Source organism: Brachyhypopomus gauderio, chromosome 3 (genome assembly GCF_052324685.1).
Source record: "Brachyhypopomus gauderio isolate BG-103 chromosome 3, BGAUD_0.2, whole genome shotgun sequence".
In the NCBI taxonomy this organism is placed as follows: Eukaryota; Metazoa; Chordata; class Actinopteri; order Gymnotiformes; family Hypopomidae; genus Brachyhypopomus; species Brachyhypopomus gauderio.
In genome coordinates, this window is record NC_135213.1 from 30,308,583 (window position 1) to 30,365,534 (window position 56,952).

The window sequence follows — 56,952 nt, forward strand, 5'->3', positions numbered from 1 at the left end:
CAAACTCAGGTTCTCTACCAGATGCCTGGGAGCTTGAGGGTAACCTGCAGTATCTTAGCTGTTCAGAGACCTCGGAGATCTCTGATGTTGTTCATGGGATCTCCTAGAGCCATTCCCCCAGTTTTGAGGGTTATAGCCTCTAGTGCTCCAATTACTAAGGGAACAACTGTTGCCTTCAACTTCCACATCTTCTCTAGTTCTTCTCTCAGCTTTTGGTACTTTTTGAGCATTGTGATCATTGTCCATGATGGTCATTACGTTTTGCTACACTGATAAATACAGCCCACTTCTGCTATTTGTCCAACACTACTATGCCCAGTTGGTTAGCTACTGCAATTTTACCAGTCTGTATCTAGTCCTACAAGATCTTAGCATGGTAAGTCTCCCACACCTTCAGGGTTTTGTCCCACTTTGACCATGGAACTTCCAGCCCATACTCTGCACAGATGTTTCTGTAGACTACGCCAGCCATTTGATTATGGAGTTCCATGTACGCTCTGCCTGCTAGCATCTTGGACCCGCCGTTATGTGCTGGATCGTCTCAGTGGCTTCTTTGCACAGCCTGCATTTGGAATCCTGCCTGGTGCCAGCCTCTATTCATCTTTTCAGAGCTTGTTCCCGTGCTGCCATGATTAGTGCCTCTTTGTTACGTTTGAATCCAGCCCTTTCCAGCCTTTCCAGCCATTGCTAGGACGTCTCCATCGCAGTCACGTCCACAATTTGCTGGTGGTACATAGCATGCAGAGGTTTATCCTTCTATGACGGTTCCTGTTTCTATTCATTCCCATCATCACACATGGCATACACCTGGTCCTTTGACATTTAATCCTGCATTGTGGCTCTGATGCTCACAAATCCCCAGCAACCCTCCTTCTGCTTAGTGTATAGTCTCAGAGTGCTGGACACTCCCTGCATTGTGAGATGCTACTAACTGAGCTGCTCAATGGAGAATGGGCTCCCTTTTGAGTCTTGGTCCTCCCAAGGTTTTTTTTCCTAATCCCCGTCTAGGGAGTTTTCCATTGCCACTGTCGCCCCTGGCTTGCTCATTAGGGATTTGGACCCATGCATTTGTTGCTTTGTGACAACGCATGTTGTCAAAAGTGCTATATAAATACATTTGACTTTGAGAAGCTTCCTTGTCTTGAGGTCAGTGGCTTCTATTTCCTCCATTGGCCAGCTTATACCAGTGGGGTATCTGATGACTGGGTGTTATAACACCAGCATAGGTGTTGATAGCCTGGATCTTGTTCTTGAGATTCAGCTAACAATTCAGGACCTGCCTGGTATATGTAGGCATGAGTGTGTATGCTGTTTGGCATAAGCCTGATTTCTCTCTCCCAGATCATCAGATCAGCGATATTGTGTATGGATACAGATTTGAGTGGAACTATTAGCCACCTCCTGTACATGGAGTGAAATTAAACTGTACACCAAGACGAAAAGGGACACCAACTCACTAACCAGAATCTATAGCAAAGACAATGGAGTCGCATTTGGGCTGCCAGTGTGGTTGGCTCATAATTAAAAAGAGGAAATGTAATAGGGACAGATGGAACTGAACTACCACAAGGTCATGTACAAGACCTGGAGCACAGCTACAAATACCTGCGGATTCTCCAATTACATGGGAATCACAAAGGTCAGCAACACCCTGTGTGTGGTAAGGCATGTTCTCAAGAGCCAGCTGAAGGAGAATCAAAGCCATAAACATGTTTGTCCTGCCTGTAATCAGATACCAAATAGTCAAAATAACCTGGCCAAAAGAAGAACGGCCCTTGTCAAGACAAGAAAACTCATCACAACGCACTCAAGGTACAATCCACTCAAGATCCAATGTCCAAAGGCTATATGCCAGCCATAACGGCGGCACCCTGAAGTACGGCGGCACCCTGAAGTGTGGCCACTCTAGGTTCTCGGTGCTTTACACCGGGGTCCTGGGGAAACTGAATTTCCCCTCGTGGGATCAATAAAGTTTATCTTATCTTATCAGGATGAGAGGAAAAGGCCTACAAAGTGTAAGATCCAGTGTCCAGGGTGCGTCATGCATGAAAGATGGGCGACACAGTAAGATATGCCCATCTATGGAAAGCATAACCAACAGATAGCAGAGGTTGGTTACCACTGTCTTTAAAAGGCAGGGCTGAAGTATATCACAGAGGCACTAATCGTGCCAGTATAAAATCAACCACCATGCATTAGGTCAGTCGAAGCAGACAATATGACTGAAAATGTTGAACATCAAGGTCATTCCAGAGATGACAGGGGCACGAGGGGCTGGAGAAGTGGCTACAATAGATCTCAGAAACAATGACTTCAATGATACTGTGCCACATACTCAAACTCCCAGACCTCTGGTAGAAGATCTGACTGTGAGCAAAAAAAAAAATGTATGACCACGTACTGGAACATTTTATATATGCACACACGCACGCACACACGCACGCACGCACGCACGCACGCACGCACACATGCACACACGCACGCACGCACACACGCACATATATTATATATAAATATTTAAATATGACAAGCAATTTAACTTCTTAAAGCTAACATTTTAACATACATAACTGAATGAACTCTGGCAAATTATGACTTTGATACCTGGTCCTTTTGTATAGGAAAATGCAAAGACACACTTCAGAGACTTCGGCTCCAGGCAGTGGTGAACAATGCCCTGAAATATCTAACGCAAAACGACACCAGTTAGCTTTAATCAGAATTTATTGCATACATTTATTTCCAAACGCAGGCTGAGTCACCTTTTTGGCTTCCTCTTCTTTGGTGAAGGTTAAACAGAACTGGAAGACACGCAGGTCTTTACAGTGAATGATCATTTTTGATGCATACTTATTCTTCAGCATGCCTCCAGTTATCAACTTTTTCTTTTCATCATAAACTGTGGAACAGGCGAGTATTCACAGAGTTAGTAAACCTCAAGGACATAACTGTTGCAAATCCTCAGTGTTATGCTAGCAAGTGAAGCTATTGGCCAGTTTGATAAACCAATGACTTGCGAAATTTATTTATAGTAGTATGTTTATTCATTTAAATATTACCTCCATACAGACAGTCCACACACATCAGAGGAATGTCATTTTCTCCATACAGCTTATTCTTAAAGTGTTGTGTCTGCAACAGTGCGTCATAGTGGTAATTAAATTTAATATAAACAATTTTAAAAGGAGACATACGTTTTTATTATTTACAGCATCATTTATAAGAGCTGCAGTGCTGTACTGTAGTACTGCAGGAGGCATTAAAAGATACAGATACATTTGTAAGCAATGCTTCTGAGCTCTGTGATGTATTCTAAACAGCACAAGCTCATGCTATTGTGCGAACATGGGGTGGACATTTCCTGCTGGCTTCATGGTGTGTTTCTTCACACCATTCACATGTCTACACATATACCACAGTCTAAAACTGCTCTACACTAACTGTACTTCCTGCAATTGCTCCACTATGATACTGATCTCAACATCATCTATGCAAACAGGAACGCTAGTATCTCACTTACTGACTACAAACACACAAATGAAGAATAAGGGCATGATTTAAATATTTATAAAGTACTGCAAAAGTAATTCTATTAAAACAAAGAAACCAAGGAATTCAAGTTCCTTAGTTTCCTGTAAAAACTGAATTCACAAGTGAGACTGCTGGTGAAAACTTATGAATGTGTGATTAATGCGGAGCAGAAATGCTGATGTTGGTTTCAGTTGTACTTAATTCATACCGATCAAAAGAACATACAACAATAATCTAGAAACAGCCTTCCAAGTCTACTATTTTTAAACAAATACAATTTCATATCATGCATGCATGCTTTAATAGTTCCTGTCTTCCCACCACAATTACTATCTGAGTCAGAAACTCAAGTTCCCTAAATGACACAAAGTGAAAGCAGTACCCAGCAACACTTCCTCTTTGATAGTCCAGAAATTTGCAAAAAAAGACAAATTCACAAACAACTATGCAATTTTAGAACAAATCTGGTAAAGGATGGAAGTGCTGGATGATATTAATCCATTATTATCCTTTTAAGGCATTACAATATCTAAATTTTGTACTTGTACATGTCAGTATTTGTGTTGATAGCATCAGTCTCGTCCTTACTCTATTATGCAGTTTTATAGTATACCTTTGATTTGTTGGATTAAGCTAGTATTAGAGTGCTTCTCATTGCTGATATCTTATGTTAAAAATGGCACTGCCATTTTAATGTTATTTCCTAACTTTAAGCTTCAGAAGGTTCAAAGGTTTCAAATTTTGTGAGTTCACTCAGCTCAATAAAAAGGTGAACAATTGCATCAAAATTATTTTATGCTTACAATCCATGCAATAAATAAATAAATAAAAGCGAACGTTAACTATGCCTCAAAAAAAAAAAAAAAAAAAAAAAAAAAAAAAAAAAACAACCCCACACTACTGAGCCTACACCAGTTCAAAGCATCTTGAAACATAATGCTGCTTTATTCATACAAAACCTTTTCACTGGTCCTTACCGGCTCATCTGTCGGTATTTCATCACAGATGAAAGAGACACGGAAGTTGGTGCAGAGCAGTGTGCCAAAGATGCCGCGCTGAGAAATGTCATCTTGTGTGTATTTGAGGATGGGGTTTGCACTACAGAACACCACTTCACCTGTGGGCAATACCATCAGTGAGATTACACAATGCAGAGGTAAACTTGGGTTGTGATACTTCAGGAAGACATTGCAAAACATAATTGCAAAAGTAACAACAATCAATTAAATTAAAAAGTTTATTTAACATTTTTTTGTTTGATGTGTGTAATATGGGATCTAAACATGTCCTCCATGGGAGGAAGTCAAGGTTGATGCACAAGAGTGCTTAATGAGCACAAACAACTTAAAACTGGACTCAAGCCATGATAACAATGAATATTTAGCAACACATCATTAGTTATAAAACAGTAACAATTATCAAAGAAAACATTTTCAAAGCAGTTTCACCAGTACCTGGAAGCAAGTCAGGATGCCTCTCTTTCTTTTGAAGTTCTTTCTCAGATTTAATTTCCTATTCAAATAAATAAATAAATAAATATATTTTAGATACCGTCAAATCGCATACACAAACCAAGTAGTTAGAGAATCTTTACCTAACTATGAAAAAATAACATTCTGATTCATTAATGCAGCTGAGTGATGGCTTACAACAACAGCTATTAATGACAAGAGGCTGCGTTTCTCACAAAAGAGCTGGATCAGGACTTGAATGAAAGACCTGGTTGTTAATCACTGTCGACATCAGTAGCTAGTGAAATCAGACTGGATAGGAGACTCACAGAAGAAGGAAAACAAGGACCACCGGAAACCTCAGCTCAGAAATCAATACTTGATTCATGTGTTTCTATCCTAAATGGCCCATTAAAGGTAGCCTAATTCACTCTTGCACGCCATTCTGAGAGCTGAGAACATCCCGACTTCCTGTTTTGCTCTGCTTTGACTTTGGAAAGCTTTATTGTGGAAAATAAATACTGTAGAGAGAATAAAATAAGACCTACTCCAATGTCGCTCCACGCTCGCGCGGACGCACGCGCAATACGCGAGTGAATGAACGTCAACATGAAAGCCACATGCAGCAATGTTGTGCGTATATATTTAAATTTTCTACTACAGACTGGGACAAGTAAATAATAAAAACCTAAAAAATCGTGCTGATCGGCCCGACAAGCAACTCTCAAATCTGAAACTTATTAGCTTTTTAAATAAATATTATTTAAAGTGTATCATATTAGAAATGTCCCTACTAAAACGGTGATTTACGTTACGTCACCAGAACCATTAGTATATTTTCAGCAGTAAAACTGAAGCTTGCGTTAGAGACTTCCTAGGTTCCTCTAAACTTGAGCAAAGCACTCAAACAATGTCAAACTGTGCTGTAAGCCAGCCAAACCCCTCCCAGTACATAGTCTACTGGTTAGAGCTTCTTGTTTCTTCTTGGTCTTTCTATTTCAGTCGAAGCCATAAGCAAATATATAAGACGTACCTCCGGCGTAACATAAGATACGAATGATGGCTTGGTAGACTTCGTTCCCCCGCTTCCCAAACTCAACATTTCTGCACTCGGTAATCCCGCTTCCCAACCAACCAGGTGGAAATCCGGGAGAGCTCGAGCACAACTTCCTTCAGTCTGTTTTGAAAGAAGAATTTGTTTCCGTGGTTGATGATTAACCTGTTTGGCAGCAAACCGCGCCCGTCCTACATTATTGGTATTTTTGTAATGAACTGTTCATTTTCTTGCGTGTGTGAAGCCGTTGAATGTTATTGGATCATGTAGCTGTCAATCAATCATTATCTTCCAATCACATTCTACTTCCCGAATGACGACTGAACACGGAATACGGCGTAAACGACTACGCCCTTAATTGAAACAGCCGTTTTTTTGGCAAAATTGAATTGTGATTACATTTCAGGCTTTTTATTTGTCCATACCTTGATATTTTTGCAAGTCTCTCTCATTCTATAGTCTTGACATCTCATGAAAATAACAATTGTAAACAGTATATTCAAAAACACAAAGGCCTTTCCCCCTTAGACTAGTTAGCCATGAGAAAGCCAACACACACAATGACTTATTGTTTATCATTGCTGTGATAATGCACTCCACCCAGGGATGGCCCACATGTGTACTCATAAGGTTACAGAGGATATTTTCCATTTCAGAAAAGGTCACTTCCCGGCTGTTGCCAGTGCAACCAGGCAGAACAGACACTTCCACATATCCTTCCTCTCCTTGAACAACATGCTGAGTTAGTTAGACTTGGAGAGGGGGTGAGGAGGAGGTTCAACCAACACTTTGCAGTTCACAAACACCTGACTACAATGCATTATACACCAACATACATGTTAAATTGAATTGAACCAAAAGAAGGCAACTGATAATGTAAAGGTTTTTATTATGTCTATTGTTATGCAGTAGTACCAAGACCGCAAATGACAGTTGAATTAAAGGATAGAACTACACCCGCGGATACAACACTGAAATAATTTTTTCTTCAAACGATTTTCAGCAAACTAAGAATTGTTAAACCAAGGTAGAGGGCAAGCAGTTGCTCATCTATAAACTGATAAAACAAAAATCTATAAAACATTAACAAAACAAACACTGCCATGCTTTCATAAAATTATACAGACTTTTAATAAGATCTATTGCAAGATTAGATATAGGCTTATTGATGGTCATATATTAGAGATCATACATAGGCTACACCTAGCTATATATGATCATATGTATATGTACACAGAGATACATTTAGGGATTACAACACTAGAACACAAAGATCAGGCAGACTTGGGTCAGCTACAAATTTGTGATTGTTGCTCTCAATCTGGAACGATGGTGTCTGCCAAATTTCCTTCGCCAAACCTAGCCTATAGAATGGACCATGCTCCTATGCAAAAGCTACAAAGGAAGGCAAGGTCAAGACATTTTTATTAAAGTCTGATTTTAAAGTCTGACAAACTGTAGAGAAGAGGCAGCTCATTCATATGTATATGACCCAAGTCTACATGCAGGGATCAGCATCTGTCCAGAAATGCAATACAGCTGTGTAACAGAAGCTTGTGAACATCAGAACACACTTGCAGAACTACCCTTTGAACAAGCTCAGCTTCACACCAATTGCACACATTAGAATATGCTCAGGATATTGTTGTGTGTTTGAGGTTATTATGTTTAGTCAAAGATCTTCTTCAGCTAGAAGACAATAGCCAGCTCTCTGGATGTATTAGCACTACAAAACATATGCATCTAGACATTATTCTTCAGCCAATGTTGTCACTCATCACATGACGAATGTACAACCATGTGTCGTTTTAGCTTAGGTTTTGTGGTTAAATGGAATGTATCCATCCAAAACACAAATTACCCCCCCCCCCCCCCCCAAAAAAAACCCCAAACCAAACAAAAACAAAGAAACAAACAAAATGAAGCACATTAAGCAAAGCTTAAGTCATTGTCAGAAATCTCACATTTATACAATAATAGCGACCACATCGGAATCTGTTCCTAAAAATGCCCATCTTAGCACATGCTAAGCAAAACAGACCGATGAGGATTGGGATTGAAATCAGATTATTGATTTAGTGGGAATCTCAGCATAGCGCCATTCTGTTCCCGACCAGAGATGGTATACAGTCACCCTGAATTTGCTGCATACAGCATGACCTTTAATGGTTTATTTAAATTACATGTACCCCTTTTAGGTCCATTTCCTCCCATTGGTAAGCACCCACAGCTTAGCCAGCCCTTGTCTCCAGATTACAGAAACATCTAGACTGACCATCAGCACAAACAAAATCTATTAGCTTTACACATCCTAAATTAATGAAAAACTGGAGCACAAATGTTATCCAGTCACACTGTTTTCCTCCATTTTTATCAGCTAAACAATTCTGCATGTGCTGAATGCATTAGCAAATCATGGTGTCAAGGAAATGAAGCTCAGCACTTCTTAAGCTGCCACAGTAGGTCTTTGGAGGGCACTAAGTAACAAAACTGGAAGCCAATATGGTGCTGGGCGAATGGCTTTTACACGTCTCCAAACTATTTCAGGAAAACAGGAATTGGCATGCACGGAGACCTACGATTTCTCGCACCACTGGAATACACAGAATTGGAAATGGCCGAGTGTCAAAAGTCCTGCGCAGCTTGTGGAAGTTCAGAAGCCGTCATAGTCCTTCTTGTCCTTTTTGCCCTCGCCCTCGAAGCCGTCGGTGCAGTCACTGTTGTCGCGCCGCCTCTTCCGGTTGTTCCGCACACTGAAGCGCGGGTTGAGCTGGGGCAAAGGGTCCATTCCCAGAACTTTGTGGATCTGACGGAAAGCCAGGAGCCTCAGGGCAAACTGTGGGGACAGCAGGGAGTCAACAATGAGTCTCCCGACTGAGGACACGCAGCTCTTACTGTGGTCAAAAGATCTAGATGTACTAAATCAGGTCGAAGAAGAAATAAACATATTCAGATCCCTCTAATGGTTATTCCAAGCCTTTGATGAAAGCAATCCTCGAGATAAAAACGGTCTAGGTGTGGTACCTGAGCACTTGACGTCGTGTCCTCCCTCTGCTGCTCCTCCATGGTGGCCAGCGTGTCTGTCGGATTTTTTTCACATGGGTCCATCAACCCTGGTCCCCCTGTATCAAAAGCATCAGTCCCAAGACATTAACTTGCAGTCTTTTATTAGTCTCTGATAATGGATCATGACTAGAACTAGGCAGCATCAAAAAATGTATTTAGACTGAAAAATAAAAATTTTCTGCAGTTTAATCTTCTAATAAAAATTCTCTAATCGCCCCATCTATAAAAATGTATTTCACTTTTGAGACCACAATCCTAGAGTTTAACGGAAAGTGTTAAACACTGAAAAGAAAGGAAGAAAAACTGCTTATACCCATGCAAAAAGAAAGTGAACCCTGGAAAGGGATCATTTCTCCTGCAGTAGGGTATTATCCACAAATGGAGACAGACCACCAAGACTAAACCCGTTCAGCTGTTAAGCATAAAAAAATAAAAACCCCAAAAGCAATCCACACAAAACCAACCTACATTACAAATACCACTAACTAAAAATGAGCTTTGATCTGCATAATCCCACCATATCTGTGAAAAAACAGTGGTGGTAGGACAGTGGTTTGGGGTTATTTCAATACTACTTTGCTACTTCTTAAAATAATAAATGGAGTTTTAGGTTTTAGGGAAAGTCAATGAGCACATTTACATGGACTCAATAATCCACAGATAGCTTAGTGCTCGTGTAAACAGAATATTATGATTTCTTAGACTGGATTAAGATCATAATTGTTTTTTTTTTTTTCCAATAAAGGAGGTGGATTTCAGCCCAGTTCCCAAAAAGACCAAAAATAGCAAGCAATGTTTGACCAACAGCCAAAACAAACAACAACCCTTTAAATAAAGGCAGCACTGCATACATTAACCATAAAAATGCAAGCCCAAATATACCAGTAAAAGAACTTAAATTAAAACACCAGAACAGGGCACTGATCACATGCTACAGCTCCCGAGTTAACTGGAGAGCTGCAAAGGAGAAATCAGATTACTGCCAGATTCTTGTAGACTGTGTTTTTCCATTATCTGATTACTGAAGAGCATAAAAACACATTAACTGGATTACTTACAAAATCTGCCTTCTTGCCGTTATTGGATTATTGAGTGCATGTAAACGTACTCGGTGTTAACCCTAGCTAAAACCCAAGGCCAGCTGAAATGCTGACAGAGCTAAAGTTTGAGGTAGCAAAGGTAATTTAATCTGTTGCAACACCTGCTGCAGATTCAGCTGGCAGAAACAACTTCCAAGTGAAATTTTTAAATAAAGTCATTAGACTAGCGCAGCTAATGAATATTAAAAAAAAATTGTTTACATTCTACTAGTTTGTAATTATTACCCTTAAACTAACATCCTACACTGGTAATGCTTTCTTTAGATAAAGAACATTGTGTTAAATATTTACTGGAAGAAAAAATAAAATAAAAAAACCAATCTGCACAAAAATTGTTACTTGCTACCCAGCTGTAGGTTGCTTCTTACCAGGAAGCAGAATGCCAGAGGCAATACATTCAAACACTCGCCGCAGTGCGTCCCCAGGGCTCATGGGTCCGGAGGCACTGCTGATGGCCTTCTCCACAAGCAGCTCCATGGCCTTGGACACAGAGATTATAGTTACTGCAAAATACTACACGGGCCTTGATCTGCCTGAAGTCCTTTAGGATGAACTAAATCACCGCACCGAGACACATTTCCAAAGACAGGCTCCAAAATGAACAGTCCCAAGGAAAAATAAAACACAAAAAACCTTCAAAAGGGGGAAAAACACAAATCAGACACTACTCCGCAAAAGTTTCTGTGAAGGTTAATTTATAGACCACTACAATTGGACTGCTGCTTCGACCAAAGAGGTGTTCCAAAGCTGTGAACTGTGAGGATGAACTTGTAAAACTGTCCCCCTACTGTCTTTACCAACAACCCAAGCTCTTTCTTAGCAGGAGCAAAAATGATGCACTCCATGGCTTTAAAATCTATTTTCTGTGTTCTTCATACTCACCCAACTTGGAAAAGCAGACCAGGTTGGTACTCGCTGACAAAGGTCACGCAGGATACGAATTACGATCACGCAGGACTGGAGTCCGTTGGCCCTAGCCTTCAGTGCAGTAAAGTTAGAGTTAATTGACAAGAGGTCAGAGGACAAACATGGTCATACGACATGGTGGGGGCTCCGAAAGAGGTGCAACACTACTGTTCACAATGGAAGCTTGTACTTGGTGTACGGACCCTTCAAGTCTGTGCTTACGAGTAAGCTGCCATTCCCAGCAGTATTTTACCTCGTCGTTAGTACAGGAGTTCAAAGTTTGCAAGATGCTCTTGGAATGTCTCCCTGGTCATCTTGTAAACCCTGACCTCAGTTTTCCCAAATACTTCACAATCAAAAAGAACAGAAAAAAAAAAAAAAAAAAAAAAAAAAAAACAAAAAGAACAAAAAAAACAAAAACTCATTTACATAAGATCAGTTTGAAAGGGCAGTATAGGAACTGAAACAGTCAAGGAAATCTGCTTTACTTTGCCTGTGTGTTTGCTGAGCTAGCAATGTCACAGTAAACTAATCAGATATTCCTTGCCTCTCAATCCCCATTTCAAAGAAAACAATAATAATAATAATAATAAAAAAATTAAAAACAATCACAAAAGAACAGTCAACATGAAAGCTCTTACTGATGATATTTCTATGCAAAGGTATTCTGCAGCCTTATGGAATCATTTTGTAATCTAAGAATATCACACATTAAGAAAATTTAAATGGATGCTTAGTTTGTTTGGACCAGGAAAAAAAAACAGCTCACAAAGAAAGTAAAACATTAATTAAACTTTTGTGATTCCTGGTCATGCAAAATGTATTTACTGCTGGCATCCTTGTATTACTTTTTGCCCCCCACAAAAACATTTGAGGTTCACAATTTCAGTAAACTAAAAAATGAAATTAGATAAGTAAATGAAAACAATACATCGCATAAGGCTACATGAAGAAAGAAAAATGATGTTCCGAACCTGGAACCACTTAGCGTGGCGTAGGGCAGCCAGAGCGTCAAGGCATTTTTGCCTGTCCAAGACGTCCGCTGGGTCATTCACCATACCCGAGGTTACATCTAAAAATGGATCGAATTGTCAAGTGGTGGTGAGGAACGGGTGTTTGACCAGGTCAGAGACTGCCAAGAACACATTGCCACACATACCAATTTTTTTTTCCCCTGATCACTCATAGCTAGTTTATTAACCTGCACATTTTCACGTTTTCCCCTCTGTGTGGTATGTGGCTTGTTAACTTTGGTGGGCTTGGTTATACTGGCGCTTGGGAGATGGTTGTAGCACTGGTTGAGGGCACAGTGCTGACAAACATGGGGGAGGGAAAAATGTAGGGTAAGGTGATGGCGAAAAAAGTTCAAAGACTAGAGATACTGCAGGACATGGAGGACTTTTTAAATTGTAAATGATATGAACAGTCTTGATGGCTACTGATCTAAATTGAAACCAAACCACTGGGAAGGCACTCAAATGTATAGTTTCATTAACCAGTCCATAACGAGTATTATTTAGTGGTTTCTCAAACATTAAGTAGGTCTGTAAATTTTTTTGAGGGGTACAGCAAACATTTCATAATTTTCATTTTCTCATGCTAAACAACACATACTACACTCAAATATTTTACTGAGAACTCAAGCAAAAGAATTAGCATCAAATGCTAACAATCAATGAGCCTGTCAAACCTGACTACTTTCACAGTTTCAGTCAATACCAAGTGCTACTTCTTAAGGTGCAGCTGCTAGTTTCTAGATACAAAAGAGCAGTAAACAGCATCAAGAATTCTCTATGAATTATAAATGGGAATATGTATGAAACCCAGAACTAAATCACTATACATGATCAGTAAATTATTCCTTCCACCTAAATACAAATGTAAACCAAAATGTCACATTACACTGATTTTCTTGATTCTTGCAGTTTCCTACAACCTTAGCATTGGATGCTAGTTCCATTCTCTGACTCACTTCATCTTATGGACGATAAAGTATTACTAATTGTATGCAGACTTCAGGTAAGAAAAAATGAAATTATGAAATTTGGAGACCCCCCATTAAAAGTTATTCTGTACAATCTACTAGTATACTAGAACATATCTAGTGTAGAATGTCAAGGGGCTACGTTTATGACATTACGTAACAGGGAAGTTTAAGTTAAATGCTGAAGGCTCTAGAGGAGTGCTTGGTGTGACCCACTACAGTGGCATGGCAACAGTAGGTGTGGCAAAGTGTTGGAGGGGTTTTGGGAGGGGGACCTTGGTCAAAAATCCTTCCGGAGCTGGTAGACGTAGCCTCAGATGGGAAACAAGTTACTCAGAATGCAAGGAGGCTTTGGCCTGGACTTGTAAAGCTTTGTATACATGAAGGCAGCAATGCGTGCTGGAAAGAAAACATGAAGCTCCCAGCAAGAAGGGTTAGAACATCACTGCATGCATACCTGTCATGAGCGGGTTTGGAAACCCCCCAAAGGTCATTGTTGACCAAAGGCTGTAAAACCCATGTCCAACCAAAGATTCCTCTAACAAGATTCCTTTCTCCCAAAGCTTAAATGATACTCCCCTAAGGATCCAAACGGCAACGCATCATTTCACAATCATTTCAGCAGCTACCTACCTACTTAAAACTCTCCGTTGTCAAAGGAACAAGACAAAGGAAGGGTTGTTAAATTTTTTTGAACTAAATAACCTTATTCTTTTTTTCCAGCTAGGCAAAGTATTTCTAGAGTGTGAAAACATTAATATACAAGATGTTGTAAACAACCATCTCATCATTTACTATATGGTGGATTGATTCACTCAGGGGAGCACTTTCATTTTGTAACAGGGGACCTCAGAACGGTGAACCTTCTCACCACCAAACAAAATATTATTTGTTTCCTGTGGGGACATTACATACTTTCCCACAACTTCTAACATCTCCAAAATATTTCACCAGTCCCTGCAGTACTTCTGATGTTTACTTAAGTAATCCCTATTCTTATTTTAACACATTAAGCCTTGGCCATTTGAACATGCAGAATTTAATCCCCTGGAACACAGGAAACAAAATTTTTATCTTACTCGAGACTAACTAGACTTACACAATGCAAAACACTTAATCATGCTTGTTTTGGGGAGAGCTTCAGGAGCACTGAAGAGGTGTTACAAAAGACAGGGCCCGGAGCAACACTGCTGGCAATTAGTTACAAGTCAAGTTTAATAAAACCTGGTAGTGGTGAAGGCAGCTCTGTCAAAAGCCAGGACCAACATTATGATCACATCAAATCAGAATGCTCACCTTTTACAAATGGGTGACATCTGATTAAAAGGTATGCTTAGAAATTCTATTTCACAATGTTAGGAAGATCGGCCTTCAAAACATGTTCTCAATTTATTTATTTTTTTTAAGTAAGCTCTTAAATCAGTCATCAGTAGAATATCCTGCAAAGAAAAAAATATTGGTTCCTAAATTTAAATGAATTGAATGTCTAGTAACTTCTAGTACTTTTGAAGGCACTCGACAAAGGATTTCTCTTTCCATTGCAATTTGTGTTCTATTTAAACCATTTTGACCAAGCTCAAGCACACACCAGGTTTTATACTTCGTGAAACTTATTCTGCTTCTTCAGAGGAAAGGAGCAAAGCGGCTCAGTTTCGAAGGGTGCTAAGATGCTGCGATGCTAATCAAATCCAGGACCATCTCTGTTGTGCCAGCAGATGGGCTCTTTAGGGTATCAAATCAACAGATCAAATTAATTTGATAGGTGGTCGAGTTAAGAGAGCAACGTCTTTCCAACCTCCATCCCGGGCGTTTTCTTCCCGGATGACCGGCGAGGTCAGCGTGATGGTCACCTGCATCTTGGGCTCAGTAGAGGAAGTCAGGACGATGGCTGCTTCTTGAACAGAGCCTTTTACCTCATACTTCTCTGGGGTCACCAGCTGAGAAACAAATGGGTTAGTCAAGACTACAGATGCAAACAAAAATAGTAAAAAAAAAAGTAAAAATCTGAGACACTGTCTAACTAGTTGCAACAACCTATAGCAAATTTTTCTGTTGCAGCCTAACACAAATGAATGCTCAGTCACCAATTCTGAACTTGAACAAAAAGGTCAAGCATGTTTATAATAAATACTCAAAGAATGGAATCGCAACAGAAGAAGGAGGACATGCGATACCATACGTATGACCCTGGTTTGGGTTGGGCTTTACACCAAAGCAAATGTGCATGTGATTGGTACCGTGAGCTGTTTAGGGAGGTGTTCTACAATGCGTGACAGCAGACTCTTGGTGGGCTTCTCAGAGCAGAGGAGAACAAGGTTGACGTTCTTGTCTCCGCGCAGGAGGAGCCCTTTAGCCAGCACCCCGACCCGCATCACCCCCTTCAGTGCTCTGTAACGAGAAGGACGTCACGCACAAATGCTAACTTGTTACTTGCAGCTTTATTTACAGTAGGGGTGTCCTGATTTCGATATTTAATTGAAATCGATCGAAATTATGTCACAATCTCGAGCCTCGAAGTCAAAAAGAGGATCGACGATCCATCCCTCTAAGCTACGCAAGCACCTACACTACGCAAAGTAAAGCCTGGTTTAAGCCTAGTTTATACTTGATGCGTCGCAAGTGGCGCAAGGGCCTGCGCGGTGGAAATGACGTAATCGCAGTGGCTGCGCCCGTGCGCAAGGGCCTCGCGCGCTGTTGATTCGCGAGGTCATGCACCTTTCGAATTTTGTAACTTCGCACACGCCGCGCAATGAACAAAGTCATGTTTGCAGGGTTCATACACCTTTATAAGGTGGAATTCAAGCATTTATACGACACTTTAAAGGTCCATTTCAATATTTCCCAGCATGTTAAACTTAATTAAGTTAAATATTTATACATATACTCGAAATGAATCGAAATAATTCGTTTTATCACATTATTTAATGATTGTTTATTTTCAAAATGCCCAATCTTAACATCTTCACGTTCTCTCATGTTTCGTCCTGGAATTGCAAGAGGCTCGTATTTGTTAACGTAATACAAGAAAACTGTTCAGTCAGCCAGCTATTTGTTGTGAAACAAAGTAGTCAAAATTTCAAGCATTTTCAAGTACTTTAGCCTAAATTCCAGCACTTTTCAAACTTGAAATACAATGCAACATTAACATTCGTCAGGTAAATGTTCCTTCCCCTGAGGGGTGTTTCTTTATACTACCACATATCGTTTCGAAGACCACTGCAAAGAATGTGACGCGCCAAGTATAATTAAATGTCGTTTGCGCAAGTTCGCGCAAGGTGTGCGGAGTCGAGCGCTATGGTCACTCGCGAAAGGTCGCATCTTACAACTAAAGTGTTGCCCTCCATGTATGAAGACACTAAAGAAATAGTTTTAAGAAATTTTGTAGGATAGAGTTTAGTTTGTTAAGGCTCTATTTGTTCAATTATTTTGTACTTGACTGTTCCTGTATTTTTTTATTAATTATTTTATGTTGCACATTGCTGTTTTGACCATTAGTGCCTAATGTGGTGTATTACAGATCACTTGTATCACTTTGCATCACTTATATCAAACCCACCTTTTGAAATAAGATATTGTAAATTTGATTAATCAAACCAATGACTGACCATAGACTAATCTAAAACTGGCATAGGCCTCTCTACTGTAAATCGAGAATTGAATCGTGACCCTAAAATCGGAAATACAATCGAATCGAGGATTTAGAGAATCGTGACACCCCTAATTTACAGACTCCGTTTACAGGAAATTAAAGGGAGATGCAAGTGTCCACTCGCCTGTCTTTGGGAGGTTCTTTCTTTTCTTTGTCGTCTTCTTTGCCCTTGTCTTGGTCCGTGATTATGTCTGACACGAGCTTGAGGGCGCGTTCGGTGATGGACACAATCTTCTGGATGGCCTGCAACTCGTCTTCGGAGGGGTAAATAGCTGCGTGTTTGGTCATCACATAGCGATCGTCCGAAGAATCAGGGCGACGTGGGGGCTGAAACAAGAAAGCAGGTCATAACAACTAAGTCATGAAGGGTAAGGACATTTCCTGTTTTTTATATACACATTCAAGCTACATGTATAAAAAGGTGAGAAATATTTTTCCTTAATCTTCAAAGTGAACGAAACAAGATTCTGTCTCAACAGAACACAAGAATAGCCGCTTTGTCTTTTTGCTTGGACCACACACCCCCACACCCACACACACCCTAACTGTATTTAATGAGGAATCAATGCTATGACGATACTACCAAAAAGGCATTTTGAGGATTGCAGGTAAAACAAAATGCCCAGCCCGAAGACTAACCACAGGTCCTTGTGGCTGTGGGATGGGCATGCCCGGCCTCACCCCAAGGAGCCCTGGCGGTCCAGGAGGACCCTGTGGATAACCTCCATCAGGCATCCTGCGTCTCTCCTCCCAGTGGTGCTGCTCTTCCTCCATCCGCCGCCAGTACATGTCTTCCTCATAGCGCCTAGATACCAGCCAACAGCGAGATTGACGGGGGGGGGGGGGGGGGGGGGGGCGTGAGCTCAAATACCAGACAGCGTTTGCTCCAGCACGGCAGCATTTATGAAGAAATTTAAAACGACGTTGTGTCTGGATCAAGCTCAATCACACCTCATCTCCATTCTCCAGCGCTCCTCTTCCTCGCGTCTCCTCCAGTACTCCTCCTTCTGCATCTGCTTCCTCATCTTCTCCTCTTGGATCTTCCGTGCTCGGATGCTTGGCTTCACTTCCACCTGGAGGTCTGGGTTAACCTTTTTCTGTTTTGAGGAGGGAAAGATGGTAGAAGCAAAGTGCTTTATCAAGATCAGGGTTTTAACCTCCCACCACCAAATCAAACACGCACACAGACCTCAAGAATAAGCAGTACCACCCACTCCAGTTATCCCAAAATAGTTTACTGCTAATAACTGGAACAAAACTGCTGCACTGCAGAATTTAAAAAGATGACTTTAAATTTAAAGAGAACATACAAGGAGCCAAACTGCCTGGCGTACATCTGCCTGACACTTCTCCTTTAACACAAAGTTAGATGATGTACATTTTGCACAATAATAAAGATGAATCTGCTTAGTCATCCAGTCCTAGTTTTCAGCCTGTGACATCTATACAAGAACCAAGATAGGCTTAAACAAACTTTACAAGAAAAAACACCCCCCACCAACCTTGTATTGCAAACGATGTCTTCTTCCTTTTAGATGCATTTCCTTCGCGTTGGGGTCGTTAAAGCTACATTCACACAGTTTGCAGTGGAACCTGATTACTTTTCCTTCATCATTCCGAACCTGTAAAACCCAACAGCTCCGTTATGCAAAGCTACAAATGAAACCGATGTTTTTAGCGAATGCCATTGTGCACGCCTTCTGCACTCGAGCCCCATTACCTCTTCAACGTAGTCATGACCGACAGGCTGTACGTCACTCTGCAAGGCTGCCAGAGCGGACTGTGGCGACAGCGAATCAGAGGCGTCGTTTTTGACTTCCTGTGATGGAGCAGCCACCGAAGACTGTGCAGGTTTAGCTGCCTCAGCCTTCGAGTCATCCGCCTTAACGCCAGTAGTCTGCAACTTATTTCCCCCTGCAAGCATCAGTATAATGTTAGCTAGGGAATATCATTAAAGTGATTATTATGATTTCTAGCCATTGTATGCAAAGTCAGACAAGATTTAAATACATGCTAGTAAATCCAATATAATTTTTTGATGCAGTCAAGAGATGCTGTTTGATTCTTGCTGGTTGCCCATAATGACATGCGGACACGAACACAGAACAGCACTTGCCGACAAAGTTGATCTTGGGCGCGTTGACCTTCTTGACGGCGGCTGCAGAGATGCTGCCGGGGGTCAGGCCCTTGCACTGGGCTGCCGATGTGGAGATGCTGTTGACCAGGCCGACGGGCTTCAGGTAGGACGAGTTGGAGACTGTGGTGGAGGAGGCGGGCGCGGCGGAGACCGTGCTGCTCGAGGAGCTGCTGACCACGGCGCTGGCCGTCTTGCTGGGGGCCGACGTGGTGGACGTGGAGGCCTGGGTCACGACGCTAGGCTCTGTGGAGGGGATGGGCTTCCCCAGCTTGGTGTGCAGTTTCACAACCTGCCATGGAAAGATCAAAAGAAAAGCTTTTACCCTTAGAACAATAAAACACGGGAACCGGAGATCCTGCATATTGAAAAGCTGAAGAGCCTTCCTACCAAGTAACACTACCCTTCTGTGAGCCATACTTAACTACGTCAAACACTGTCTGACCTTCGCCTGAGATTTTAGATCATATTTATTTATAGTGTATGCCCATCTGTGTGTGTGTGTATTGTGGGAATGATTCAATTCTGACAAGTGATATTTGCATTAAAATATATAGAACATAAGTACACTTCAAAATATGTACATTTATTATGTGGGCATGGCAAATTGTTTATTACTGTTTCTACACATCACCCAGATACAAATATAAAGTGGGCATTACACAGCCCAGCAGTTACTGCATAGCCATCAATCCTAATCACTCCTTCAGCAGATTGAAACAGCCGTACAGCAAGTCTGTCAAGCCAACATGAGATTTATTTAAAAACTAGTCCTTTTAGTTGAAATATACTTCGCAAAATAAGGTCAGTCTAAGACGTAAATAAGCAAACAAACAAATAAATAACTTCAATGCGGGGGAGGAAGTCTCCCGGTCGAAAGGACGCTGCAGTTGTCGGTGCGTAACGTTTGTTTCCCCCCCCCATGAGGTACGGCGTGCTCACCTTCTGGTGTTTGGCGCCTCGGATGTGTGCTGCGTAGGCGTCGGCGCCGGTGCAGGCCACGTCGCACAGCTCGCAGCGCAGCTGGTTCTGTGTGCCGCGTGCCGCACTGCTGCCCCCGCTGGACGTGCTGCTGCTCTGAGACACCTTCAGCGCCGCCTCCTTCTTCTTGTGCTTTTGGCCCTCCAGGTGCTCCTTGTAAGTCTGTGGGTAAACGAGGGAGGTTTAGTTGTACGGGACTTTTAATACGCAGTGGGGATCCATAGCGCTTTCACGATGGATACAGAAGAGGAGTAAGGCTTAGTACATCCAGAGATCAGTCTCCATGGAAATGTCTTTGCCAAAAAGTAATATATTACAGATACATGATAAATTGATTCAATGATTAATTTAACAAAACAATAGCAAAAGTTTAAAGATGTAAACCTGAATAATCCATAAACAGGATATTACAGCAGTAGCAAGAACGCTCCCGTCCAACCACGAAGACCAGATGCTCACCTGGGGGCCGGCACAGCTGATCTTGCAGACGTCGCAGTAGTGGATCTGCGGCGGCTTGGGTGGCTGTTTGGGCTTGAGTGTCTTGTTCTGGAAGGGCGTTTTCTTGGTGAAGGTGCTGCCGGTCCAGGCGGCGGTGGCTGCTGCCGCGGCAACGGCCTGCTTCTGCTGTTGCTGCTGTTGTTGCTGCTGGTAGTAGGAGGAGGCGGCCGAGTACACCGCGGCCTCGTAGCCCGAGTACGACGTGCCTGGCCACAGGAGAGAGGGAGGCGCTAGGACCCCGTGGCCAATCCCCCCACCCGCTCGACGGAGACGTAATAGTCAGGCAAGAGTAAAGCCCTTTGAACACAGAATCCGTGAGCGGGACTTACCGGAATACGTGACGGCGTTGGTGCTGTAGGTGGGGCTCTGTGAGTAAGACGGCACCACGGAAGCGGCCGCAGCTGCCACCGCCGCCACCGGCTGCACAGCCGAGGACACGGGGTAGATGGAGAAGGTGGAGGTGGCCGGGCTGGGCGTGGCAGGCTTTATGGCGGTGACCTGCCGTGTCTGCTGTGTCTGGGTGTAGGGTGTGGCACCCTGGCTGTATCCAGTTTTGGGGGCTACGGGAGAAGAGAGGAGGGCACATTAACGGAGCGCTAAAGGAGGAGAGGGCGCGTAACCGGATCGCTAAAGGAGGAGAGGGCGCGTAACGGAGCGCTAAAGGAGGAGAGGGCGCGTAACCGGAGCGCTAAAGGAGGAGAGGGCGCGTGACGGAGCGCTAAAGGAGGAGATGGCGCGTGACGGAGCGCTAAAGGAGGAGATGGCGCGTGACGGAGCGCTAAAGGAGGAGAGGGCGCGTGACGGAGCGCTAAAGGAGGAGAGGGCGCGTGACGGAGCGCTAAAGGAGGAGATGGCGCGTGACGGAGCGCTAAAGGAGGAGATGGCGCGTGACGGAGCGCTAAAGGAGGAGAGGGCGCGTAACGGAGCGCTAAAGGAGGAGAGGGCGCGTGACGGAGCGCTAAAGGAGGAGAGGGCGCGTGACGGAGCGCTAAAGGAGGAGAGGGCGCGTGACGGAGCGCTAAAGGAGGAGAGGGCGCGTAAAGGAGCGCTAAAGGAGGAGAGCATGTAACAGAGTCCCTGCTCGGGTTGTGGAGCCATTTCCAACTTCCCGTCTGCCTTTTTAGACTTTTTAGCCAGTTGCATAACAGCTCACGTAATAGAATGAGGGTTTAACAAAAAAAGTCTTGGACAAACTTATTTTTATAACAATCAGCTGTCTTGCCCCCCCTCCTTTTCACAAGACTAACGGTGTTAACTCTGGTGTTGTTTCCATGCCTCCCTTGTACCGACCTGTTTGATAGTAGGTCTCCGCTACGGTGGGCTGCGGCTGGGCGGCAGCGGCTACGGCTGCTGTTGCCGTGGGCTGCTGGTAGTACTGCTTGCTGTCATAAGCCACTGCTGGAGCCGAGGACCGCACGTAGGAATAGGAATCCTGCAAGGGAAATGGGAGGACTGCTTACAGAAGAGCCAGCATGCTCAGTCAATCTGCCGGGTGCAAGGCTGTGATTAGCTAACGCAATCTGCCGCCAAACAGCATTTCAGATGTCTCCGTGTGCCGACGTTTCCACTGTAAGGCGGTTTAAACTGTTTTTTTGGCTGTTGCTTTATGGAGAGGCATTTTAAACACATATCTGGATAACAGAATGTAAATTGGTATTTTAAAAATCATAAAAAAGCAGAGGAAAACTAACTAGACTGTCAGTTAACCGGAGTTATTAGTGAGGAGTTCAAAATCTTATAGGCATTGGAACTGCGTTACCTGGTAGTTTTGGGAAGTGACGGGGGGAGGGGGCGGGGGCACCTCCGGCTGGCGCTGGGCGTATCCGTAGTCGGTGGCGGCATGTGCGGGCTGGTATCCTCCGTACGCGGCAGCGGTAGCCGCTGCTGCCACGGCAACCGGCGCGGGTCTGGCTACGGCAACGGTGGCGGCGGTGGGGGCGTAGGCGGCGGCCACGGTGTGTGCCGCCACTGGTGCCTGGTGTACGGTGTAGCTGGCCACCGTGGTGGGGTGGGTGTAGGCTACCCCAGCGGCCGGCTGCTGACTGACATCACACAGAAGCAGACGCAGAAGTTAACAGGTACCTTTACCTTCGTCACTATCTGAACTAGACAGACATGTGGACAGCATAACGTCCAGCATAGCACACGTGCATCTTTTTAACCATCCTTGATTCCTCCCAACACAACCATACAAATATCATTGGATCAAATGCTATGTGAACATAATCAGTGAATAGCAGTTCAGGTTCAGAACGCAGCTACAGGTATTCAAGATGTTGAGACTATACGGAATTTGCAGGACTGGGGAAACAAATTGAATAATCAAAATACATGACAAGAATTTTGTGTTTCAAACTTGAACCATTTTTCATTGTTCAGTCATTCATGTACAATTCATTATGCTTTTTTGTTAATCGTAAAGTCAGACCTCTATGACAAATATACCATCAGTACTAAATGTAATTTACATTTAGTACTGACTGCAACATTCAGACAGGAATGCATAGACATCAGTTCACATGAATGCACACTGCCAAAATTCACATCAATGAGAACTTCCAAGATAATCTGGCTCGGTTAGCACTTTAAATAGGAACACCTGATTTCAAAGCACTTGAGACATGGAACAGATTAATCACACTAGGCAGAACTGTGAAAGGGCTCAATATAGGAATAATTATTCTACCTTAATAAGTACAGAAAGCAGGACCTTGAGAGGTTAACAGCTTACAATAGCAAAAGTGACCCCAGAATGTTGCCTACTGAGGTTACAAATCGTGGACCTAAACAGAAACAGGCCTGTTGACAGAGTCATCCACAAGAAACAAGCAGAATAATACTTTTAATGGTAAAGAAACTAGATCTTTCTGATGAGAACGGTTGCTTTAAAAAACTTTGGGACACCTAGTCCCCCTTTTAAAATCATGCAGCCAGAGCCCAAATCTAAAGCACATATCTGGTGAAACATCTTAATGAAATTTTTACTTCACTGTTTGAATTCATAAGTTCTTCCAAAGAGAGTTATGTAAATCAGTTTGGCTACCTAAATGTTATTGAGGTTACTTCAATTCTACAGACAAGAAAGGATAATGATCATTGCTGACTGGCAAAAACAAATGTACAATGTTTCTCTTCCACACTTGACAAATTCCCCATGTGTTCAGCAAAGATACAGGTCAGTATTTATGGAAATAACTTTATACTACACCTCTGTAACCTCAGCTTAGATGCAAACTTCAGCCATTCCTTGTTATAATCCACATTATGGTCATCTATCGATGGTAATTAACTAGCCAATATCCCAACCAAAATGATACATGTGCTGTTACACACAATATCCATCTCACCTATTAAGCAATCCCCGTTACCAGGTTTCCATATAATACCACTAGAATATAACCAGGGCTAAACACAGGAAGCGCGTTTTGACCTAAAAGCTGTACATACTTTACATCCTTGAAAAACATATGGAATCTAACAGTCATTACGTTTGTATTCACACTTGTGGTTCAGGCTCGATACTGGACAGGCACACTGTAAACCCAACTTGCATTTCTCAGAAATAATTTCTGCAAGTACATATGCTCATCTTTATACATGAGAGCTAATGAAATCATTAAATGAAAAAAAAGAATTTTTTTTTTAGAGTGACATGGCCACAAAACACTTCCCAAGGTTGGCAGTTGGGAAGATCAGTGGACTGAACACCTGCTGTACACGATCACCACCACCCCACTCATTTACTTTGTAACCATAGCCATCTGACAAAGTAATGACAGGGCCCGACACTTTGAACCTTTAGACCAAAATCTTGCCATCCAACTGCCATTACAAATGTGGCTATTTTTTCATTATTTGGGCTGAAGGCCATTCAAGTATCTTCACTTCACAAGCAACATCACATAGACCAACACAGAATTTGGTGACATTATCACAATTATTTAGCACAGTAAACATGCAATAAACCTACCATCATAAGACCATCATAATCACATACTTTATAGAAGGCTTTAGACAGATTTCTGATTCGAGAGGTCCCGTGTAATTAAAGCTAAATCTAATGTCAGGTAATGGTAAAGGGTTTCTATTGGATGGTTTTTCTTATATTTAGATGCTTTATATGCCTTTTTATTTTTTGAGTCAAGCAATACCAAATCTCTACAGAGGTATAGGCATACAACTGAATGTTTATTGTAACGTAGTAACAACTACTTATTTAGATCTCAACACCATGCAGGCAATGGGACCAAGTTTCTTCAAAAACTCTAAAATACTAAAATGCAAATGAAGTTATCTGACAATCCCCAATTTAAAATGGAAGTGTTTAGCTCCTTTCAAGCAAATTACAGGTTGGAAGACTTTACACCTTGGATACTGCAGACAGCATACTCATCAGCCTTGTGGGTTGCATCACTATTACATCAACACAGCTCATAGCAGTACATACTGCTTCTATAAAACTAGACACGGTTGCTTCTAGATTCTTATTTTTAACCATTTTTAACCATGCAACAGCATAGCTGAACTACGCTTCAGTGGTCTCGGTTGAAGTTGAACACTGTGAAACATGGACTTTGTGACAATTTACATCTGAATTCTGACATTTTTAATGAAGCAGAAATAAAACTCTTAATATGATTCTATTCAGGAAAATGTGCATCACAAGTCTTCACACTAAACAAGCCAACGTTAAATATGAATCACTGCAGTACAGTTTTGTCCAGAACAGACAAATATGTAAATATAAATATGTATAAACAAAAATACACAGAAATATGATAAACATATTATATCATATTTTAACTTATTGCATGTCTGGGCTTTGTTTATTTGCACTTATGGTTGACAAAATAACTATTCATAAACTATTATGAAACAATATCAGCAGATATTTAGGCTAGACCATTATTATTGACCTTTATGCATTTTAAAACATATGCATCAGCTACATATGAACATTATCTGCAAAACATGTTAAACTCTAAAAATGGAACATTAATTTTACATAGCCATATCAGACATTCAATTTATTGCAAATACACTCTGCAGTCAACACAAAGGGGGTTGAAAACAGATTCATAACATTTAATTTCCTATCCAGAAAAAGTGCATCTTTCTGTCTTAGACAGGTTCAAGTAAAAAGCCTATGACTGAAGTCCCAAGAAACAATAAATGACTTCAAAACTACACATCAGATAGTTTCCCCAATGACTTTTAATGACTTAAAAGCAAAATAATAAATATTAAAATCCTATGTGAAAATTGTTCGAAACAAGTTACACAGCTTAAATGCTTGAGCATGGCAACACACCCAGTGACATCTAGCGAGTCCTTCAAAACGCCTTAGGTTAGCTAGCCAAGTCTGCCAAACAAAGTCGCAGCCAACTCGATGGTAGAAAAATGTCAAAGTTGTTATTCATTTTAGGGTCTCTACAGTGGTTAAGTAACTTAATATTTTGAGGATTGCGACACCCAGTTACTTCTGTAATGAATCACCTTCAAGTGCTCTGTGACTTGGACTTTGTGTAATCTAAATAAACTAGCTAGCTTAGCTCGCTAGCGGCTTCAACTGTAACGGAACCGCCGTCACCATGACAGCCCGTCCGAAGAAACCGACAGCAACGCGTTGGTTTCGGGCCTATTTCGTAAAAAAGATTACTCGGAAAAAGATGTTAAATAAACGCTGCTGGGGTCGGCGTTTTATTATTTAACAACAGCTCAGCCAACTATGAGCGGTGGAGAAAGGCAATACGTGTTTATTATATGAACGAGACAACTATGAATGCCATTTAAATGTTGGCAGTCTCGCCGTAGACGCCGCTCCACAACAACACTGTGGCATCACCACCCCGGGACCGCGGCGGACCGCCGCTAGCTCGCAGGTCCGAGTGTTACACGACGAGTACCCGGCCCCAGCTAACCTTCTGGTTTAATAATATACCATATAACATGCAACATCCCCGCGTGTGAAGCTGCGCACCCACCCCGCACCACCGCCGCTCCCGCGGCCCCCTCCCCCACCGCTGAACAATGGCAGATGGGGTGTAACGCGAACGGGGCACCGCGCACAGCATCGCCGCTCAAACGCACCGTCCCGATCAGGGGAGAGCCGTACGCAGTAATGACACCGACGTTAAACCCCTTACCTGTACTGGGCAGCGGCGCCATGGGTAAATCCAAAATAGTTGCCGGTAGCCATTTTGGCATCTTCACCTAGCCGGCTGGGCACTGCGGAAGGGAGAGTCACACCGAGGATGAGCGCTGCTGCTGCGCGTTAGCTAGCTGGCTAACCCAGCTAGCGCCCCAAAACCCCGCATCATAGGACGGATTACATGCGGTTTGAAAGCTGATCCAAGCATTAATGTACTCTGTTGTATCTATTACACGTTTATAACAGTGCTTGGTGTATTTATACTGCTGCGTAAAATCGGTCTGCTGGGTTTTAATACGATTTTACTCACCATAGGTGAAGGAGACCACTGGACATATGGGAATCATTGGGTTCCTCTTCTCTGACGAACTCTGACTCATAACCCGCCGTATTTATATGAGAACGTGACACCAGGAAGTGGTCCATGTTATACATGTGCTTCGCACAGAGAGACAGCTGGGAATAGTAGTTCTTCAGAAGTATTATTATTATTATTATTATTATTATTATTATTATTATTATGTTCGTAGGCAGTACATAATTTCCACTATAACTAAAAATGTACTAGAGAAAATTTACATTCAGTATTATTTGTACATGTTTTGCTTTGGCATACAAATATTCTTCAGTAAGTTTGGCATCGCCGAAGAGGACGGCATACGTGTGTCTTTCTTGTGTAAACGGCCTTCTGGAATAAATTATTGAACGCATCCACCACTACGTTCAAGTACAAGCGTTGCAAAATAAAGTAATTAAACTACATTTCCCAGAAACCCCCACGTTATTAAACGTCGCTAATGGTTGGTCCGCGTTCTTGGTACCCAGACTTCCCGCCGCTGTAACTTGCGTGTTGAGAGAGCATCCTGCTAACTGCACCGTTCAATGTAAGTCGTCATTATAATCTGCCTGAAATCAAATGACAATAAATGTATTTCTAACTGCACTTTTGTATATTAACATGTATATGAACACCCGACAGCGAGCCCAGGGTACTGTCAGTGCGATAACAAAGGCGCTGTGTTACCCCAGGCCTCGCTACCCACGTTTGACCTGCGAGGCTGCACGACGTATTCGTCGATATACGCATCTAATTAATGTTTAAGGTCTGTAACATAAAACCCATATAACTAGCAAATACAACAAGCTGACAACTTCAGTTGGCTGGATCAAATCTGCACAAGAATTATAGAATTGCTTTAAGTAGTAGATTTATGTCACTAATTCATGTCACGTGTAAAACAGCGATATGACAACAGCATTTGCCCGCTGTGTTGAATGATGAGATGTGATGGGAGTCCTCATGGGGCCCGTAAATACAGGTCCGTATAAATACTCGTCTACCCTACGTGTTATGGGCCACGGCACTGGAACCGCTCTTCACCAAACTCCCAAAGCTCAACAGTCTGTGAGGACGTTACTGCTACGTTAGTGTTTGGTTTGGAGGGCTGGGTTGTTTCCTGATCCTTGACTGGAAATGGCGTAGTTAGTTTGTGTTTCACAGGTCGGTCTTTCCAGCCCTAGGCAGTAGATCGGTGGAAATGGGTGTGTGAGATCCTTGTATTTCTCACAACATACCCGTTATATTGTCAGTGGTGATGCAGGAGTTGCTATAAGGCCCGTTTTGCCCAATTTTGCATGGATATTTGGTGTATTTGGTCGTATTGTTACTTGCTGTTAGTGAAAATAAAGCCCCTTCAATGCTTACATTGTGTTTTACCTGCACTTCGTTAGGCCAATCCGTAACCTTAATAGCCCAAATATCAATATCATTATACCCTATCTGATTTAATAGAAACTAGCTGCAAGCCACTTTAACCTACAGAAATGTGTAAAATACGCAACATTTAAGGAATTTATATATTATTATATTATAAAAATCCAGTCCATAAATCCATGTTTACCCTAAATAATAGCTTTGACATTTTTTATGCACACCTTAATAAAATTGTCCCATCATTTGTAATTGTTAATATAAACTCACAGGCTAATAGCATTAGCCTCAAGAAACATAGTACTCCCTTGTAGCTTTTCAATAGTTTGATTACTATTGGTTTAATATAAATCATTTCATAATTTATGGATTGAAAAATGCTACCAATTTAAACATGCATAGTAGCAGATCTGGTGTGTAGTATGGCCGTTTTTACAGCTTCAGGCAGTCATTTGAAGGTGGACGGGTGGCTGAAGCAAAAACACACACTGACCATGTCAGACATTTTGAGGAGGACTATGCAGTGCCCTTACTGTGCAGAATTTAATGTTGCGCCATTTTAAGGTCCAGATTTAAGATTTTCTTCTGGCTGCCGATGCTCACTACAAATGCCGTGGACGTTTCTGTGCCCTGTTGATGAGTGTTTGGGTTTTAAAAGCATGTGCTGCTGAGTGTTATGATGAACATATGGGGGCAGTGTTGGCTCATATTTTACATTAACAGTCCTGCTGTTGTCTTCACCAGCATGCCCAAATCAAAAGAGGTGTTGTCGTCTACATCTGGCAGTGACTCAGACAGTGAAGCTGAAACAAAGGTATGGTCATTAGTACTTTTAAAATGCTGCAGATCACACTGCTGCTAGATCCTCTCTGCTGTTATTTCCTGGAAATGAAAACTGGTTTAGACCAGTAATTTTAACTGTTTTCCGTTAATATTAAATAAATCTCGTACTCACGGATGTGAACGTGACAATTTATTACGTTTGTCCCAGGCCAAAAGGAAGAAGGCGAGTACTCCAGAGAAACCTGCTAAAAAGCAGAAGAGTGGCGAGACCTCCAAACCCAGCAGCTCTTCGAAGAGTGATCGAAACAGTGATGACAACATGTTCCAGGTTCACACCATCTTTCCTTGACATTTTCAGTGCATTAGATTAACATGCTGTGCGTGACTGGTCGTCTTCAGCTGTACGTATTGCAGGAAGCTGTATAAGTCGCACAGACAGAAAGTTCCAGAGGAAGCAGATAGATAGGTGCCCTTCTCAGAGAAACGGTAAAGGCCATGGGTGTCTGAAACAGACAAGTTAAGAGAAAGGCAAAAGAAAGGAGTACTAATCAATATTACTGTATGGCTGGCTTGGGTACATTTTAATGGCTGGAGCCTAAATAATATGTTCATTTCAGATTGGGAAGATGAGATACGTTAGTGTCAGAGATTTCAAAGGAAAGGTTTTGATTGACATTCGAGAATACTGGATGGACCAATCTGGTGACATGAAGCCCGGGAAAAAAGGTAATTATCAACACTGATGTCTCTGATTTTCCAGAACTTTCTGAAAGCTGAGACTTTCTGACTTGATCATTGCAAAACTCAAATAACATGATATAATATCAATTTAGAGCATTTCTAAAAAATAATAATAATAATTCTTACATAGTTGATTATGGAAATTCTGCCGGGAATCAATTTGCATGGTGTAGTTTGTGTTGTGATGATTTCCAATTTGGGTGAAATGCCTTCAGGTAAATGCTCTGGAGTGGTGTGTCTCTCCAAAATGTTTGTTGCATCAATTATACTGAATCACCCTCAGGTATCTCACTGAACCCAGAGCAGTGGAACCAGCTGAAGGAACAAATGTCGGACATTGATGATGCGATTAGAAGATTATAAAATTTGTAAAATGTATTGCAGCAGGTGGGCCACGTGTGGCAAAGTGTTTTTAGAATTCCATACTTTGGCATTTGGGCACTTTGTTAAATATCAATTTTTTTTTGTTTTGTTTGTTTTTTCCTCCCTCCTCGGCCTCTGTGTGGTTACAGTTTAGTTCCAGCAGAGTGTTTTTGTTTGGCTATTCAAAATTCACAACTGCTGTTTGATGTTTAAAATGGATGAATATAAGTCTGTAATGGGGGAGCATTGTTTTGCAAATAAAATGGCTACACTGTTCTTCAGACTTGGTCTACATAATAAAGAGCACAATTGCTGCTTGAGTGGTTTCACATTGACATGTGCGTGTCATATTTTTGGTCTGGTGTCAGTTTGAATATGCGCTAGATAAATGGCACCTACTAGCTTGGCTTCAAATGAATGAATCTCAGATGCACCGCGGATTTTGCATAGCACATATTGAGGACAGCTTTGTGGTAGAATGCTTTTCACATTGAACAGGCCGACCTAAAACGACCGCGTTTGGCACTTGGTGGTGCTTGCTGCGCACGTTGATGAGTGCCTGTGTACAATTTGCTTGCTTTCGCGTGGGAGCAGGAATTATAATTGTCCATACACCCCCTCAGACATAGAACAGACTCCAGGACAGCAGCAGAACCCCTTCAGCTAACTGTCCAGAAAAGCCATCTTGTGCCAGTTGCATTTGCTGACCAAATTAAATCAGGCTTTTAAATCATGGTAGCCACTGTATTTCCAGCGCCAATATTTGAGATGACATGGTTTATAATGTTGCGTGCAAAGGAGGCCATTAGTTAAGATTATCCAAGGGGGAACTGTTGTGTGAAAACGTGCTGTTTGTTCCTGTTTCTCTTTCTCCTGTCACTCCACACTGAATAAAGAGTGAAAATATTCATATATCAGAGAGTAAGACCATTTTAAATTACATAAATAATAAAAGAAAGATTTAAAAGATGTATTTTTTCAAAGGTCATCTGAACAAAATGTAATTTTCATCTGATCTGATGCTGCTCTGTATCTGATTTTGGTCAGCCATGCCAATTTGCACAATTTGTGTTCAGATTATGATTTGAATGCAGCAACAAAGGCGAACGATTGTTATGTTTCTACGTTTCACCAGTGGCAGCTCAGGTGCCAGTTACTATGGAGATCTTTTGTCGCTATGGAAGTCTACTTCCAGAGAGGAGGAGGTGAATATCATTAATGCTATTGTCCAGCTGAAGAGCGGGGGGACTTGGGTTTCACGTCCTGCTTCTGTTCAGGCAGAAAATGTGTCCATCTACTCCAGCCCTCTTGATGCTAGAGTGCTCAACTGTGGGCCTGAAGTTCAGCAGAAAGCATTTTGAGTGCCAGAATGTTTATACATGCCAACGCCTACACCAGCAGTGTCCTCCAATGTGAGGACGATGTGCTCACTACTCCTGCAGTTTCCTCCTATGTGAGGACGACGTGCTCACTATTCCAGCAGTGTTCTCCAACGTGAGGACGACGTGCTCACTTTTCCAGCATTGTCCTCCAATGTGAGGACAATGTGTTCACTATTGCAGCAGTGTCCTCCAACGTGAGGACAATGTCCACTATTCCAGCAGTGTCCTCCAATGTGAGGACGATGTGCTCACTACTGCAGTGGTGCCCTACAGCTTGAGGACGATGTGCTCACTACTCCATTAGTGTCCTCCAACTTGAGGACGATGTGCTCACTATTCCAGCATTGTCCTCCAAAGTGAGGACGATGTGCTCACTATTCCAGCATTGTCCTCCAACGTGATGACTATGTGCTCACTATTCCAGCAGTGTCCTCCAACGTGAGGACGACGTGCTCACTATTCCAGCAGCGTGCTGCAACGTGAGGACAATGTTCACTATTTCAGCATTGTCCTCCAATGTGAGGACGATGTGCTCACTATTGCAGCGGTGCCCTACAGCTTGAGGACGATGTGCTCACTACTCCAGCAGTGTATAAGCGGGTCGATCCAAGTTAAGGAGCTGCTAGTCAGGTTAAATTCAGAAAATGTACGAAGATCACTAACAATACAGACACAAAGAGCTGTTTTTGGGTAGTAAATCACTAGATGGTGCTAGTGCACTATTTTAGGTTTTGATATTCCTTGGTATGTTTTTAATTTTAGTACTCTACTTTTTATTACTACTAAATGCTAACATTGCTATATTTTATGCACAGTAAATTTGTGCTACTGACATTCCTTTGGTTATGCAAATGCCCAGACAAGGTTGCTTTTTCTCATATTTGTCTCTGTACTATTATATTTATTATCATTGTTAGTGTAATTATAATTGGTAATGTTTTACTTGTGTAAGGCACAAGGAAATGATCCTTGCTGGAAAGGTGAGTAATACCTATTTGTCTTGCCTATCAATGTATGTCAAAAATGCAAGAGGAACTCTTGATACCTTTTTTAGTGTGACAGTGTGATTTATGATAAATATAACGTAAATGGCTAATATGGATATTAGTTCTTGGGAGTACCATCTGTAGAATCATTCAGTGGAACAAGGGCTTGTTCAGATGATGGCTGTCCAAGGTTGCACTGTGGTCTGCACACATTTTAGTGGAACAATGTCCTCCATCACATGCAGGCACGCGAGGCGAGTCCTGTCCCATACGTCTGCTGAGAGGCACACTCCCCGACTGCTGTAAGTGGTTTGGAGTGCCCGTTCAAGCTGCACCTGGAGACTTCGCAGGGACAGACCGAGACTTGGCTGCTCAGGAAATGCCGCCTTTCTTCCCGTACTTTACGCTATACTTTGATGGTTTTATGATGGATTGAGGGAAGAGTATCCTGCAAAAAGAGGAGAGGAGAGGGAGAGGGCAGGCGGGAGAGGAATGGGTGTGCTCCACTGTTTCAGGTCACAGACGCCTCTGAAGTCCAACATCTGCTTCCATTTGAAGGGTCTGCAATGAGCCCAGTGATTGAACATCAGCGGCTGTGGTTGTTCGACTGTTGCTTGTGTCATTGGAACCTGGGGGATTGTATTGCGGGTTTGGGCACTTCGGATTCGGGTTCTGTTTACATCAGGATATGGGAACATGCAGGAGAACGTAGCTCATCTTTGCGCTAATATCTAACTAACACTTGTTTGAAATGGGGTGGGGTATGAGGAAACCCTCTTAAGCCCACTTTTTGATGGATGTCTCTGTCTCTGTTGTTTTACTCCATGGTGGCTAATATAATGGATCTTGTTTCTTGGAAGGAATTTGCTCTTCCATCGAGATGTGAAATACATATTGATTACAGGGCGCCTTGAGTTTCCTGTCCGTGACAGGGATGGTATTGGCTGAATCTCGCCTTGGCTGTGAAGGCAAGATGGACCTTGCCAATTTGTCTACACTTGAATTGTCTTTACAATGCACAAATGATATTGAAAGGTTTATAGGCCAGGATCCCAATGCTTGACCCTCTTGAGGGATGAAATCATTCAAATTTCACACATCATAAGAAAAACAAGTAAGTTTAGAATATAACTTGAGGAATCCAGTTCATTGTTAGAGTGGGTGAAATTCCACACAGTTGGCCAATCAGGTGAACTCTGGTGGAAATGCTCCTGTTGCAGTGCCTTTTTTTGGCCTGCTTCTTTCCTCTTTGTATGACATGCACGATTAAAAAAAAAGAAAATTAGCAACGTGTCTAGGTAGTTTGTCCCCTGGCTGTTTCAAGCAAATATCCAGCCAGTGTCAGTTAATGGCTGCTCCAATTACTTTTGGCAAATAGAGGGGGAGACTGGATAAGCAGTGATTCGTAGAGAGGTCAGTTCAGTGGAGCTGTCATAAATATGTATCCAGATCAAAATGGGCCCTCGTTTATGATTAATGATCACTCCTCTACTGCTGTTGGAGAGGTAACTGTTGGCAATGGATGAAATACTATTTGAGATTTCTTAATTATGGTCAGGCCTCAAGAAGGTTAAGAGGCAGTAGATGGTAGATTTTGTTTGTTTGTTTTTGATCAGACCACAAGCTTCAGATAAATTTCAAAATTAAAACCGAAGTAACATCATTAACTGAAAACAGCTCTTGCTTGCCACAACTGCTTAATTTGTTGTCTTAACTTGTCCTGGACATGTTAATTGGTTCAACGGAAGGGGGTCAGTGATATATGGAAGACCACACTAGCATGTGGAATGCCTGTGTGGCAATTTGATATGATGGACTGTTAAACTGCCGCAGGCAGCATTTTACACACATACGTGTAGCTCTTCATTCTCAAGTTACAAAACAATTTTAGCGCTAGCATATTCGACCGACCTCTCGTATTTCGTTTAATTTATCCGGTGTCAGCCACTAAAACTGCAGTTGTTTCCTCACTCTTGCCTTGGAGTCGAGTAGAACACGTGCTGATTGGTGCAAGCCTCCGACGCAGCATGGCCTCTCTCGCCGGGAGGGTTTCGCTGTCAGCGTGCTGTCGAGCTGCCGGGCAAGGTAAGCGGCGGCGGGGGCTCGGCGCTGCCCACAGGCTGTTGACGTTGGCTGGGGTGCGCTGAGGAATGCGGTGGGCCTTGTTGACGACCGCCCCTCCTCCCCACCCCCCGCCCTCCTCTGCCGGAGCCAAGACCCCGCCGGCTACGGTACCCCGCTGAGCTGCGCCTACTCAGGGTCAGCTAGGGGTGCCCCTGGCCTGTTCAACCCTACACACTAGTTAGAAAAAAGTCCCTGGGGCTGCACACTGATCGTTCATGTTGATAGAAGAGGCTTGTTCAGACCAGTTTTTCGCAGCCAGGTTGAGTCACTTGACCAGTTTGCGGAGTGGAAGTCTGCCTCAGGGCTCTGGGGTCACCTAATAGGCCGGATTTTCTTCACCTTTAGCCAATCATCAGACTATTCACCAAGGCAGCATGAAGCAGCCCAGCTGCCTGAGATGACGCAGTCTGGAAGCTTACAGCATATGCTCTGTGTCTCGTACCACCGATTGCCTGTGTGGCAAAGCATTATGTAAGGGGTTCCATGTTGCATTCCAAACAGCTTGAGCCATACTTTAATTCCACCGATTCCTGAGGGACACAATTAAGATAGTCATGCTAGTAATTTTAATGCAGTGGTCCAAAAGTGAAAAGTCATTCTCGCTATCTCCACTTTGAGACGGCAAAAGCCCATGCCAAAACAGAGAGTGCATTTATCTAGAGCATACAACGCAGTCTCTGTAGCAAATAATCTTGTTACAGTCGTGTGCATTCTCAGTGGAATATCTTATCAAGGGAAAATCCTTAGCATGAATAATTTGATTACATTATTATTAAGCAAACTGCGCAGACATTGGGTAATAATATCGCACATCTCTCAATTAGGAATAATAGTGGAAAAATACATTCAACCGTATGAATCCAGGTAACATTGAAGGAAAATTCACAATGATTAATGGAAAAAGACCGTTCTGGAATTGGGCGGTCATTAAGTATTCGTGGACGTGTTTCCCTTGTTTGTGCTGGTTCTGTGGAAGTACAGCAGGATTGAGGCTTTTCCACTTGGCTCCTTTCAGAACCTTTCCCTCTTTTTTTCCCCCTCCTGAATTCATAGAGATGTTAGAGACCCAGTAAAGAGACTTGAAAATTGGTTCATTTTAACTCTACCGTATCCATAATTTTCTGCCACTGTAATTTATTTTGATATTGCATCTGTGTGATGCAAATTAATTCATTATTAATTCAATAAATATCTCATTGGTTCTGTATTACAGTCGCATCAGCAAGAGGTCAGAGAAACCAATGGCGTTCGCCTTTGTAAACTCAAACATATCTCTCTTTTGGTCATATATGAAAGAAATCTGAGCTGGTTATTTAGTTAGGCTCATGACACTGTCTGAGTTGACCAAAGCTGACTTTTCCCTTACATTTCCTTAGCTCCCTGAACCAAGTCCTCTGTCTGTTTTATTATTTTTTTATTTTTTATGTAGACCTCACACCCTGTCTACCCACTATCTTCCCACCATTTGTCACAAGAACAGAATGTAGACAGTACCAGACAATGGAAAGCAGTAATACACCATTCAAATAAACTGGGGTTTGCAAAGGGAAGGGAAAAAAAAGAACCGGAGAATCTCTGACGTAAAAATGTCTACCACACACACAATGTCAACATGTAGTGTTTCTCTTTGACAGAGGGACGTCAGAGCATGCCATTTGGAGGACGTATAAACAGAGACCTGCTCATCTCTTTGTAGCTCTGCTAAACGCTATCTGCTGTTAGAACCACACACATTTCTGTCTGGACCTTGTTCGTACCAGCTTCTTTGCTGGACAGTCAGAGGTTTTAACCTTTGCTTTTGGCCATACTTTTTGTGGCTATTATTATTATTTTTATTTATTATTTTACTGTAATGTAAATGTGCCATATTTTGTCAATTGTGATTATTTTTTTTCTCACCACAATCGAAATTTGTCCTCCGCTTTTTACCCATATGTGCAGTTAGAACACACACACACACACTAGTGATTACTAGGGTACTGTGTAATTGGGTACTAGGGTACTGTGGTGCACACATGCCCAGAGCAGTGGGCAGCCCTAGCCCGGCGCCCAGGGAGCAGTTGGGGTTAGGTGCCTTGCTCAAGGGCACCTCAGTCATGGCCTCAGACCTGGGAATCGAACCCACAACCCTTTGGTCACAAGACCAGTTCCCTAACCACCAGACCATGACCATGGTTTAACATGCGACAGCTGCTAATGTGAACAAAACTTTCAATGTTTAACCGTTGTATGTGAAATTATGTAGTTGCTGGGTTTTTTTGCATTCTGTAGTGATCTTTTTTAGGCCCTAAGGAAATGCAGTACAGTTTCTCTGAAGGATAGTCTGCCACAGTCCATTACAATGCCTGAGACAAACCAACCTAGTGTACATTTAAAGTAAGCCATAAGCTGCGTGTCTGAGAACAAAGGGCGGCCATATTCAAACACAAGGCCCATTAGTGGTCCTAATGCAGACCGTCTAATTGAATTAGTGGTGAGAAAAAATGCAAGCGGTCACACACTCACGCTGGGCTGTTAAATCATTCATTCAGTGTTCGCCCCCAGGCGAGCATCACTTCACTAATTAAGTCACAAGCCTCATTTACAATGTTATTCTACAGTTCACATTTCCATCTCATTTAAAAGGTTTAATAAATGGAATATTTTGGATTTAAACAAACCCCTAATGACGTGGAGAGATTTTTAATGTGTCCTGAAGGGAGCAGGGGCTTCGTCTGCACTTCGGAGGGAAGCTAAGTGGAATGTCGGCAGCGCAGTTCGGAGTAATAATGTCCGTCTGTATCATTATTTTGTTCCGAAAATCATTACTTTTATGATGTCACATTCTTCTTTTTATTTGCTCCATGCTGGACTTGTAGTGTAGCTCTATGGCATTTTTCCTCTACTTGTCCACTTATACATTAACACTGTCGAAAGATGACGGAGGGGAACGGCCATCATCATCAGTTCTGACAGGATTTTACACAAAGACAGTGTTATCCAAACACTTCAGATTATCTAAAGGCCACGTCTCTTCTGAATTCGACACAAATGTGTACCGTCATCCAATAAGACACATAAAAGGGAGTGTTTGGTGGGTGTGGCTCGTAACTGCACATAGCTGGTAGGTAGGTAGGGCGGGTTACCTTGACTCCTCGGGCCTGAGGGTACCAGGACCACCCCCCCCCCTTCTGTGGGCTCGGAGTCCTATTAACCTGTCTGTGAGAGTTTGTTTTTACATGCCTACGCATTCACTGCCATGGCCTCTTTTAAAAGGTAAGAGGAATGCTGCTGCCAAAGTTGCACCTAAATGGCCATTGAGGAGGAGGAAAACAGCAAGGGGGTGTCTGCTGAACAACAGGGCGCGGCCTCCAGCACCATACGGGCATATTCAAATATGCACTCCGCAAGCGTGCATACGTGACCCCTGTGGCCACCGTCGCCCGGTGCCAGTCTCATGATGCATATCATTCACACTGGAGAGCAACAGCAGAGTGGGGCAATGATGTATGTATGTTGCTTTTGGTGACACAGAGATTTACTGGTCAGTGAAGGCTACAACAATGAAAAATCAAAGTGTGTAGAGTAACTTTCAAGGACGTGAAGTGTGAAAGGATAAAAAATGTTAATGCTAACATTGAGGATGATGGCTTAGATCCTAAGATGTCAAACAGCAAGCGTGCACGGGGTATGCTGGCGGGATAAACTCATTTTTAATCTCTGCTCTTTCCAACAGCAGTAGTTTTACATTTACAGGATTCTGTCACAGATGGAATCCACATATGTCAAGGACATTTGGCTGCATAAACCAGTCCAGTGTTTCAAAGGCAGTGTTGTTGCAGACAAAAACAACTGGGTGGAATGTCGTTCAGTCTAAATAGTCAACCTCAGGAGGGTTTTCATCAAAAATACTCCCTACTGTGCACAACCATTAACAGCTGTAGGTCTCAATCAATCAATCAGATTTCGATTGTTTGAAATACCAAAGGAACACCAAATATCCCTTGTAGACTATACAGTCTCTGTCTTGGATTTGTTGTTTGACTGTGTTGTCAGTATATATTGTATGTATATATACCTGTTGACCTCACCATGGAACCAAAGGACAGCTTATTTAGTTGACAAATTCAGTTTCTGAGGGCAAAGTCAAAAGTGTTTCATGTTTGTTGACTTCTTTACTAAAGCTCACTAACAAATGAATGTTTATGTTAGACATCATAATAAGATTTCTGTTGCTGAAGGTCTGAGCATATGCACGCTGTGTGTCCGATTTGGATAATGTCAGCTGACAACAGCAAATGTAGCATTTCAAATTGGACCAGGTGTATTTTCTTCAAGGCAGTCTCACATCCTGTCCCAAAAATGCACAAGGCAAATGTATTTTTCCTGTCTGTCATGCAGTGACACAACAAAACATGTTTAGAGCACCCACCTGGGATAACTGTATTTACTGCCATAATCTAGGTTTATACTGTTTTCTTTGGAGAAGGGATGTAGTTGCCTGTTGCCTAATGAGTGGAGATTTGATTTCTTTGGAGCCGTCTTGGAATATAAACAGAGTGAAGAGACTGAAACAAACATTGCTGATATACTGCAGATCAGGGATTTAGGGAGAACATGGCATCACTGGGTGGGGGAATTTGGGAATGAGGATTATTTCAATTAGTCTTACCATCCATACATTTAACACTTTAAATTTAAAATTTTTAAATGAGAGGAGAATTCTCCAAAGCAATATGCCTAATCAATTGCAGTTAATGTATTGCACTATTAATAATTCATCAGAGAGTCAGATTAAAAAACCCATCTTCAAGTGTTTGAATCATCCTATTTAAGATGCAAGTAAAGTTTTGATTACAGCTTTCCAGGGGAATATATTTGTCAATAAACATCCAACTGACACAAACAAATGATAATCTGATAAGTGAAGGCAAATGATGGCTGGTGTTATATTTGATAAGAAAATCAGTTCATACAGTCCAAGACCCTGTATAAATATTTTGCTATCACATTACCCTGGGAGAATAGCTACCTCAAAACCTCAGTCACAGATCTGAAGTTACTAGAGTTTCACTAATGGGCTTTACATTGTTCAGCCTGTGCTAGAAAATGGGGGATCTACATGTAACAATTTGCATCTGCAGTATTTGTTTTAAAATGAGGCTGTGAACCAGAAAGACTGAATCACAGATACTTGGTTTATCTCCAAACGTCTCTCACAATAGGGGTGATCTTGCAACAAAATGGAGGACTTGGGAAAACAATCAGACGTGCAATTTTACAGACGTGTTGTAATTGACGTTAAATATCTCAACTGAAACCATTTTATCATTCAATACCAAGTTTGCATTTTATATTTATGAGAATTTAAACAGTGTACTATTATTAACTGTCCAATGATGTACAATGAGGAAAAACTAAAGAGCACAGTAATTGTGATGATTTTTCAAAAAAATCATTACACTTTTAATTGACTGTGATCAAAGGAAAGAAATAAAAACATAAAATGGCAAAATGAAATCTTTTACAAATATTATTGCTCTGTCGTTTATTCCCCCCAATTTCCACACTAAGTCTAACATTGAGGTCACCCGTAACACAGGCGGGGTGTGAAATGAGGTGATGTGTCCAAAAAAAAAAACCTAAGTTTCATAAGTACTCTTGGCATTCAGCAAGCATGTCAAAGACATCATGGCAACTCATTGTTTGTTTGACCCACATGTAAAAATGATCCTACCAACTCCCAATGAGCCATCTTTCAGTTGCTTCTGATAGCAGTCAAGCAAATACAAATCGAATCTGTTTCACATGCAATGTTATATGAATCTTTGTTGTCACAACACTGTACCCAGTATGTCTCAGAGAGTGGTGTCCTTAGCTGTCATGGCCTGGCGTCAACATCTGCTTCCAGCTGAGTTAAGGTAAAACCTCAGTTCTTCCATTACCTTAGACTTCTTCCAAAGTCTAAGCGGTCTAAAAAAACAAGAAAAGAAAGAAAAAAGCACAAAAATTAGTAAGTGCTTTACAAATATCATGATGATAGTAATATATCTTCTTTTATTTCAGCAAGCAAACCTTTTCTCTCAGTATTTGCCCATTACACAAGATTGGTGTTCAGCTGTTGATGCCTGAAGGTTTTGAATGAATAGCTGTGAAAGAGTGACATTGACGCAATGAAATGCCTGGCCTCTTTAGTGGTGCTCTTTCCAGAAACCAGTGAGATGTCCAGTGTTTGTTGACATTTCCCACACTTTTACATTGTGGGATCTATTTGGGACAGTGCTCGTCCAACAAAGGTACAAAAACCAGACAAGAGTCTTGGTGTCCATTAGTAGGTGGTGGTTTGATTTCATTGGTGCTTCAGACATTCAAGTCCTCGAAGTGGTAATCTGTGCTTATAGTCACTTAATCAACATTCATGCTATTCATCTTTTGGCAGGTTGAATAGATGAAGCAGACATCAAGCAAACAATGGATTGTTCATTTATGATCTAAATTCTTCTTTCTGTTTCTAGCACATTTTGCTCTTTCATCTTCAAGCTGTTTAGCTTTCAGTTATCCAAGCTATTTTTGGTTAGTCAGTTTTAGAGTAAGAGAATAATTATTTCTAAGCCAGTAGAACACAAACCCAGAACATGTACCTACTTTGATTTAAAATTATCGCTTTTCTGTGTATCAGCATGTAAGAGAATCCAAGGCTGAATAAGTACATTTCAAAGTTTTCTTCAGTTCTGGTGTCTGATTTTCTGCTTTTTTGTCAATACCTTGGGGAGTTAACCAATACTAAAACTCGAAGTTGCAACTTCCTTAGTTAATTAAACAGCGAAGGGAAACTTGCCAACATCTCAGCATCACCACACAGATTTAATGAGCTATCCTCTCTAGAATAACTCCATATGCCGGGCTTGCGGGAGTTATGGCCTAATACACTACAAGTGTCTATAGACAAACTGAGCAGCGGTTCCAAAACTAATTTTTACATTTCACTGTAAGCACAGACTTCCATTAGAAGCTTCCTGCAATTCTACGCGATTAATCATAGTTGGAATTCAGGTATCATCTGATGGACATGCAAATCAACAGTGTCACAACCTGGATGATTCATAAAGAGCAAATGTCTGCTTGAATCAGTCCTGTTTTTGTATTGTAAACTGCAGACACGACAACTAGAGCATCTTTCTTTTAGTAAACAATCCTTTCGCATAAGGTGTTTACATGTTTGTTCTTTTTTCTGCAATCATCTAGTTGATGCATGATTAATACTTTAAACTGTATTTGCATTTAGACCACAGACTTCTTTTTAAAATTATTATTAAAGGTGAACATTATATTTCACATTGCATGGTCATGAGATGTACACAACTCTAGATGACCATATGATGAAATTTTTTAACCAAACGCATGCTAGAGGATCTCGCTATCTACACATCTCTTGAAACGGAATGATTTTTTTCCTCTTGAACTCCACAGATTCAAACAAATGCAACAAACAAACACAAACAGCTATTACCGGGCTTCCGTGATTTGGAACATCCCCAAACATTTACTATGAAAACAAACATTTGGAGCTCGCCCACTGGACGGTGTCTGCTGATGGACGGGCATGAGGCTGATAAGGGCACTCTCCAGCTCCCTCTGAAGCCTGCCTGCTCCTGCTGAGAACCTCCCCCAAGCCGTCCCAACATGTTCATGTATTAGAAGCAGGTACCTCCATGAAATGCATGATGAAGCGGAACTTCAAGTAAAAAATTTTTTACTTTCATGACAAAAGGTGAATTTTGTGCTAGGGATGTAACCACAAATGAATATGCAAAAAAAAATAAAAATAAAATAAAAGCCCTTGTTTGCCAACTTTGGTTTAAACTGAATTCCAAAATGTAGTAAATCTGCCATTGAGATGCAAAATCACCAATGCATAATACAAATTAGATAATTTTTAGATAATTATTAGATAATGTTCCATATTTTTTATATAATAGTATTAGAACATTTTAAGTTGCATAATCACAGAAATGTATGGCCCACACAGAACACCTGAGGATGCTCCATCTTGTAAAATTCACCTTGTGATCATTCTTACACAGTTAGCCACCTAGTGCAAGCCCAGACTTGGGTTCAGTGGCTCGACTGGCATTTTCTTAACTGGTACCCCATCTGCTTTAATAAATCTGCAAGACAATGCAAAAAAGGACCCTTAAACCTTTTATGTTTTTTTTTTCATTTCTAAATATAATTTCTGTTTTAAAGTGGAAAAAAATCGTTTTTTTTATTCCCCATTCAAAATGCCAACACTTTATGATACCATTAGCCCCTGACAGAAACTGTGGGAAAGACTCATAAGGAAAGAGGCAGAGGGACTATTGTAGGAAATTGGAACATAAATAAAGTTCCTGACAACAGTCTGCATGGGGTGGACTTGAGAATAAGGTCAATCTTTTGTGTTTGTGTTTACGTGCCCCTTTTGTTGCTTCCGTGAAATACAAAATCCATTATACGCATACTTTGCATCTTCTGATCTAATAGTACTGTAGTAAAATGAAGCATGTAACATGAAAAGATTTTTTTTTAAGAGGTGATGTTTCAAGAGTTTTGTTATTCAGCTTATAACTATGTGGCCTGTCCAATGTCTAGACTGGCTTTTGTGACACTTACACCCAGCCATCCCAAGCAGAGCAGCCAGGGGTTTCCCTTAAGACATATCATGTAAGTTTCATTATAAAAGAAACATTATGACCAGCCTTGACTTTCAAGAGCTTTGTAGAAAGAAGATTGTCTCAGCTTTCAGTGTGAATGACGCACCATCGGGCAGCAAACATGTTTTTTTGATTATTATTACTGTTATGTTTTCCTTTCAAAGGACCTTTAATAAAATTCATACGAGTCCTTAAAACAGGTAATGCCATCAGCTAAGTCTTTTCAGGTTATTTATTTCCATGGTGATCACGTATACCGTTGTCACGCGACATACGAACACTGCTCAGCTAACCCATTCGGCACCTGTACCATTGCTTGATGTCATTCCAAAGCCGTGCAATACAAAATCATTACAGGCAGTAACTGTCTGCCCAGTCCTATCCATTCAGCATCGATGGCATTTCCAGAATGTTTACCATCCCCTGCAAGAAATGGGCAAAGCCTGAGTTTGTTTGCCTAACATAGTAACCGATGCTAGCTTCCCTTAGCGTTTGCTGTTCTTTAGACGCCTCCTTGATCTGTTTGAGGTTTCTTTGAGGCCGTTCAGTAGTTCCAGCTGTGTAGGATCATTTGCACAATGTGACAGGCCTCTATGTGAGACGGTGATGGTAATCTGTCAGTATTCTCTTTTATAGCCCTATGTTCAATGGATAATAAAAATAAAAATTATAAACATGTGGTCGTGACTTGATGAGGTAAAGTCAGGGCAGTGGCCAGCACCGACTTACCTAATAGGGCCATGGGCTGTAGTACAGCACCCTGTGGAATATAGAAGAACCAAGCGAAAAAAGAATGATGTGGTAAGTACAATATTAACACATTCCAAAATTTCACATTGAGGAGTGTGAAATATTTTACTGAAGAGAGTGCATGACACACTGGACTACAGAGAAGCAGAAACATGTGTCTTCATGTGAGCGCTAACTGTGTAGTTTAGCTTGGATATTTCAAGTGGGGAGGATCACCAGCATAAATGCTACGTATCTCTTAATACCTATGTTGCTCTTATTTGTTTTAATAATCACTGTTTCTAAGTAATGATCTGGGATACCAATTTACTCCCACGTGTATTGTCAGAATAATGCAAAAAAAAAAGACGAACTGCGCCCATCTGGAACTGATCTGAGATCCGAGATAACCCCAATCCGACCCTTCTATCATCCACCTGTGATCTAATGTGGCTGAGAATCAGTAAGTGGCCCCTCTAAAGGAATGATGCTTGCAAAAGGGCCATAAATGCCATTGAGTCTCATGTCCACTTCCTAAGTTTACGCTCTTTGAATCATTTACTTATTCCAGTAGACGCCAGAACTTTCCTTTTTGTGAGACTCCGGGGATGTTCTTTGGCACAGCATGCACTCATAGGGCCCTGGGGTTTTATGTGAAGCAAGTTTACGAAACAAGGTCATGTGCTTTGGCTCCAAATCTGCATCTCACCTGGTCCAATCAGATGATGATGATAAATATAGTGGGATAGAAATGCTTTGAAAAGTTATAGCTTGATGTCATCTCTAAGAGATAACATAGCTTAACTAAACTGTCCAGCCTGTGCTATATGAATTGCTCATAAGTGAGAGGATTCTTGATCCCAGGTTAATTAGTGCCTAACAGCATTCTTCAAGGATACATAATCACCCGCTGGGTTATTACAGAATGATACACATTCCAGGTCCATAGAAGCATGTTCCTAGGAAACCATATTCAAGAAAGCCTTGTTAAATAGTGAAGAAATAGGGTGGATTCACATCAATAAAATTAGTTACATTAATCTTGTCAATATAATATTACTGGAACTAAGTTAAGTAAATTGTCAAAGATTCACAAGCTTCACCTTACTGGGCTCTTCATGTCAGTTCACAGATAATTGCCATTCTTGTTGACTAGGTAACCAGTCAGCAGAGCAAAGCTCAGCATTTTAACATTCTCTACTGTATCCTTGGCAACAGACAGAGAAGACAGCAGTGAAAGAACTCTTCAAAGTAGCAGTCACATTCAGTAATGTTGAAAATAGTAAATGATTTTAGTGACAATATGAAATGAACGATAGAAAAGTTACCTTTTTTTTTTTACATGTTCACAAATAAAAGTTTACAGATCACTTTTGAATTTAATGCACAATTAGATAAATTCAGCCTGGAATATATCACTTCTCAGAATGAAAGTGATAATTTTTTACCTCTTTGTGCCTCATATGTGAAAGACAAAGTCAAAGGACATGGCCGCATACCTTATATGGCCCTAAACATAAAGAAAAATCATTTATTTGTTTGCTGGTATGCAGGCAGTTCTCGTAGTGAGAGTAAGTAAAACAATCACATGAACAGCCTCATCTATTTAATGTCATTTCTCCAAGGGTGATATGAATCTTTTTAATCTTAAAAAATGAGGTATATATCACAGATATAGAGCTAACTTTAATATCACACACCTATAAGTACACATTTGATGGAAGAAATTGACCCTTACTTTAGTACAGAGACCACAATTCAGCCATAGAGTTTGCTGTTGACACACAGCAACATATGTAAATCTTGCTGTAAACTGTTCCAACTGCAACTCCAACCAAACGGAGGACATGGGTCCTAAAACCGCATAAGACCGGGACTGGGTGCTGAATGGGACGAGCTCAGTGTAAACTGCCACAGATTATAACTTCATTTCCTATCATATAAACAGAGGTTCCATACACCTGCATACAGCCCAAAGCGCTGTATCTGCTGTCTTTCACTCATATCCCTTTTACTCAAATAAACACCATAGGTTTTCATTTAACACTGAACCTTTTGCTGTACATTGTAATTGATAACGATAATAATAATAATAATCTTTATTTGTATAGCACCGTTCATACACACATGGAACTCAAAGTGCTTTACAGAATAAATAAAACATTAAAAGGAAGCAAAGATCAAAAAACATTAAAAGGTAAAAAGGAAACAAACTATAAAATAAGGTAAAGAAATGACAAGTTATTAAAATAGACAAAATAATGTAATGAAGTATATTAGATTTAATTAAGCAAAATAAGGTAATATGATAAAGTAATAAAATAAGGAACCATTAGAGTTTCTTAACTAAATACAGATCAGATGATATCAGCAGTGCAGTTGTTTCTGTGTTTTCCTTTTCTGGGCTGAGGGTGAAAGTGCCATCAGTGTTGTCAGGTGGTAGCTCAATGGGATGGTTAGACAAGTTGAGACACTACAGCGGGAAGCGGAACTCTGAGTCTGGTTAGCGAGCTGTTACATGGTCTCATTGCTGATGAGGTGTGACCACTCGACATTCTGCAGATGCCCCAGGGTCTTCACATCAAAGATATCAAGAGCCTTTTGCTGAAAGTATTAGGGGCCATATTTTGCTCTTCAATTGAAGCAGGTCAAAAGTATGAAGTATAATACTTAATAAATACTACATACTAAATACTAAATGCTACTTACTACCAGTGTTGGGAACGTTACTTTAAAAAAGTAATTAGTTATAGTTACTCATTACTTGTTCAAAAAAGTAACTGAGTTAGTAATTGAATTATTCTATAATAAAAGTAACTTGTTACCAGGGAAAGTAACTATTTGTATTACAGTAAAAAAAAAAGTTATATGCCAATGAATAAGGATTTTTTGAAAAAGCAGTTTTTACAGGGAGTTGAAATGAGTAGATCAGAAAGGTGTTTATGTCACGGTCACAGCTCCGGACCCTTCCCTGTGGGCGTGCCACTATGTCGTCTGCGTGTCGTTATGCCCATGTATGTACTTCCGTGGGTGTGGGTTGTTCGTGAGCGTGTTCGTAGTCGCACCTGTGCCTTGTCTCGAGATCACGAGGGTTTGTGTTATTCACCTATTTAATGTGCGTTCGCGCAGTGTCTTGTGCTCGTCTTTGTCTAAAGCTACGTGTCAGCGTGAGTGTTTGTGTGCTACTTGCGCTCCGCACCAAGCTATTTCGTGTTGTGTCCAATAAATGTTGATTGTGCACCGTAATCGTCGTGGTGTCTGCCTCCTGCACCCAACGTTACAGAAAGACGAGCCGAATAAGAAGTATGCCAGGATACGCCACCCGTGCCCCAAAGGGGAAGAGGAGAAGCCGACGTCACCACGGCTCTTCCCCGGTTCGGCGCCGCGAATCCCCTGTCACCGAGCAGACCATGCAGCAGCACCCCATGTGTGCGTACTTGCTGTGCGCGGCTCGAGAGACGGAGGACGAAGAGATGGCAGACGGTATCCGCCAATCCGCGGTCCGCATATGGAGAGAGTTGCACCCTCCCGCGTCCCTAGGGCGGCCACCCAGAGCGGTGGGCAGCAGCGGATCGGAGGACAGGAGAGCACCGCCCCTGGACTTCCCAGAGGAGGAGTCCAGTGAACCGTTCATGGTGGGGGTAGGTGCCTTTGCCCTCACTCCCCCCGAGGATGAGTTCGGGAGTGAGGACTCCGGAGAGGAGAGTGAGGGTGAGGCCAGCTGCCCTTCCCCCACGTCAGCGGCTCCCCTGACGTCGGACGAGGAGAGGGAAACCAGCCCCACGCCATCGGTCTGCTCCGATGCCTACGAGCACCCCGAGAAGGCGGAGGGTAACGTCAGTCCTCCCCCATCTGTGTGCTCCGACTCGACGGTGTACTACGGAGAGGGGGAGAACGTTAGTCCCCCTCCGTCTCTGCACTCCGAGACAACGGTGTGCTACGGGGAGAGAGGGAGCGCCAGCCCACCTCCGTCCGTTGGTTCAGCGTCCTTTGTGAGCGAGGACGAGAGCGAGGAGAGTGAGGGAGAGAGCCTTCCGTCAGTGTGTTCGCTCCCGACAGTCTACAAAGGGGGAGGGAGCGGACCGGACAGTCCGCCCAGGTTGGAGAGTGGGGAGTCCTGTGGGGAGGAGCCCATGGACCACTCCCGATGTGAGACCCCCGCACGGTCCATGGACTGGAGCGTGGCCGAGGAGGTGATGCCGGCGATGGACACCACCCCCGATACCGGAACCAGGGGAGGCTGGCCTGGCAGAGGAGGGGCTTCCTACGGGAGGTTCCCAGAGAGGGTGGAGGAGCGCCAGCAGGCTTATAGGGCGGCAAGCCCCTACGGCACTCCCGGAGGAGGTAGCCGCGGACCAGGGAGGACAGTTGCCGCGAGACACGCTGGTCGCACCGCCTCCAAGCGGGAAACAGGTCGAGCTGCACCTCGCGCGCCCACCGATAGTGCTGCCACCAAGCGGGCGACCAGTCGCGCTGCACCTCGCGCGTCCGCCAGACGTGCTGCCCCTAAGCGGGCGAGTAGTCGCGCTGCACCTCGCGCGTCCACCAGAAGTGCGTCCCCCAAGCGGTCGGCCAGTCGCGCTGCACCCAGCGCATCCGCTAGCCGTGTGGCACCTGGCGGTGAACGGGCGGAACAGGCGAGAGGTGTACCGCCTTCTGCAGCACCCCCAGTCCCCGGAGCTTTCTCTTCGCTGCAGGCTTTGCCTAAGGCGGGGAGCTTGGCTCCGATGATGAATGTTTGTGTACCGGTGTTTTTGTCAGTCCCAGTGTTTCTCCCTAATCCACTGTTCCCGTTTGTGCCCTTTGTGTTCAGCGTCCCTGTGTGCATGTTTGTGACTGTGCCATTGTTTAACTTATTCTCCCCTGTCTTCCCAGGGAGGGTGTTCTAGAGCTGTTCGCGGCGGTTCCCACCATCGGGGGAGAAGGCTCTCGGAGGCTCGTGAACCCGGCGGCTCCGGACCTGCCCGTTGGTATTGGTTCGGGGCTTTTCCAGCTACGCGGGAAGCTCCGGGAGTAGCGAGCCCCTGGTGGAGGGTTCTGTCACGGTCACAGCTCCGGACCCTTCCCTGTGGGCGTGCCACTATGTCGTCTGCGTGTCGTTATGCCCATGTATGTACTTCCGTGGGTGTGGGTTGTTCGTGAGCGTGTTCGTAGTCGCACCTGTGCCTTGTCTCGAGATCACGAGGGTTTGTGTTATTCACCTATTTAATGTGCGTTCGCGCAGTGTCTTGTGCTCGTCTTTGTCTAAAGCTACGTGTCAGCGTGAGTGTTTGTGTGCTACTTGCGCTCCGCACCAAGCTATTTCGTGTTGTGTCCAATAAATGTTGATTGTGCACCGTAATCGTCGTGGTGTCTGCCTCCTGCACCCAACGTTACAGTTTAACTTTTGATATTTATAACACATCAACAGACCAGTGCAGGACAAAATTCTTTAAAATCCCAAATCTTTGTTAAAAAAAATAAATAAATTAAATTAAATTCTGTCAACCTGAGACAACTGGTTTGTTCACAACAGAAGTAAACTTAACAATAAAACCTCTATTTTTAATTAAATAAATCTGTCATGGTCACAGCTCCGGACCCTTCCCTGTGGGCGTGTTGCTATGTCGTCTGCGTGCAGTTATGTCCATGTTTGTAGTTCCGTGGGTGTGGGTCGTTTGTGAGCGTGTTCATAGTCGCACCTGTGCCTTGAGATCACGAGGGTATGTGTTAATCACCTATATAATGTGTGTTCGCGCAATGTCTTGTGCTCGTGCCATTGAGTGTTCACTGTTACAGTGCTCGCGCTGCTTGCGCCGCACTTTCACTTTTGTGTCCACATATTAAATGTTGTATGTTCCCGTACTTGCTCTTCATTCCTGCCTCCTCCCAGCGTAACAAAATCAAATGCCCAGTCTGCTAGACATTCAGGAACTTCAAGTATTTTCTTAAATAATGTTTATATCGCCACCTTGAAAATGCTATTTTTTCTTCGGCTTGCTCCTTACTCGCCATTTTTGCCTCTTCTCTGTTTGACCGAGTAAAAACACTGGCTTTGATTGGCTACCATCAGGGGCGAGGCTAGGGTATTTTTAGTGGTGCTAGAGCACCACCGTGAAGTTGCTCAGCACCCCCTGGCTCAACACATTTTTTAAATATTATATTATGCAAAAACCTTGCTCTGTACCTGCGCAATACTTTGGTATTGTGCCTCTGTGAGCACTGGGGGCTGGGCACCCCTAAAGACCAGATCCTAAAATCGCCCCTGGCTACCATAACGTTGCCTTAGCCCACATATGTCAAAGTCAAGGCCCGCGGGCCAGATCCGGCCCGCAAATTGATTATCTATGGCCCCCTGGATGATATTTAATTACTATCAGAGCCGTAGAAAGACATCTCTTTCTACGGCTCTGATTACTATTAGAACCGGCCCGCAGGCCACAGCCGCCCGACGGTGTTTTGCACGCACAAACACTACATTCCCCACAATGCAACGGTAGCCCGCGAAGTCACTGCAGCGCACACAAGCGGTGAGGGTCTGCGCGGCGAAAATGACATAATCGCAGTGGCTCCGCCCGTGCGCGAGGGCGTCGCACGCTGTCGATTCGCAAGGTCGTGCACCTCTCGAATTTGCGCGCACCAGTTAAACTTAATTAAGTTAAATATTTATACATATATTCGAAATGATTCGAAATAATTCGTTTTTTTATTTACATTTTTTAATGGTTGTTTATTTTCAAAACGCCCAATATTAACGTCTTCACGTTCTCTCATGTTTCGTCCTGGAATTACAAGAGGCTCGTATTTGTTAACGTAATACAGGAGAACTGTTCAGACAGCTATTTGTTGTGAAACTAAGTTGTTACAATTTCAAGCATTTTCAAGTACTTTAGCCTAAATTGCAGCACTTTTCAAACCTTTATTACTTCATTTAATGTACAGGACATGTTTTCTTTGAAGGAAGTTTGTTTTTATCTGTTTGCTTGTTGAAAAATGTTTTCACTTGAAATTACTGACAGATTCATAAGAAAATATTGCTTTATTCATTTAAGCATTAAATAATATACACTGTTAGGTCTTGGTTCAATAGGCCATGTGCAATCATTTCAATATGTTTTAATAAACATTGAACCAGTCCGGCCCTCGGCTTGTAGCAAATTTGGTTTTTTGGCCCTTGGTGTATTTGACTTTGACATCCCTGCCTTAGCCAATCGCTTACTGACTTGTTAAGTTAAACAGGTATTACACCGAGAACTGTGACCTATCGAGATCAGTTACTCCTCACTAGCCTGGGCAGGAATTCGCTCATATTACTGTTAGTATATCAATATATAGTAAAGCACCACTTTTAATGACCAGCAACGTCAACGGCGTTGTAACGACAGGAAAAGTAATTAATTATATTATCCCGTTACTGACAAAATGACACCATTACCTAACGTCATTATTTTTAATAGCGTTATTCGCAACACTGCTTATTACTTACCTAATTTGATGGTAAATCTCAACCATATTGTAAAAAGAGAATAACCCAGAACTAGTTCATTTCTTTCACTGCTCAATCAATCAATCAAAGTTTATTTGTATAGCGCTTTTAACAACTCAAGTTGTCGCAAAGCAGCTTTACAGGATTTACAAGGTTAACAATACTATGGGTCCAGAACCCTAATGAGCAAGCCAAAGGCGACAGTGGCGAGGAAAAACTCCCTAGATGGTAGGGAATAGGAAGAAACCTCGGGAGAACCAAGACTAAAAAGGGAACCCATCCTCCATTGGGCGGCCAGTTAACACACAAATACACAAGTCACACACAAAACACACAATCAGACTAGGTAAAAGGTAGAATTGAAAGTTCTGGGTTTTGATATTGTCACTGTAAATGTCTGTTGATGAACGCCAGGCTTTCATTCCGTGTCGGAGCAGTGATGCTGGTATTGTAGGCTCCGACTGCAGTGTTACTCCCCAGGTGAACCACGGCATCAGCACATCCACCGGCAGCCAGACCATGTGCCTGCAGGTGCCTGTATCCAATCGTCTTGGGTAGAGCCATGCAAGAAGACAATACAGACTGAGTGGACATGAATTTAAACCACCATTGATTTAAATGTACATAGCTCATGTGCCAGTGATGCCTCCGGCAGACTAATCTATAGCTGCATAACTAAAGGGAGGGGTTCAGAGGTGACCACAGGCATGAGGGCTCACTGAGACATTGCTTTCCAGTCAAGTCATAGTCACAAATAGAGTGATGTCAAGACACAGCTGGATGACAGCATCAACATCTCAGATCACCAGAAATCTCAACGTCTGGGGGCCCCCAAGCCCCTACACCTTACAAGGGGAATTTTAGCTGAAGGCTTGACTAAACAGGTGAGTCTTAAGTCTAGATTTAAAGATTGGAACTGTGTCTGCTGACAAAAAAGGTTGGGTGACTTCCAGGATTGCAATAGTAGCTGAGTTAAAGCATTGTGATTGTAACAGTAGCTGATTTAAAGCAGTGTGCAAAATCACTTTTTCACCATATCAGTGAGGTATGCCATATAGCTGCCTAAAACCAGATATAATATTTTGATTATATTATCAAACAATTATCTTCACAGATGGGAAAACCTGTAGTCACTGGAGACTGGAATGTTTCATTTGAAAATACTTGCTTATTCATCATTCTATCCAATGCCATGTTTTCCCCGCAGTTTATAATATGTAAACATAAAGATTTAAAAGGCTCCTGTACTTTTTGAATAAAACTTCAGAAGAGCATTTCAGCACCACCTGTAATCATCAGCTTTTTCTGGATTCAGCTACCACTCTTGAGAGAGTGTCACTAGAGAGCACTCAGAGCTGCATTAATTCACAAAGCGAGTTTGAGTACTTGCAATCTGACTGTATGTGAAAAAAGCTGTCAGAGGCTGTAAATTACACATGAGTACTTCTGGTGTGGATTCGGGCCAAGTACCTGCAGAATTACCCCAGCATTTCATCTACTTGTTATTCTTTGGCTGACATTCAGAATTCGTTTCGTTGCAGCTTCCCAGCTGGAACTTGAGACCAGACAACAAATGTTGTTTTCTATGAAATAATGTTGTCATTTCCGATGTCACTGCCAATGATCGTGTTTTGAAAGATCAGTACATTGTGGTGAGATTCTCCCTCAAAGAACATCACAGAGAGGTCAGTGGGATCCAAAACAAACTGCAGATGCTGAGAGGAAAAACATATACTGATTCAGGAGAAGACTGTTTCCTGGGTTTCTTTTTTGTGCTATTGTTTATTATTTTTTTATTTTATTTTTTACAAATATCCCATGGCCTCTGTTAATTTAACATCAGAAATCTTGGATAATGGTAAGTCCTTTGCCCAAGATTCTATCATGCAACAATACCTTTCCATGATCAATGCTTCTTTGTTGTGTTAAAAACAACAGGATTTGTCCTAAACGTCTAAGAGGATGTGAGATTGTGGTGAAGCTAATGGATTGTTGGCTCGATACACATGGGAATACGTAGGAAACCTGGGCACTGAGGATGCAGTGAAAAGCTGTTTGGTCCTGGGGTTTTGTTATGTATGTGCTTCCTATATTAAATGGTAACAATCTGTCCTTCCAGCTCAGTAGTGACTGGTCCAACAGACATGTTTTCAGGAAGCAATCGAGATAAGACTCTTGAATGGAGCTCTTTTCCGTCTCCTCATGCACACACTTTGCCTCTAAGTGCTGAGAAATGAGCCACCCTATGCATGTGTTGACATTATGACTGAAAGAACATCATGTGGGAAAATTCCTTCTCTGAAAGAAAAAAACAATAACATAAATTACCAATAAATCCAAGCCTTTAGATTTTTAATGTATGCATATTTAAAGATTTATCTATTTCAAAATAGATATGGGTGTTATTTATCACAAATGTATTTGTCTCAAAAACTTGAAACATGATGGAAAACAATCTCCACAATTTCTGTCAACACAATAAAGAGCTTTGCCAAAATGTTGCATTGCCAGGTGTTTCCCGATACCGCAGTTCCTTAGAGGCACAAAATGGAGTAAAACAATCAAATAAACACGGTATGGTGGAATGAGGTGGTTTCATCCCACTTTTACTGTCAAGCAGTTGAAGGAGAAAACTGTGAAAAAGGTTTGATGTCTGCTCTGGGATTTGGGTTCTATTTTTAACATGTTGTACCTAACAGTTTCAGTGAAACAGAAGTGTGGCAGAACGCTTCTCGGGGCGTAACACACTGTGATGTGGGCAGGAATACTCTGCATATTTCCGCTGGATCTTTGTTCTCCTTTGCCTTAACATCTGTACAAATGTCACAGCTGTAAGGAAATTTGCTGAAGAAGTGCAGCTGCCTTTCAAAGGGCTTTGACGTCTACAGCTCGAATTCCTTCTCCAGATCAAAAGGCAGACATTAAAGTCACTTACAGCACATGGCCAGCACAGGAGACTGCCTGTAAAACAAATCTACAAATCTGAGGTGGTTACTTACCTCAGTAAAGTTAAATTTTAGTTACATGTAATTAAATAAGTAAATGTGTAATTAAATAATTACTAAATATTAGTGGGCCCAAATACATTTTGCTGTACTACTGTGCAGTGCTAAGGTGTACCTGGAACTACAACATTAGAGATCGCTTCCTTCGAGTGACCAAGACCTGGAACCCATTAGATGGAATTTCTTATTCTGTACTGTTAGTCAGTTTAGTCTGTTTATAACTCATAACTTACTACTATGTGTTCATAATCCATTCCCCTAGAAAGGAACTTGTCCAAACCCCTACTATCAACATGTTGAAGATGTTTATAATTAATCTCAGAGCAAGCGTTCACACAAACATACCATACATTCTAAGCTTGACAAATTGCATGATAAAGATAGTAGGTAATGTATTCTAGATGTGTGTATGAAACGTTTTAGTTAATTTGCCATTTTGCCTGTGCTTAAACCAGATGTACTGATATTATTTTGGAACCTTATTTGTCATCAACAAAAACATCTGGGATGCATTGTGGAATAAAAATCCACCCATGGCATCTCCAGCATTCTCATCCGTTTCTGAGCTTCTCAAACGCCTATATGTCATGTTGATTTGTTACAGAGCAGCTTGAACATGAGTGTTATAAAGGATGTGTAGTTCAGTTTCCCATTAATTCCTATTTCCGATTTATTCGATGTGAAAAACAGATACATGTCAAATATGCATAATGTGTTTGACTATGTAAGAATCCTCTAAAAATAAACTGTACTGGCTCTTTTCTGTGTTAAATATGTGAAAGAAAGAAATAAACAACACCTTTTTGTTACATGGTCTCTGGCTTTCGGCACATTAACATTGATGACTACTTTTAAATTCTGTAGACCAATTAAAAACATATAAAAAATGCATGTAAAAATGCAAGGAATTATAAGGAATGAATGTCGTTCTGTGTTTCTGCCTGACAGCTGAAGTGACAACAGGCTGCATTGGGAGATTCTCATGTGTTGTGTGAAGTGTTAATGGTCACTTGGCAGGCATAACAATTTCACTTTCAGCAAAGAACCTGTGTAAATATTTAACTGATACAGTGAGGTCAGTGTGGTATAGACAGAGGATATGTGAAACCATTTACGCAATTTGTGGTCACTTTCGGTTGGCTGGCAGAAGAATCATTATCATGTAAAAAAAAGGTTCCTTGTCTGGAATTTTGAATCCATTCTGAATGGTGCAATTATAGCCCATTAATCCATAAAATTAATCACTTCAATATTCTTTAAACACTGATGGCTAAAGTGCTGGAATCATTCTTTGACGGGGATCATGAAGTGATAAATTTGGTGTCCTACAATTCTAAGGTTGACTGTCGTATTAAGGCGTTGATCTACAGGTATTAATGGATTAAATCCATGCCAGTTGAATGCCTTCTAAACCGCTCAGTGTCCCTAATCTGCCAGTAGTTACAGCCATTCATGATGGGGGATGGGCGACCATTTAATTTAAGCCTGTCCTTCTGAAATGTCCAACCATGATGGCAGCTCTTTTTGGAGTCAGGTACAACCCATTTAGAGCATTAGTCAGGTCTCCCGTTGTATGTCAGCATGATTGGCTGACATCGCTGCATGAATTACATCTCACCACTTGAAACTCAACCTCAGCAAAGCCATCGTCTTCTCCATTTTTCTGGGGTTTGCGTTGTGGTTTCTGTAGTGACCATGTCATGTGCTTTTATTTTTGTAAATGACTGTGATTTTCAGCATGCCCACAATAAAGCCTGTGCACTTGCATTCTGCCTGATTACACATTCAAACATGGTGGAGTACTCTTGAGAGATGATTGCACATGTTGCCAGTAAATCTGTGATTCAGAAACCTTGGTATTTGGCCTTCATCACTCATCAGAGGATATAGCATCTCTTATGAACATATCCCTCCGTATGAGAGAATGAAGACGAATGAGATAAATGTAACGTTTCAAACTTGCTTTGAGGTGTATCTGCTTTTCAGCAAGACAATTTGCTAACGCTGCTAAGAAAAAGGTTACAGGGCTTTCACAGTGACTTGCTTTAATAGCATTCATTCCTTTCCCTCTAGATGCATATCAAGAGTGAAAAAGGATAGTTAAAACAGATTGTAACACGGTTGATTAAAGGTATCAGAATTACCCTGAAACCATGGTGAAATTCTCCGTCCAGATTTGGAAGGGCATGTCTGGTATGCCAGACTTTGGATGCTGTATGTGATAAAGACTCTTATACCACCAGACCCAGGCTGTAGGAATTAGAACCACATTGCATCTGAAACCATCTTTCACAGGGCTCTCACGAATCCAGCCCAAATGTTAAACACGACATGCCATCCGTGCTGAACTTCACTTTGGAGTGCGCACAGTTGTCTTGAATTTTAAAATGTCTAGGAATCTCACGGAATGGCACCTCCCTTTGGCACTGATATATTTGCGGAAAAAACGATGTCGCTTGATATGACACACAATAACATTTACAGAG

At 42.1% G+C, this 56,952-nt stretch overlaps 3 protein-coding genes across 6 annotated transcripts in view; 1 reads left to right on the plus strand and 2 right to left on the minus strand.

Moving 5' to 3' along the window:
* mtmr12 (myotubularin related protein 12) overlaps window positions 1-6,255 on the minus strand; it is a 16,500-nt gene extending 10,245 nt beyond the window's left edge. Inside the window, exons 1-6 of the mRNA XM_077001071.1 lie at window positions 6,016-6,255; window positions 4,986-5,043; window positions 4,509-4,648; window positions 3,060-3,132; window positions 2,763-2,899; window positions 2,605-2,686 (exon numbers count right to left, since the gene is read on the minus strand). Of these exons, the coding sequence (XP_076857186.1) occupies window positions 2,605-2,686; window positions 2,763-2,899; window positions 3,060-3,132; window positions 4,509-4,648; window positions 4,986-5,043; window positions 6,016-6,084 (559 nt within the window). The 5' untranslated portion in view covers window positions 6,085-6,255. The remainder of the gene's footprint in view (window positions 1-2,604; window positions 2,687-2,762; window positions 2,900-3,059; window positions 3,133-4,508; window positions 4,649-4,985; window positions 5,044-6,015) is intronic.
* A 653-nt stretch (window positions 6,256-6,908) lies between these two features.
* On the minus strand, window positions 6,909-26,912 carry zfr (zinc finger RNA binding protein). 3 transcript variants are annotated; one of them, XM_077001074.1, is made up of 20 exons: window positions 26,816-26,912; window positions 26,501-26,582; window positions 22,114-22,396; window positions 21,645-21,786; window positions 20,684-20,914; window positions 20,316-20,560; window positions 19,818-20,018; window positions 18,858-19,167; window positions 18,462-18,655; window positions 18,244-18,363; window positions 17,693-17,838; window positions 17,423-17,546; window positions 16,866-17,068; window positions 15,330-15,480; window positions 14,888-15,029; window positions 12,083-12,180; window positions 11,085-11,180; window positions 10,571-10,682; window positions 9,061-9,158; window positions 6,909-8,872 (listed from the first exon to the last, which is right to left on the minus strand). In XM_077001074.1, the coding sequence occupies exons 1-20, from the start codon at window positions 26,883-26,885 to the stop codon at window positions 8,690-8,692; spliced, it is 3,231 nt and encodes a 1,076-aa protein (XP_076857189.1). In that variant the 5' UTR covers window positions 26,886-26,912; the 3' UTR covers window positions 6,909-8,689. The 3 variants fall into 3 exon arrangements, 2 of the variants coding, with proteins under 2 accessions (XP_076857189.1, XP_076857188.1); XM_077001073.1 differs by having other exon boundaries at window positions 17,381-17,546; window positions 26,816-26,905; XR_013130137.1 differs by lacking the exons at window positions 6,909-8,872; window positions 9,061-9,158; window positions 12,083-12,180 and having other exon boundaries at window positions 10,639-10,682; window positions 17,381-17,546.
* Window positions 26,913-27,269: 357 nt separating this feature from the next.
* On the plus strand, window positions 27,270-30,434 carry sub1b (SUB1 regulator of transcription b). Of its 2 annotated transcripts, XM_077001077.1 has the most exons (6): window positions 27,287-27,389; window positions 27,485-27,608; window positions 28,961-29,030; window positions 29,208-29,327; window positions 29,617-29,725; window positions 30,024-30,434. In XM_077001077.1, the coding sequence occupies exons 3-6, from the start codon at window positions 28,962-28,964 to the stop codon at window positions 30,101-30,103; spliced, it is 378 nt and encodes a 125-aa protein (XP_076857192.1). In that variant the 5' UTR covers window positions 27,287-27,389; window positions 27,485-27,608; window position 28,961; the 3' UTR covers window positions 30,104-30,434. The 2 variants fall into 2 exon arrangements, with proteins under 2 accessions (XP_076857190.1, XP_076857192.1); XM_077001075.1 differs by lacking the exon at window positions 27,485-27,608 and having other exon boundaries at window positions 27,270-27,389.
* The last annotated feature ends 26,518 nt before the right edge of the window (window positions 30,435-56,952 follow it).

Bases quoted from the DNA above. Each gene is read 5' to 3' on its own strand.
- zfr (XM_077001073.1), bottom strand. From the start codon at position 26,885: ATGAGTCAGAGTTCGTCAGAGAAGAGGAACCCAATGATTCCCATATGT. The intron at 18,364-18,461 runs GTAATGGGGCTC...TGGGTTTTACAG, and splicing joins GTCATGACTACGTTGAAGAG to GTTCGGAATGATGAAGGAAA. The intron at 8,873-9,060 runs GTACCACACCTA...CTGTCCCCACAG, and splicing joins ACACGACGTCAAGTGCTCAG to TTTGCCCTGAGGCTCCTGGC.
- sub1b (XM_077001075.1), top strand. From the start codon at position 28,962: ATGCCCAAATCAAAAGAGGTGTTGTCGTCTACATCTGGCAGTGACTCA. The intron at 29,031-29,207 runs GTATGGTCATTA...CGTTTGTCCCAG, and splicing joins ACAGTGAAGCTGAAACAAAG to GCCAAAAGGAAGAAGGCGAG. The intron at 29,726-30,023 runs GTAATTATCAAC...AATCACCCTCAG, and splicing joins CATGAAGCCCGGGAAAAAAG to GTATCTCACTGAACCCAGAG.